This window comes from Cariama cristata, unplaced genomic scaffold (assembly GCF_000690535.1).
Source record: "Cariama cristata isolate BGI_N322 unplaced genomic scaffold, ASM69053v1 scaffold19243, whole genome shotgun sequence".
NCBI lineage: Eukaryota > Metazoa > Chordata > Aves > Cariamiformes > Cariamidae > Cariama > Cariama cristata.
This window is the reverse complement of record NW_009608010.1, coordinates 1-58,509: the sequence shown is the minus strand read 5'-3', so window position 1 is coordinate 58,509 and position 58,509 is coordinate 1. Positions and strand designations below refer to the sequence as shown.

At 37.3% G+C, this 58,509-nt stretch overlaps 1 protein-coding gene across 2 annotated transcripts; it reads left to right on the top strand.

Moving 5' to 3' along the window:
• Window positions 1–10,558: 10,558 nt before the first annotated feature.
• Window positions 10,559–49,967, top strand: FAM13B (family with sequence similarity 13, member B). Of its 2 annotated transcripts, none has more exons than XM_009696976.1 (23): window positions 10,559–10,726; window positions 11,708–11,898; window positions 12,706–12,918; window positions 16,922–17,099; window positions 17,738–17,882; window positions 24,190–24,293; window positions 27,386–27,427; window positions 28,465–28,620; window positions 30,644–30,779; window positions 31,012–31,035; window positions 34,553–34,620; window positions 35,368–35,422; window positions 35,839–35,986; window positions 39,716–39,926; window positions 41,754–41,883; window positions 42,362–42,443; window positions 42,721–42,950; window positions 43,313–43,396; window positions 44,588–44,683; window positions 46,954–47,037; window positions 47,134–47,306; window positions 47,747–47,848; window positions 49,065–49,967. In XM_009696976.1, exons 2-23 carry the CDS (start codon window positions 11,742–11,744, stop codon window positions 49,186–49,188), a joined length of 2,742 nt encoding a protein of 913 aa, XP_009695278.1. In that variant the 5' UTR covers window positions 10,559–10,726; window positions 11,708–11,741; the 3' UTR covers window positions 49,189–49,967. The 2 variants fall into 2 exon arrangements, with proteins under 2 accessions (XP_009695278.1, XP_009695277.1); XM_009696975.1 differs by lacking the exon at window positions 24,190–24,293 and adding an exon at window positions 20,517–20,674 and having other exon boundaries at window positions 10,560–10,726.
• The last annotated feature ends 8,542 nt before the right edge of the window (window positions 49,968–58,509 follow it).

The window sequence follows — 58,509 nt, the reverse complement described above, 5'->3', positions numbered from 1 at the left end:
AAGTTAGAGAAGGGTATTCACTAAATTTTCTGTGATTAGGAAGGCAACACTAGCATTAAGAGCACTAGTTTATGGACTTAACGTTCCAGCCTGTGGCCAAATGTATCTTCTGAGGAATCTTTCAGTGTGGGCTTCCATTGTTCTTGGAAGCTCCTTCGGGATTTAAACATTTGAGTGTAAATGATTCTCACTACCAATAAGTTGCTTTAACATGAGATGCTCCAGTGTTAAGGTACTTCTTCCAGGTTTGGGGGGGGGGGGGGGCGCAAACAAAACCAAACCCACAATAAAAAACCTTCAATCAAACACTGAAACTTGAACTTTTGATACCCAGCTCTCTTACTCTTGAGTTCCTTGGTCTGTCTGTATTTTTAATTTTTTACAAAATTTGTTACTGCTGTCAGGCTCAAGGGGTGGGAAAGGGTAACAAATGAGGAAAGTAAATACCACCTAATCACGGTTTAAAAAATAGAAACGGAATATATCAAAACCTACACAATTTATTTTTTTCAGGCATGTATTCCTGACTGTCCTCAGGGATGGAATAGTTAGTATGTGACTTTGGAATAAATTGTTGAACTGTGGATTAGCGTTTAGATTTGAAGTTTTTCTGTCTTCTGTGCAGTTTAATCCGCTAGCATAAAAAAATTATTAAAAGCTAGTTTGTTGGCTTATATTGTAACAAATTCAGCTGTCTTGTTAGTCCATTTGGTTTCTATCTTGTTTTTTTTTTTACTGCTCATTACTAGTAAGTTGCTTTACGTTTCTTTGTTGCATAGATTTGAAGGTATTTAGGATCTTTTTTTATCTGCTTTGTCTGTATTTTGTATATTGTCTAGCACCATAGGGATCCTTTCCTTGTCTTGACAACGTTACAGTAAGGAATCAAATATCTCAGTGTTTTGAAAGCATGAAACTGGAAATTTACAGTATTATTTCAGAAAAATCAATCAAGTAGAGTGTTTCATGGTTACATTTAAAGAAGTTGGCTAGGAGGAGCTCCTGATCATTTCTAATGCTTGCAAATTTTGACATGGACAACATGTCAAAACATCTAAGTTTGGCAAATGATAATTTTTATCTGCTCAGTCTTAGTCAGTTTGGGCTCTTGCTGTATGCGCTGGTTATAACGTTGGAGGACCTTCTAACAACTCGTTAAAAGACTTAATTTAATATTTGTCATGTGTGGCTCATTGTATGAGACCTGTGCAAGCAGTGAAGTTTTTCTTTGTAATGTACATAACAGCATGTTTGCAAAAGCAGGTGAGGCTGAAGAAATATTCCATGCATTTGGAACAGACATTAGTAAGTTTTGTGAAGGCCCCTGTTTTCTGTGCGTGAAGGCTTTTTGTGGTGGTTTTTTCCTTTTCAAATATTCAGCCTTTTGGTCTCTGGTCAAATGTTTATAGCTCAGTAGTGATGCCCATTTCTAGGGCTCATTTAGTAAGTGAGTAAAACCTGCCAAGTCTGAAGTGATTTTTTTTTTTTTTTTTTTTTGTTTGGATTTTTTTGGGGGGGTTGTTGCTTTGGTTCCGCCCTCCCCCTCCAAGAAGTTGCAGCTCTAGGGAAGAGGAAGTGAGTCGGTAAGAAGATGCCTTCAAGTTGTCCTTAAATTCTATGCTTAACATCACATTATTTTCTGCTGCCACGTTAACACACAAAACAAAAATCTAGTAGCCATTGGGATGAGAATGAATTGACTTCTTGCAGGGCAATTCAGTATTTGCATCTATAAGGATGAAAGATGGTAAGCCTTTTAAGTTTGGTTTTTAGTTTTGGGGTTTTTTGGGGTTTTTTTTGGTTGTGTTGTTTTTTTCTTGTATTGCAGGCCCAGTTTTATGTTTATTAATTATTTCAGATGTGAGGACTGTTACTTAAGAACCAAATCAGTAACACTTTATCCAGAACATCTGAGGAGGAGATACAGAATTGAAGGAATATTAAATCCTCTATGAAGGGCTATGAAAGAGGGAGATTTGCTGCTTGTCATGCAGTTTTTAAAGTGATGGATATATCAGTTATTCAGCCGAGAGGCTGTGTGTCTCATGTCAAAATTGTATTCAGGCAGAGAATAGAAGAATTTTGCATTGCTCCCTGGAAAGTTAGTAAAATTGGGCAATTCATTTTTGAGTTTTTTGCTGACTATTATCTGTAAGTTATAAGTTTTACCTGCAAAAACTTTATTTGAGAATAATGACTATCTGTCTCAAGGCTTTAGTAAAATCAGATTTGGCTTTGTCATTTTGTACTGGCTTCATAGCCAACTGGTAGGGTTTGTGAAAGTTCAGTCAATTCAGATGAATGTGGTGTGTAGGTCTTGCCACCTAAAAGATAATGTATACTGCATGCTCTACGGGGTGTGTTTTTTTTTTAGTGGAGCTGATTTGTTTTGAGGTCTTAAAAACATAGTTCAGAAGGTGATTACGGTGCTGAAAACCTGTTATGTTTGTAATATACGGGTGGAGTCAGTCAGTACAAGAAATGGGTAGCATTTTGCAGCTGGACCTATGGCCATATTCTGATTATAGTGAAATTAATAGCTCTATTTTGATAGTAACGAACAATTCTGCTTTTACCTTCTCTCACCTGTGAATGTGTGAAATTTTATCCTGTATATTTATCTTAAAAAAAAAAAAAAGACAAACTTGAGCTTAAAATAAAGATACTGCATTACGTTTGTGTTCAAACAGCCTGTAACGAAGACTGTGGTTGCAGAGGCTTTTTTTATATCGGGAGGTTTAAATGGTTTATTTTCTTCCCTATCTGGATATTTGTAAAGACATTTGGGTGGGGCAGCTGCTCGATCAGAGCAGAGAATCTGGTGGGAACCCTGAATCGATTGTCCAGGTTCCAGTCTTGCTAGCTGCTCTCTTCATATGTCTCGTTTGTTCAATGTTCCCTGCAGTGTGTTCAGGATTAAAATTTGTGCTCAGCTCTGTAGGATAATAATGCTTGGACAAAATTGAAAAGATGAGAGCTGGAATCTTATGAATGTGGTTCATTCTTCCTTTATACTCTTTTTTTAAAGCGTGTATATTTGAAAGGTTTTTTCCCCTTTTTGCTGAATGTCACATTTAATTAAATCTTTTGTTGTCTTGTCACTCTTTTAATGTAATCAGGTTACTTAATTTTAGTCTGCAATGTGATTTCTAACCTTGTGATTTCTGGTGGTATCTTCAAATTTGGTCATGATCAAGTTGTGACAAGAATTGGTTGTGGAGGAGACCTCATTAGCAGTTGTGTGTGTGTGTGTGTGTGTCCCCTTGCAATTCAAAGAGTCATTGCTACAGAATTGAACTCTTCATTGAAATGTCTGTCTGATTCAGTGGGGATGCTAAGACTGTCCTTTATTTTGGTGGCACATGATCATCGTTATGACAGAGGCAGTGTTTCTATAGCGAATGGGCTATGTGTTACATTTTGTAATGCCTTGAGTTCCAATGTGTATTGGATATATATCTGTATATATAATGTATATTCGATGTATATCTGCTTACCTGTTTGGGAGGGAAACAAGCTGATGATAAATGTATGTAATAGGATAACTTATGTATAATAAATTAAGTGCATTATATATTTATAGTTTGCTTTTTTGGTGTCTCTGAGGTAGCTTGACTTCTGTTGCAAAGTCTGTCTTAACAACAGTTACAATTGTTAAGCTGCTTTGGTTTTATAATGTGAACCTCTCAAGCTGCATAGTTTTACTGATAATTTCTTCTCATCTCTTACCTTACTGTACTTTTATAATGCCATTGCACTTAAGTTCTGTATTATCTGATGTAGTGGCAGTTATACGTGTGTGGTTGGTGGAGTACTGCTTTATTTTGGGGGGAGGCAAGTAGGATGAATATAACTAGCTGTTACACGAGATACAAAAGCCTTTTTATTTATTAACTACTGTTGTTAAGAATGTGATGGGATCTGTGCGAGCAGGAAGTTTCTTTATAATTCTGCACATGTGCATTGGCAGCAGCAGCTGAGGGCAAATCTGGCAGAGTTCAGTGGTGGGTGTGAAGCAGTGAGCAAACATCTACTTTTTTCTGGTATCGTTGGTGGTTTTAATTCCTCTCGCTACAATATAGTTGTAGAAGGATTATGAGTTGCTGTAATGCTGTTAAAAAGCCTTTGGATTTTATCTAGTAAGTGAATATAAAATGTTATCTTTACATATCAAAACACTTCAAAATCAGCTAACGTTTTGGTGATCTCTCAGCTTGCTCTTTTAAAACGTAAAATGTTTTGGAATGTTGCTTAAATCAGTCACTATATTTGAGGCTTTACTAATGTTACTGCAAAACAGTGGTGAAACTCTTAATTTACTTCTTAAAATTTGAAGTTTTGTAGGTGTTTTTTTTTTCCTAAATTTTGCATTTAGTCTAACTAAAGCCTGTCTACTTTTCTGCCTCTCGTGAAGAGGCAGATAGGCTGTGCCTGTCATGAAGATCTGTATGTGATGATGGGCTTTTTCAAAGTGTAATCGGGTTTTGTCAGCTGAAATTGTAGACTAAACTTTAATGACTGGAAAATGAATACCAATCAGTATGATGGTTTCTTGGCTTGTAAATTTTGAAAATAAAATCCAAATTCTGTCAATTTTAGTAATACCTTTTTCAGAGGAGGTTTCATGAGTTGTTTTGTTGCTCCTTTCCGTGGTAAGGACATAAAGGCTGAATTTGAATTGTTCTAATTTGTAACTTAGAAGGCTTGCTACTGCATTTCCAGGAAACAAAAATTGCATTACAATTGCATTCTACTAAATCTACTGGTTTATTTTTTGTGCTTTTATTTGCTTTGTCAGTATAACCAGTATTTTGTCAGTTGAGTGTTTCCTGAGGCTGTCTCAGAAGTGCTAATGGCAGATAATGGAGAATTTCAGCTAATTGAGTTGAGGTCTAGGGCATGTGTGTGTGTGTATGTGTGTACACATGTGAAGGCATATACATGCAAGTAGTGAGTTTATTAATTAAAGAGCTGGTGTTCATGCTCCTGCTGACTCCTTTTGTTGTTGTGTGCAAAACTGCAGCAAGCTGGCTTCCTTTTAATTCCTATTTAACCAGAAAGCAAACATGGCACTGAAGACTTACTAACTGTATTAAGAAATGAAGGGAGTAGAGAAGTTGCATCTGCTTTTGAAAAGACATTTATTCTAACATGGTTTCCTTCAACACTGCAAGTTAAATTCTGTAGTTATACTTATTTTAAAACATTATACCTTTATGGGGATGGGGAATGTATTTTTAAGAAGACCAGCTTGTTAAGTTTAAAATAATAACCGAGCCCAATTGTCTGGATTGGCAAATCAAGACTTTTGACTGAAATGCCTTTCAATAGCTGATTTCACTGACAAGTCCAAAAGAGGAAATCTTGCTTTAAGAATCTATTTTAAGCTGATCTTGCTGGTTTTAAAACTTCTTTCTCTAAATAAATTTTTTTTTGACCACTCAAATTTATTAATGAGAGTACTTAAGTGTAGCTTTAATATTGATTATTCTTTTTACGCGGAGGTTATTCTGTGTCTCTTCATATTCAAGCACTTGCACAGCTCTACATGCTTTTGACTATGCTCTTCAGTCAAGTAGTGTTTGTCCTTTTCTGTCTCCTGACTCTGTGCTAGTGTTCTGTTTGTTTCCTTAAAGCTTGGGATGTTTTGTTTTGGTTTTTTTTTTATTTTTTTTAATTTTCCTCCAAGCTATATCCCCCTCCCCCAACCTGGCCATCTTTTCAGTTTTAACTGGATTAATTCAGATGAGCAAAATACTGTTTTTACTTGTTAGTTGAACAAAAGCTGAAAATTGGATGAGCCAAAGGCTCTTCAACCCCAAAGCATTTCATCCATTGGGAAAGCTAACAGTAATTTGAGTATACAAATGGCATAAAAATCATCAGTTGGTGTCGGTTGTTATGATTATGACATTACATTAGAAAAAATTCCATTTTCTTTTATCTCGATAAAAGTTAAGAGCAAAGAGAAGAGTGCTGGTTGCCATTTTTTAAAAAACTAAATTAAATAGTGTGTAGTACAGCAATTGCCAAATGGGGCTATATGCTGCACGGCTAACTGGTACACAAAAGTTTCCCAGGGAAGCCTTCTTGCTTGTGTTCCACCTGGCAGCTGGCTCTGGATGATGTCATTACACAAGGAAAGTTTCTGTCATTCCAAGTTGGAATCTGTGTCATAACTATAGGCCATCATTTTGAAATTCTTAAGATTTGTTATAACTTTGAACATGCCAAATTTAGCTAAAACAATTCTTTATTTGGATTTAAAAGTACGTTTACTATATACATCTAGAGGGACATCACAGATTTTGTCCAGTTATAAGTAAGTCATAGAAGTATCATAAGACTTTTTTTTATTTATCAAATACAGTGTAAGAAATTAAAAACTTTGAGACACTGTAATGTTTTTGTGGAATTTTATTTGTAAACAAACCTCCTTGTATTGCAGAAAACGAGCATTGATCCTCTTTGTACTGGAGGATGTGTACGTGTTCTGTTCGCGCCCTGTGTGCAGACATGTGGGTGGCTCACAGGATAACAGCAGTGTGGATTGAAAAAGCCAAAGTCTAAACTGGAGATGTATTTCCTGAGAAGTAGGGACAAGTGATTTTGTTGCCTTGTAACACTTTTTTTTTTTTTCCTGTCTAAAAATCCTACATTTCGTTTTTACTTTTAATATGTTACAAAACAATCACTGATGATGTCTGCTAACCCCACAAAATAATATATTAAAAACAGAGCAGAACGGCAGTCACTGTTAGCTTTGTTTTTGACTTTATAGATGATACAAATTTCTTGCTAGATAAAACAACAAATAAAAGAATTGCTTAAATAGTTGAGACTTGTGACAGAAATTCTACACACAGAATGAATGTTTTCATTCCTATGGCATGGTTTCAGTCTGTAGCCTTTTTTTGTTTGTTTTATTTTTTCTTGTTTCATTCCTCTGTTTTAAGGAAAGGTGGTGGAGCCCTGAGGACTTTAATTTAAAATAACACCCATATATTTGTAGTTCAACCAGTAATGTAAAAGCTGAACTAAATTTAAGCCTAAACTTTCATGTGTATTCCTTGTACATTAACAGTTAGCCATGTATTCTGTGTTTTCATTAGTGGCATTTCATATGTGGGTGTGAATACTTCTTTAGTTGCCAAGATAAGTGAATGCTATTATGATGGCAAAACGAAACTCATGGTGCTCTTTTCCTAGCAGACTCAGTGAAGAACTTGCCTTATTTTAAAAGAAAAAAAAAAAGAGAACCCAAACCCCCACCCCAAACAGATTTTTTTGTTTGTTTTTCAGTAATAGATGAGAGCACTGCAATATACAATACAGAATGAAACTCGGTGTTTTACCCTCATTTAAGATGCTTGGGGTCAAGATGTTGCATAGGACATACTACCTTTTTTTCAGCCTCTTGTAAAATTATGGTATAATATGTGGTTACAATAAAGTGTATTTTTAGTTTTCTGTAGCTGAGTTTTGTAGAACATTGTTGTAACTTAGGGGATCTTTGTAAATGTTTGTAGTAACAAGGCAGGGAGGTTGACTGAGAAAGATGCAACCAGAATGTTTATAATAAAGCATAAGCTAGTTGGGTTTTGTTTTGTGAGTTTCTTTTTTTTGTTCGTTTGGTTTTGGTTTGGTTTGTTTTTTGTTTAATACTGTGTTTGTCTTGATAGGACTTGTGAAGCATGTAGGTTGTGAAATTGGGAGGGGGAAGCACGTGTTCAAAAGGGTCAGGGTAATATGGACAAAAGTAAGAACAGCTGACTGAATGGATTGGCTCTTGTTTTCCGAGATATTAGATCATAAAAAAAAAAAAAAAAAAAATTAAAAACCTCCACAGTATTGCATGGTATTTGTAAAATACGCTAGAAATAATTCTGAAGGTTATATATCTTGTCCTAGTTTTCATACATGTCTGCACTGAAGTGGTGTACATCCTGAGTCAGGGGAGGGCAAGTGGGAAAGCTGATGATCAATATAAAAAGTGGAGATACAATATTTAATTATTAACAGTTTCTAAGCCTAACCTTCAGTTTTACAATGTTGGAAATAACAGGAAATAAAACTCGATGGAAGTCAGATAACTTTTTTAAAAAGTTTCTAGCCTTTTCTAGACTTGGTAAATATCAGATGCCTTGTATCGCAGCCTGTGAAGATTACACCAAAGCCTGTACTCAAAAGGCAAGTCTTAAATGCTCTGAAAAGAAATTGGTGCATATAATGGTTTATTGAAGTGTGTGTATATAAGGATGTATGTATCTGAGAGGGTGAAAATTAGGCTTTCACTGATTGTTATAGGTGATGATAAGCCATATAAAACTTTGTTTAGTATAAGCTTGTGTTGTAAATCCGGTTTTGCTCTAACAATGGGACAACCAGACTGTTTCAACTTCATTGTTATGTTGCCAAACTATTAAAATAGAAGTGGGGTTTTTTTCTTTCTTTTTTGATGTCTCCTGAATGAAATTCATATTCAGGTAGCCTATTTGTCTGCAGCACCTGGTAAAAACAGCTATGCTTTTACATCAGCTAACTAAGCGCAAAGTTATTTTTGCTAAGAAAGCTGGATCTCAGGATTGTTCATTTGGTGCTGAATTATAAAGAAGTGGTTGCTTCTAATTTGCTCTTTTGATTAGGTGATGTTTGTTTTGAAGCTTTGTTTGTTTTAGCAAGGCAGCCTTGAAGCATTGTGGCCTATCCATCAAAGATTTTTTTTCCCAACTGCTGTTAACCCCACAGTTGGTTAACATGAGTCTTTCTGGTTCGTTGTGGATAGGTTGACTTGAGAAAACAGATTGTGTGCATCTTCATATTTAAAAAATGGCATGATATTTTGGGACTGATTGAAATCTACTTGCATATAAAGATTATGTTGACTTATTTAATATACCAAAATAACAAGAAAAATGGCTGAGCAGTGTCTTCATAAATTACAGGAGAGTCAAGAATTGTGACTGCTTCACTGTTGAAATCTGGCAGGATCTTTTAATAACCAAGAATACACAATGACAGATTTGAACATGATTATGGGGGGGGGGGGAGTAAACCCTGTTGACTGGAATATAACCCTTCATTTTCTATTGTCAGCTCACCAGGAGTCCTGATCTCAGACCAGGATCCACTTGGGTGAGGCACATAACGGAGTTACACCTGTGTGTAATACAAGACAATAGAGACAGATGACAAAGAACAGGAAAGAATATTGGTCAGTGTTGCTTACATCAATAGGCAAAGATTTAAACACTTTTAAACCTGAAATATTTTTTCCTCTAGTCCTCAATGCAAGAAAATTTTGAGGAGGATGAAGCAGTCTTGTATAGAGCTTATGGCCAGCTCCCTTAACACATGGGTGCAGTTTGGTGAGGATTGGGAGCAGGAAAACATTATTTATTCAAACTATTGGAAGTACTCTGGATTTCTGGTGTCATAGGCTAATGAATGGATTGGCATTTTGGTACTGAAATGAGAGTAGTAGGTTGTAAAGACTTTGAAAGTGAAGATGAAGTTGGTTTGTTCTGATGTGGAATAGAAGCAAGGGCCAATGTGAGGGAACAAAGAGGAGAAGGTACTTTTCTCAAGTCTGTCAGCTGAGTTCTCGTATCGATCTCAAATTATGAAACAGAAGGTTTCAGTATATATACTTTAAAGCCAGGGAAAACCTTTTTATTGTCTAGTTTTGCTGATGTGTGGTGTGTTTGTGTGTTTACGTTGCAAGCTAGTTTTGCCCAGTTACGGTTGCTTGAGTTTAATTAGAACAGGTAATGGGTGAGATCAAGGGGCTGAGGTTACTCTTTGACTGTATCTGGATGTTAAGTCAGCTCCACTGTGTTATGAAGCCGTGATTTAAAATTTTTAGTACCACAGAAAACTAAAAAGGATATTGCTGTGGTTCATAGCTATTTTGAAAACTGAGTACACAAAAAATGTCCAGATAATTGGGATTCTAAAAGGTCGCAAAAAGTGTGGGGAATCTGATTTTGGGGAAATTGCTTCCTGTATCCAGATCTGATGATCACTTGGACTTTGAACTGGCAGTTAGGGCACATAATTAACTTTATAGAAAAGATGATGAGTTCCACTGAAAAGTGATTGACTCTCTATGTTCCTTGGTAGGACTTGATTTTCAGTCATGCCATTTAAAGATGATGTGATGTGTTAAAGCAGTGCCTGAGATCCTTCTAAAATTTTTATAGCCATTAAATGTTTTAGTATGGCAGGGACTATAAAACACTTCTGTCTAACCTACTTAGCCCTTTGTGAGTCTTTGGAAGAAGAATGAAGCATCTGAAAATTATTTCATAATTGTTAAGGCTTAGGTGTCCCATGCTAACTTTCACTTGAAGTTTGGTTAACTTCTAAGTGAAAAAGAGGATTTGCTTTTTTGCGTGCTGTCCCGTGAGCCATGCTGATGTCGTCTGTGTGCTTTCTTGTTCAGGACAAGAAACTGATGATTTGACCAGGAGAATTCCTCAAATGTAATGCTTAGACTTGTGACTGAGTTTATAACTGTTGGAAACTTTATGGTCTAATAATATTTTCCTTACTTTCAGATTAACTGCTGAAGTACTGATCTAGTTCTGCTATTCTTCAATGAGGAACTACAGGCTCATCTTTTGCCATAATCTTAAACAACCATAAATGACAAAAGAATGCATGGTCAGTGAGGGCAGCTGGCGCAGAAAACGTTTTTCAAACTCGGCTGTTTAAGTACTCTGAGGTAGGTTTCTTTGACTACTTTATTCTGGCTGTAAGAGTAAAAAGGAAGTATGGATTTCAGTACGTCTAATCTATTAGAATTTATCAATGCATAAGTAAACAGAGAATTAAGTTTGGTTGCAGTGCTTTGACTAACATGTACTTCGTGTTCTATGTGCCAGACTCTATGAAAGTGATTGCTTGCATTTAAGCAAGTATGTTCCTTTTATTATTTATTTTGAAAAGACAATTTTTTCTCTGCTAGAAGAAATATTTTCGTTTTGACAGGATAACAGTTTAACTGAATGACCTACACTGCCTTTGGTAATACCTTTATTATCTATCTAGGTCCTTTATCAAGCGAAGACTTGAGAGTAAAGCTTGAGCTTCTGCATGATAGGGAGAATGGTATCACTGAGCATCTGGAAACTAGTTTTGGGGGTTTTATGTTCAGTAAAGTTTTTAATTTGATGCGGGTGTTGAAAGCTTTATTGTGTAGACCAGAAAATGCCAAATATATTAGAAGTTGATTGCAATGCAGTTGCGTATCACAAAATACTTAATCATTTTATGTAACTAAAACTTAGGGTTTTGGTATGATCCACTAGTTTCATTTCCTCTCGAGAGGCTTTTCTGTTGGATTTTCAAAGCCTTATTGATAAATCCCGTCAGGAAATGTATTGAAGAATCTAGCTGTCCCAAAGTACCTTAGAATGTAAGTAACAACATTATAACTAGAATTTTCTGATTTCCTTTGCCACTATGTATGTATGTTCTTCTCAATCCTCTGTTGAGGATTGAACACACCACCATGATAACAGCCATTTATCTAGTTAGCTATATTTGGAGTCATTACAGAACTTTTCATTAAAGCAGTGAACTGATTCAGAGAGACTGGAGAGTATTTGCATTAGGTAATTAAAACACATTGTGTTACAGATCAGTGCATTCAACAGTGTACGCTGAAGTATGATTTTTGGTTTTAATTCCTTTTATTTGACAGAAAAGACAGCTTTGATTTTTGGCTGCAAAAAGATATGAGGAAGAGCTCCTCCCCTTCCTTGAGTAACTGCAACTCTGTTCTTGCTAACAAAATATTTGGAATTCCACTTGATGAGCTGCAGCAAGAAGGGCAACCAGACAATGAGGTTCCATTCATAGTCCGCCATGTCGTGGACTATATTGAGGAACATGGTATGTATTATCTTGCTGTACTTTAAATAATATATTTAGCTGTTATTCTTACAGAATAGATTGTGTTTTTTGAAGAGTACTTGTTTTCTGAAGTTACTTATTTAATTAGATGTGATTTGATTGAGTTTGTTTTTTTGTGATGCACACTCCTTTCTTTACTTGTTCTGTTATGTTTGATTATCACTGTTACCTAGCTAACACTGATGCACTAATGCAGTCGGCTCAGCAGGGTACTTCCTTAAACACACCATTTCCTATGTACTGCTAACATGTGCCTTATTAGTGTATTGTTAGCTGGGCATAAGAATGTGTTTGCTGGGAAAAGGGCTGCTGGATGTCTTGCAAAACTGCTGTCCAAAAAGTGTTTCATTCAGTATGTGAATTGTGCATATCTGATTATCAGTATTTTCCAATATATTTGTCCATACTAGATCTAAAAGATTGGCGAGACATTATAGAAACCTTGCAGTACCTAAAAGGGCCCTACAAGAGAGCTGGGGAGGGACGTTTTACAAGGGCGTGTAGTGATAGGACAAGGGGCAATGGCTTTAAACTGGAAGAAGGAAGATTTAGATTAGATATGAGGAAGAAATTCTTCACTGTGACGGTGGTGAGGCACCAGGAGAAGCTGTGGATGCTTCATCCCTGGAAGTGTACCAGGCCAGGTTGGATGGGGCTTTCAGAAACCTGGTCTGGTGGAAGGTGTCCTTGCCCATGGCAAGTGGGGTTGGAACTAGGTGATCTTTAAGGTCCCTTCCAACCAAACCATTCTATGATTCTATGATTTCTGCAACTTTTCTTACTCAGGGGGTCTGGAACAAGAAGGACTTTTTCAAGTCAATGGGAATGCTGAGACAGTGGAGTGGCTTCGGCAACGGTATGATAACGGAGAAGATGTGGACCTGGTTAAAGAAGCAGATGTACCCTCAGCTATTAGCCTTCTTAGATTTTTTCTTCAAGAACTTCCAGAGCCAGTTATCCCAGGCAGTTTGCACATAGATTTAATGCAACTTTCTCAAGGTAATAATCTTTTTTGATTCAGTGTTTTCATCTTACTATTCTAAGACTAAAAACCAGTATTAAATTGAGATTTGTAGTGGCACTAGAGTGTCTCTGGTGTTCTGTGTAATAATGTGTGTATCAGGAGGCATTCAAATATAACTTTTCTTAGCACAAAACCCAAATAAATAGGTCTTTTTTAGGAAACGCAGTCTGGATTCAAAGACACGTTTTATCCATCATGCAGGAAAACGGTGAAGCTGCCACATATCATGCTGATTAGTTCTGAATATTCCATGCTCTTGTGTGTGAATACTGGGACACTGGTCAAAGCCACTGGAATCAAAATTGTTTGACAGTTTTCCCACCACTGATGCTTTAAAAGTGCTAGGGAATGCTTTTGTCTGTTTTTCTCTTATTTCCTCTGGATTTCACTTACTCTGCCTATGCTTTCATGGCACTTAAAGCATTTGTATACTAGAGAAGAGATCTCAAGCCCTATACTCATGTCATATTTGTTCTCCCGCTGTGGATTTTTTTCAGTTTAAAATTCTTTTGTAGGAGGAAAAAAAAACACCCTGTCATCAGCATATTGTTGTTGCTAAGTATGTTTTTTCGTATACTGCAAAACTTGCCCTTTCAAATTGACACCCGTATGCTGGCACAGTGTTTTCTTTACCAATTCCCATGTTGTATATCCGTATCCACTTTCCTGGGTCTTTTGGCCTCTGCTGTGTTGAGTGGTGTTGGAGATGACTCATAACTTGACTAGTAAAATCGCTTGTCTTGCAGCACTATGTTGGTAAAGTCCTCGAAAGGTACATTTGTGTTGGAGCTCCACACCCTGTGACGTAACTGAGGGTTTTGTTGGTTGGTGCTCTGCAGGAGTGTTGCTCATTTTCCGATGTCAGTTTGTTCTTCTCTTCAAGTGCTGGGCTTGTTTTGCTTTGTAAGATGCACATTTTGGTTTGATTTAATTTTCTGTTGTTGAACTTGCTCCTGATAAGAACTTGATAGCGCTTGTGATAGTCTTGTTTGTTCAGGGTGGGAATTGGTTTGTAGGATGAGTGAGTATAGCATAGTTTTCATGTGCTGTTATGCTATCTTTACCAAATACTAAACTGGGGGGTCAACTGCAGCAGTGAGAAGCTGCTTCATTTTCCTCCCTTGGTAGCCCATATATCCTGAAACTTTGAATGTGGAGTGGTTATCTGGATAGCTGGCGAGCAAAGGCAGAACACTGATGTGTACTGGAAACCATTTTTGGAAGCTCCTGACTGGGGTTAAGGCTGAAGTTCTGTTTGTTTGTCCTGTGCAGTAATGAGAAACTGAAGTGGATAGGGAATTTCATTAGTGATATATCTGCTATTTGGGTTGTATTGTGCTAACGTCATGGTTCATTGGACCTAAGTAGCTAGTAAACTGTTGTTTGATGGGTATTTTTTTGTTGTTGTTTTCCTCCTGCAAAAGATTCTAAATAATGAAAGGATTATTAAGACAGTAATGCAGAATGCTGCTGGTTGCTCAGCTAATACTGCCATGCACCGTGATTTGCAATGTTATCTGTCAGGACTGGAAATGAGATTGAGGTATGCTCGCTTGGTGTGACAATGTAATTCCCTTCTATGACTTGTAAAATATAGTGTGAAAATTGGTTTTTTTCCATCTTTGAATAGATGACTGTGGAAGGATTTACATATGGGTTGTTTTGGGAAAAGAGCTGTTCTTCAGCGTGTAAGTCCCCATTTAGTTGCCTTTTGTGAAATATACAGAGAAACTTCACTTAAGCTTGCAGCTTATTGTCTTTACTGCCTTTTTTTAAAGTGTAAAATAAAGTGATTTCAGGAAGATTTAAAGTTATCTGTACCAAGGAAATCAAAACACATAAACCTTTAAACGTTGTTTCCTGGTGCTAAAATTAGAGTTTTGGTTTCCTCTGCTCAGGTTTTGACTTTTGATACTTTGACTCTGATAGACTTAGTTTCCAGAATTACAATATTAGCTGCATTTTAGGCAGAAGAATTGCTTACTGAAATGCAGAAGGTGATAGTAATTTTGGGTCCATATGTTACTTCTGGTATTTTCTGTATCATTAGGTTAAGCTTAGTTCTCAAAACAACTTGGTTATACAAGGTGTGGCCTTATATACATCTTCTGAGGGTCAGCGCAGGCCTAATGGTGGTTGCTCAAAGGCAAGTGATTTTAGTAATTGAAGTGTGAATTTGACTCCAATGCCAGAGGCCATGTGTCCCAGAAGTGTGTATCCATGATTTACTGTGAGAGGACTTCAGTTATAGGCAAGAACGTTCTCACTTCAGGTCTTTGGTTGTTTTTAGAACCTAAATTTTAGGACAGATTGGTTAGACAAAATGCTTATATGTGTATCTGCAAGGTGGTTTGACAATGACCTCTCTCTCTTGCTCTCTTTCTTTTTGAAGGTCTACTTTGAAACTATTTTTTTTTCTCTTTTGCTGTTCTGTTTCCTAAATGCATTTCTAGAGTGAAAACTAACAATTCATTTTATTGTGTTGAGAGAACTATTTTTCTGTGCCTGTTTACTTGTATTCAAATACTGTAGATGTTGACTGTGTCTGAGCAAATGAAGTCCTCCACGGTTACTGTTTGTTATTACTGTACATGTACAACAGGGAATTTACTCACTTCTTTGATTTGATATTAAGGACTAGGGTGTCTCGGCTCTCTCATCTAGAGAGGCAGAGTGACTGCTCATTATCTTGAAATATCCTTTTCCCTTTCTAACTGATCTGAGAAGAGTTTTCAAATGTCTGAGAAGGAAGGGAAGACTTCTTAGTATCAATTTTTCTGCTGTTTTACTTTTCTGACATTTCTTTTCCTTTATATGGAATTACTCTGTTAGGTACAAACAATTGTAAACTCTTTGAACCTTGTTGCCTGTAACGCTGGTAATGTAACAAATGAGGTGTATGGGGGGATATTTTGATGAAGGATATAGTTAAATGTAGGATGAGAATGAGGAAGTTTTACGGTGACTCTTTCAGGTTCGAAATTGAATTGGCAAGCTTCAAGCTAAGTATGTGTTAGGATGATTGCATTGAGATTGCTTGTATTCATCAATTAAGCATTATAGAAGGAAGTAGAGTTTTGAGAATGGGATGCTTGTAGAGGAAAAGGTGTCGAAGTAGTTTGTCTGAAACGGGGAGAATTTAACTAGCTTTTAAGTTAGCTGGCTATCTCTGATCTCTTGCTATCTCTGGAGCTGCTCTGCAGAGGAATTGTTGTATAGCAGTGGTAAAATGAAAGGATACGGAGGAGCTAGCCCTATGTAATCAGAAACTTGAGTGAGCATTAATTGGGGAAAACATGCTGAAAAAACTACTGCTTGGACTTGTAGAGGAGAATATGGTGGAAATCATTGGTTTAGGTTATCAATTTCTACTTCATAGAAGAAATTAAATTTAGATTACTTTCCCTAATGATAAATTGAACTATGATAGTACTGTGTTATGGAAACAAGACTGGGGAGGGTGGTTGGTTTTTTTTGTTTCCCGATTTTTGGTGGCCTGGGTACCACCACTCCCCCCCTCCCCCCCCCCCCCCCCCTCCCCCCAGACTTCTGATGTCACTGAAGAAGAGTGACGGAGTAGAAAATGAGTTATCAGTTTCTCTTAGAAAGATCAGAGAAGAAGAGACTAATCCAGAGACTGAAATGACAGGATGAGATGCTGGGACAGATAGATGGTTGTGAAGTACTACCACTGTAAATACCTTTCAGATATGTGGGCTGGATGCTTCAGATTTTGGGTTTGGGGTGTGGGTGGTTTTTTTTTTTCTTTTTTTTTCTTTTTCCATGGAGAAACTTAGTATGAGACTCTCAGACCAAACAAATGCAAGTCAAATTCTGACATTTTAGGCTGTGGTCTGACCAAATTTGTTGTACTTCAGAAATAAGTAATTGTCAGAGTCAAAAAGTTAGATCAATATCAAATATGAAAAAGCCGATACTTTGTTTCTGTGATTAAAATACTTTTGTTACATTTTTCAGATTATAATAATGAAGATGAATTTGGAAGAAAGTTGAGGTTCCTCTTGCAGCAGCTTCCACCTGTTAATTACAGTTTGTTAAAGTTTCTGTGTAAATTTTTAGCTAATGTAGCATCGCATCATGAAGAAATTTGGTCGGCAAGTTCTCTAGCTGCAGTCTTTGGCCCGGATGTTTTTCAGTAAGTTAGTTATAAAAGTTCATGCAGTGTTTTTATGTGAATTTGACAGTGTACCTCTGTAGTCTAAAGTCTTTCCTAGTCCATGAGTAATAATAGCAAGTACACAATATGTTTTGGGCACTATCTTTCTCTCTGTTCCCACCCCTAGCCCCCTCGCTACCTCACTCCAGTTTTGTCTTACAATGTTTGCTCAGATTTAAACAACAGTTTGTCTATGAGCTATGACATTAGAAACCACTGATTTGATTGTTACAGTACTGTAATTATACTGATGTTCAAATTTTTAGAGATAGTGTGTAAGATTACTATTTGTAGCAGGAAAGCAGTTCTGGGAGAAAACTGTTAAAGTACAAATGTATGCTGGGGTTTCCTCTACAGGAAAATACTTGGAATTTTAAATATTCCTCACAAAAAGTTAATTGACTAAATAGTTGTTACTGCATCATTTAAAAATATAAACTAGTATAAAGCTTTACAGTGCAGTAGTGTGAAGGCATGCTTAAAGTTCTGTGTGTTCAGAATGGATTAGTGATAATGGTGTGAAGTGTAGCCCTTAGTCATAGAGGTCATTCACAGGAGTTCTTTGGGGCAACAGTTGGATTTAGGTTTTTAAACTAAAACAGTGTTGAAATCTTTAGCATTTACACAGATGTGGAGGATCTGAAAGAACAAGAAATAGTTAGCAGAATAATGGCGGGACTTCTGGAGAACTACTATGAGTTCTTTGAGAATGAAGAGGAAGATTTTTCATCTACTAACGATTTAAGCTCAATAACTGAGCAGGTAAGAATATTTTAAATGGCAATATATTATCACTTAAGTATCTGTTATAAACATTTATTTAAGTTATGTTGAAATATGATTTTCTTTAGTATGCCTTTTGGTAGTTTCTTGCAGACTGACAAAACCTAGGATTTCCTTAAATGCGTTTTCTTAACATAGGCATGTTTGTGAAATTGTTGCTTTGTGGTAAGTATAGCTATGCTCTGTGGAAAAATACACAGGAACTAAATCAACAATGATATCCTGCTCAACATAGACATTGTTACGCTACATAAACAGTATAGCTTTTAATTACCTTTTTAGGAATGGAGAACTGTTTTTTTTTTTTAAAGTGAATGCAGAACCATGCTGTTGTTGATCTTGGTCAATAATATTTCTAGGTGTGTCTTACAGAAACATGCAGGGTCTTGCCCTCCACTTGATGATGTTACCAGTGGTGTTTCCCTATGCCAAAATTTTTGAATGGTGGTTCTGATTCTAAGACTTCAAAATACCATCTTGACATTAGTGGGGAAAAGTGCTGAAATTAGAGAAACAAAGTTGAGCGGAATAGAAATACTCTGGGTCTTACTATTCAATTGCCAGGCTTGGGAGATTCACCTGTCCATGTGACTGATGGTATCCATTGTCACCCTACTGCCTTTCCTGTCAACAAATTTAACTTTGAGAAGTAAAATACTGTGTCATGCTGGGATAAATAGAGATGGAGAGTTGTTGGGGAAATGGAAATTTGGTATTATGATACAACCTGCTGCTGTTGGCAAATATTTTTAATTCTACCAAATTGTGGTATACAAGTGATAATGCACGGAAGAAGTACTTTTTGTATCATCAAAGCCAGGTTCATGGATTATTGATAAAATCTTGGCACAAACCCTTCCTCAGAAATATGGAAAGTTATAAACTGAATTTTCTCATGTTCAGTTGGCTTAAGAAATGACGTAATTTCTTTCAAGAGGAAAAAGAGTAAATAACCAGCAGTTGCTAAGGAAGGTAACAAGAAATACTGAATTTTTAAGGCCTAACTATTGCACGAACCCCTCCTTTAGCAAGACGGGTAAGGCAAGTACTGGGGCAGCTGGTTGTTTCCTCTTCACTGCAGCAGACATCTCACCCCTTGGTCTGGTCTGCCAGGCGTGGGCAGCAAGTTCTGGATTGAGCAGCTTCTGATCTGCTAGCTCTTCTAGCAGAGTGCTGCAGCTTTGCAATGTTTGCTGTCTCTGTAGCTCTCTGCAGGAATATGTCTAGCACTGAGGACTGACACAGCCCTGCTGCGTGCAGGAAACTGTTAAATAAAGCTGGACTGTAACTTCTGCAACCGGAGGCTGAGGACTATTGCCTGAGTTTGGGGTGGCTGCTCTTTATAGGATAGTAGTTGGTCTCTGCTCTCATGTTTTGAAATTACTGACTTGTCTGTGGGTCCTTATATGTTTTAGCAAGAGGGTGTCCCAAGCATAGCAGCCTGTTTGGCGTGTGGTTTTGGTTTCCTTTTTCCCAAAGTTTGAGGCCTGGTAGGGTGTCCCTTTAATTTCGTGGTGTCTCCACCAGATGTCAACAGAGCACTTCTGCTGGTCCTGCTCTCTTCCGGGCTGGTGCAGGGGGGTCCGGAAGGGCCACTGGCCCCCCTGGGCACAGCCCCAGTGGGAGCTGACTGAGTGGGCTTGCCCTTGGTTCACTGGCACGTCTTGTTGCAATTACAGAGGAGAGTCAGGGGTAAATATGTTTCTGGCCCTGAACGTAGCGCCATATAACACATTACACCCCTTTTAAAAATAAACAAACACCTCCTCTGTGCCTTCTGTGTAATCTTAAACTTCTAAAGTTTTGATTTTTCTTAATTCAGTGGCTTTGTTTTATACTCATGTGGCAGATATTATAAAGCATATTTTCTTGATGCTACTACTGCTACTTTAATTTTTGGGCTTGCAAGTTTGGGCAATCAGTAATCAGTCACAGAGGGGCTTTGAGAATCAAACAGAATCACTTTGTTATGCTTACCTTTTTATGTTTTAGACATAGTTGCTTTTTAAAAAATGAAGGTGGCTGTATCGAGTTGTCAGTTGGCTATATTGTTTTACTTTTTAAATTGACTATATTTTACTACTTCAGTAAAAACATCTTCTGTGTTTGGAAACAAAGAAACAAAAATGACAAGAGGCTTCACAGAAACTTCTGGAGACCCTTGCATTTGCTGTTCTCAGTATTCACTCAGTACTTTAAAGTTTGGATTCTTAGCTATATTGCGTTCCTTAGAAGGATTTTTAAATGCTTCTCATATATGAATAAGGCTATCTAGGGAATAGAGAATTATCTCTCTTTGTTTTGTACGTAGAGGAAGAAAGGTTCTGTGCCTCGTGACTTCAGTGTGGCCAGGATTTTGTTTCTTGGTTCTGCTTATGTTCATTTACTGCATCAGAGGTGCTTCTCTTTTCAATTTTTGTCCAGTGTTTCAAAAGGATTATGCAGTGAAATGTGTGGTTTTACATAAAAGCAAGTCTAGTGTGCCAGTTTTTCTAAAATTGAAAAATGTTGTTCTTTTACATGTGTTGTTTTAATACCTCTCATGCTTGTTTAATTCCCTGGATCTTTTAAAAGAACTTCTCAAGCCATTAACTGTGATTAAATCTTTTTTAGATCAATGATCTCTTGGAAGAGGAGGAAGATGTAAAGCTTGAGCAGTCTGAAGAACTTCCAGAAGATGACACAGAGAAACCTGTTGAAAGGCCAGCTGTGGTACATCTAGATATGACAGGGAGTCTCTCGGATTCCAGGAGCGTTACAGCATCAACAAGGTAATTTGTTTCTGCCTTGGAGTTTGGATTTAAAGTTAGGAGTATAGTCTGTTCTGTCAGAGAGAGAGAGAAGCTGTCAGGCTTTTGGGATAAGTTGTGGCGTCTACAAACTGAAGCTTTAGAAGTAGGTACAGTTCTTGTAGTAGTAAAATATGGAATAAAATAACTGTTCCCAAATTTAGCAGAGGAATGCCTGTAGAACTTGGATTAACTATGATGAAACTGTAAAGTGGTATTTAAACAGTAAATTTTGTAGCAGAAATATAAAAGGGATCTGAATATTGATATCTGCAAACCCGTTCTGTACCATTTTTCCACCACTCCCTTTCAGTGGGAAATCCTAGGACTCTTTCTTGTCTCATGCTAGTGAGGAGAGGTGTGTCCTTACATGACCCTAATTCTTCTCTAAACCTGTGATAATTTGTTTGTCCAGATTTTTTTTTTTTTTTTATGGCCAGTTTGGTCAGATGTTAAATGAGGAAAGTACGTTCTTATTTCACAAGAGTAGAGTGGAATGTTTGATAAACAATTGTAATGACTACTCTGTAGATGCGATTACTTCCTGAAAATATGCTAGAGAAACAAGCACCTAGGATGTTTTTCCTAGAAAACAGCAGGGACAAAGAGGAACTATATATGACCAAAAGGGTAGTGGAGAGCAAGTGGGATAATACTGACCATTGATGATTTTTAGGTTGGAATTTAGAGGTTCTAGAAAGGCCTTTAGTAGGAGCAACGTGGAGGAAATTTTGAGCATTTAAAAGATGGCATTTTGTAAGGTTATATATGAGGCTTCATTAAATGGATTGCTTGCAAAAAAACTTGATTTTTGAGGGTCCAGGAAGTCTCTTTAATTTGAGTTGAAATGAAGACTCTGGATACCCTGTTTTGTGAAAGTTGACTTGCTAATATATTTATAAACCATCTGAAGATCCTTCTTCAGTTAATTTAAACTCTGCCAACTAAATTTATCTCCGAGGGTGATGTTTCTTTGTTATATCAATGTAGGAGTGACATGACTGGCACCTATGCACAAGATGAGGTTTAATTTGCTTTTTAGAAAACAAGCTATTAGAAAAATGCATGGAAAGCCAAGGTCTGGCATTGTCCAAACGGGCACAAAGGCTGCTGAAGCTGGAGGGGTCTGTGTTACCTGCCTGAGAGCAAGACTCTATAGAGGGATCTGTTTCACTAGGCTCTGCTGGTAGAGAGCTGTGAGCAAGTTTGGAAATTGCAAAATGTAATACAGACAGGAGTATTGCAGTGGGAGTCAGCTTTTAATTAAGACCAATCCTCCTCATAAAGGAGATTCATAAACTTAAAATCGTACTTCCATTTGAGAGCTTATTTGCACTTGCTTGTAATGCACAGGTTTATATTTTATTTCCTTGTAGTACACAAGTTTTTATTTTTAAGGTGGTTTTACTTGTACTGAGAGTTTACATTTTACAGATAGTGAATTTTACCTTTTCCCCTCCACAGCATGTGTAAGTTTACTGCCTAGGACTGTGTAGTCCCAAGAATGTGGATTTCAGGTTGAAATCTGTGCAGCTGCTTGGCTGCACACTTCCTTCTACTTCATTGCAAGAATTTGTAAAATATAAAACAATGAGAGAAACATAATTCTGTTTTGTAATTTAAATTATATTTTAATAGTTAATTATCCTTGTCAGCGAGCTGTTTAATTTTAGAGTTAAATTGAAAAAAAAAAGGTTGCTGCAGTTGGAATTTCTGTGAAAGTACTCCTTCTTCCAATTAAAGTTTTAAAGCAATTTAACTATTCACAGGTATTTAGTTACTCGTGGAATGTGGAAGTACAGCAGTAGTGACAAACTTAACGTGTTTGAGAGTTTAAATTTCATAGCCTGAAGAGAAAAACATTTTTACTCAATGTTTAGGGTTAATTAAAAATTAATAGGCGTTAATTATGGTTGGCATTTTACATAATTTGTGGGGAAGGATAAGGAGGAATTCTGTAGAAGAAGAAAGAGACTTTTGACCATAAAGCCAGAACAACGGCAGGAAACATTTAAAAAAAAACATAAATTACAGAGAATGAGAAAGTATACTTTATTAAACTTTTAACCACTATAAATAACGTAAATATTTTTCCAAACTTAAAGGCTTTCATGGTATAAATTTAATGGCTTTTTTTTTGTTTTAGTTTCTTGATAGTAAAAAAAAAGTAATAATAAAAGGAAAAAAGCAAATGTTAATGCAGGTTTATTGGGATGTTTGTCTTGACGTGGGGCCTGCAGCAGCTTATAAAGGAAAGAGGAAGAGAAGCAAATCTTAAACATGATTCTTGCAGTTCCTTAACCTGGAGTTTTGTTGCCTCTTTGCTGTTGTCAGATTTTGGGAACCAAATATCTATATTTTGGTCTGTGGAGAGAAGGAAAAGAACACTGATGCTGTGTGTTCTGCATATTAAAGATTGGTGATCTTGATTCATATGATGGGTTGTATGGCCATCCTTCTAGTTATTTGGACTATAACTTGCTTATAATTTTGCTCACTAGCTTTTTTCTGTACTCATTCTATTTGTTCTTTCTGAAACATATGACCTTTGTGCACTGCATGGTGCTAATTTGACTTGTGAATTAGAGAGAGATCTGGTGAGAATGTGGATGATCATTAATGCAGTTTTATTGAGTGACTGCTTGAAAATGGTATTTAAAATAAATCTGTTGAGTGATCTTTAAGCCTGTTACCCAATCAGGGAACGTTTTGTTGCACACAAGTTGACGTTGTGTATGTAAAGGAAATGAATCCTTTTTTTATCAGAAGTCTTTTCACCATGGGTCTCTTGGTTTTGCTGTCCCGACTTTTGGAGAAAAGAATTACTCACTCAGCATTGCAGCTGACTTTTAAGACGTGCAGTTGAAATAATCACTTTAGAATGCTTCTCTGTCATTATTCCAAATTTTTCATTGCTGTGCTTTGCCAAGCAGTATTTGCTTTACTTTTTGTAGTTCATCTCAAATATTGTCAGTCAGAAGCCTAATGTAAAAACTCTTGATATATTCTTTGGGCTTTTCAAAATTGTATGTGTAAAAATACGAGCTATGACAAGTAGTAAGTTCTGTAAAGTTTGCTTTGCCTTTATTAAATGCAATGACAAGGGCAACATCCTCACTGCTTGTGTGATACTTTTATTAACCCTTTTTTGTTTTAATTAACTCTGATCAGTGAGAGAGAGGCAATAATACTAACAGAAACAACGTGAGACAAAATGCATGTGTAGTAAGGCTGACCAAATACAACAACTGTCTGAAGTGTTAGAAAATATATTATTGTTCTGTAACATCCAAATACTTGTGGCTACTTCCATCCTAGAAAATCGGTGAACAACAAGTTAGGAAAGCTTTCAAGTGTTGATTGGGCAGCTTATTGTCAGGAGTGACCTCATGTTGCAGTCTATTTCTATTTAGACTGCAGGGTTTAGTGCAGCACTCCAGAAGTGCTCTCTGACGAGCAGCCACTGAATCCCAGCAAGCAGTATGCACAACCAACAGCCAGCATCACGCTTTGCTGTTTTTCAAATGAAGCATTTTTACATGAAGTGCTCATATGGGATAGCAAAAATAATCCGAATGGCTTGTAAAGTTCTGCTGCACAGGTAAATATATGAAAGGAAAATCTTGCTTTGATATGGTTGCAAATAAGACTTTTTTTTTTTAAACTTTAAAATTATGTGAGATTAAATGTATTTTGGAGATACTGTGAAATGAAATAATGTCTCAAATGATTTTTTTTTTTTTAGCAAGAAGTAAGACTCTGTGTACAGTCAGTAAATTACCAAGAAAAAGTTTGAAATGTTTTATCTCTAATTAATGTATATTTTTCTATCTCAAGGTATGGTTTTACTGGGACTTTTTATGGGCAGGGAGATAGTGCAAAAGGGATTCTTGGGAGTGGGTTAGCATTATGAAACAAAGATGTTTACCTTTCTGTGTCTTGCTGTGTCATGCTGCGTTAAGGCTCTGTGTAGCAGTATAAATTACAGCTTTTAAAAAGTATCCTTGAACTGTGGTACATCGGTTTGGAAGTTGTAATATATTTGCACCTAAGAGTGATTGACGCATTTCTTTCAAAAAGTGTTTAATTGCTAAAGTGATTAGTTGAAGACCTAAAATATTCTTTATGTAGTAAGAGGATTCATCAGGCTTTGCAATACTGCTGATTTATGCACATCTCTTGCTGAGTACCTCTAATGCATCTGAAGGTGTTTAATAAACACACTGGTGGACGATCCTATGCAAGGGGCTGAAGGTTATGCAGTAAGATGGGAAAATTTTGTTGTGAACCATGTCTGAAATCTTCTGGATTCTTTGGAGATGAGTTTGATTCTCCCCATTTTTGACACAGTTCCTCATTGTCTCAAGTGGTAGAATAAAAGGATTCTAGGTCATAACAGTTTCCTATAAATAGTATTTGTACTTGTGCCCTTGACTGAATTTTTTTTTTTTACTCTCTTTTACAGTTAGACTGTGGCAGTATTCTGTACTCTGGTTGCCTTTTTTTTTTTTCTGTCTCCCAATTTGTCCTATGAGTGATTGTGTTTTAATAGTAAATGGATTTAATTGTGTACAATTATGTATTATTACTTTTAGAATGTAAGCATACCTTTTATAATCAGCTTTTGTAGAACTTCCTGAAAATACTGAGATCAGTTACTTAAAACTACATTTTTTTTTTGTGTGTTTTGAAATCTTACTGGTTTCTTTCACTGAGATTCTTGCTCATGCTTCTCCTCCCTTGTTCATGAAGCTGAACTTACAGCTTCATATCTTCATTTTTTTTAATTTCAAGTATTGTCAAAACAAAATGTGTTTATCAGAAAATTTACTTTGTACAAGTATTAGGGCTATGCAGAACTTCTGTGCACAGAAATATCAATGAAACGTAAATATACTAGGTTGTAAACTTTTTCTTACCATTTCTTTGTTTGAAAGAAAACAACGAAATGCCACTCTGTTCACCTGAAGTTGTTTGATCCAGCAGCTTTGAAATTAGTGGCTCTGAGATCTAGCTTCTACATCAGGTGTTCTCATTTTCCAAAGCTATGTGGCAATGTCTATTTTGAAATAATAGTTTAGAGCTGCCTGTTCTGTCAAAGCATTTGGAATAGATAGACTTTGGTTTTTTTTTTAACCTAGGCGAACAAACACACAAATCGTAAAATTAGCTTGATTCAAAATCAAGTTTCTGTTAAAAAAAAGAAAGAAATTAAAAACTTCTGTAAGGACCTCTTGTTCAGTTGTTACACAGTGGTGTTTAAATACAGTGTACTTTGCTATTGGTCCAGTACAAGTTGTCTAAGGCTAAAGGGCATAATTATTTTTAAATAAATACTTTAACCACTTTCCTTATCAGCTAGTGTTTAATTGGCAGTCCTTTATTGCTTGTGTTTCATCTACTTAGAGGAAGCAAAAATAGAAAGTCTGCTTGAGGTGCTCCAATTACCTTTCCTCTCTCATGGTGGAACTACTGATAAACTTCATAAGGTGTAACCAAGATATTCCTTGCTGTATTAAAACTATTCTTGGGTAAGCAGAGAGGCTGTCTACATTTTCTAGTGCAGGCAAAGCTAATATCAGTCAGAACTATCTCTCAGAGGTAGTACCTGTTCAGTTCTCCAGTGGAGTGGCAAGCTCCCTCATATTTCAGAGTTTATTATGCGTTCATGAAAATAATATTTAAAATCAGCTTTGGCTGCCAACAGTGTTGTTGCATGGTAAAAAGTAGACTAAAATTTTGATTTTCAACTTTTTGAGCTTAGTTACATTTAATAGGAAGAAAAAGCATTTGTTTACCTCCCTCCCTCCAAGTTGAAATGAAGTTAGTATTTTTTTGAGTAGGATATGTAAGTTGCAACTCAGCACTGTTTACAGTAGAGTTTTCTTCTTTTATTTCATTCCTAGCATATTTACTGTCACTTTGTCTAAAAATTGAGCATTCTGTTGATAGTGAGAGCATTTTGATCACATTAATGGAAAATTGTAGAGGGACCATGTACACATGAGTTAACTTACTTGAACTTACTTGTGTTAGTTATGCTGATTTCCACCCTTCCACCCTCTCTAGGAGTTTAATATTCTAGACCGAAGTGGCTTGTGCTAGGAGACTTCCAAATGCTTTACAAATGGCTAGATCATGTCTCAAAACTTCTGGAAGGTAGCTGCTTTGCACTTGAGATGTAGCTGTCCTTGGGAAGTGCTGCAGATCTGTTGAATGTTGCAGAATAAAATTATGCAACAGTCTGACAGGCAGGGAAGGACCTCTGTGAATTGCAGCTGTGGAGGGAAGCAGAGTAATTTGGAATTTGCTTTAGGCAGCAAGGTTAAAATCTGCATTCTTAAGCGAGGTGTCAGGAAATCTTTGGAGACTAAGTGATTAGTATTTCCCATGGGAAAGACCGTACATCTGAGAGCTTATAGCTTCATAATATACATTGGCTCTTGAGAGACAGAAATCTGCATTGCTGCTTCTATGACTTTCTGTCTTATGATGGCATTCTTTAAGATTTCTTCATCTAAATGATAATGGGACTGCGAATCAGTGTTTTCTTTATATATTTATTCTACTTCTATTAGCTGCATTACATGCAGTCTCTAAGTATTTTCTAAGTTACTTTCTGTTGACTTCAAGACTTTTGATTTAGCTTGGTGAGTTTTTGTGTTTCGTTAACTTATTTCTTCTTTATTGCAGTGCTCATATCTCTCCCATAAGTATCTTGCCAGCCTCTGCAGAGTAAGTATAATGAAAATATAAAATGTTTGAATTGTGCTGTTACTAGAACATGTGTAGAAGATAAGTCTGCTTTCAAGAAAAAGAAATGCAGTAGGCCTGATGATTACAGTTATGAATGAACATACTCTAGTGTCAAGTATTTCACTTATGGCATTTAACACTAATGCAGGAAAAACCTGACATCTGTCGGTGTTGTTGACTGCAGAAACGTGAGACCACAGTATGGTAGAATATAGATTCCAAAACACTTTGGTTTTATACTTAGACATACCATAGGTCTTTGACTTTAAAATTATGATAGTATTCACATTGTATTTTTAGTAGCACTTCTAGTTGTTAGTGTTGAGTACTGTTCGGTAGAATTGTGTGTACAAATGTGGAGGAAAAACAAATGCACAATTCCAGAATTAAAAATGAGGTAAAATAGTCCAAGAGTCTTACAGGAGGATATTTTTTGTAGGCCTAACTGCATATTTTGGATGAGCTGACTAAGAAGCACTCAGCAGAGTAGTCTGTTTTTAAAGAATGCTATTGTTTTTTTGATGTATCTTTGGGTATATCCTGTGTCCTTCATCAGGTACTTGCTTATTGTCTCTGCTATTTCTTGACTCTTGCCTTTTAAGATTACAGCCCTGTACAGGATGGGTTGCAGCCAGCTGTGATGAAGTGGTACCTGCCAGAAGGTTGACTCTGACCTGTTACAGACACAGGATTTTACTGTCACATTAATATATTAGGCTTTTATAAGTTTTTGTGTATAGTTATTAAAAAATAAGTTATTCATTGTAATGTGTTGTTTACTCTTAAAATACTGTTAATAGACATCATAATACTTTATGTAAATCTTATGAAATAGAAGATAGTAAGTGCAGTAACTTCCACTGCCTTTTTGGAGAAGTTAGTCTCTTTTTGTCTTGAAGTACTTGTCATCAAAGATTCCTGTCGTGTGTAAAGTTTGTTATCTGTGCCTTTCTGCATAGTTGATCAATGCAAAAGGAGAGTTCTTAATGTGAATTTTCTGACTTTTTTCTTTTTAGCATTTTAGAAAGAACAATTAGAGCAGCTGTGGAACAGCACCTTTTCGACCTGCAGAGCAGCTTAGATAATGATCTTAAACATACACAGCAACACAGACTGGGCTGTAACAATGAAGCAAAAAATCCCAGCAGGGATGAGGAAGGATCTAACAACCAGTAAGACTTTGTATCTGTAATGAATTCTATAGGATTGTATATCTTAACTCTTCCAAAACAAAGTACCCCAATCCCCCACCTCCACCCAATGCAAAAGTTATGAATACTGCTATTAACTTCAGTTTATCTCATATTTTAAACCACATCAACTTTCATCAGTTGCCGGTAACCAACAGCTCTTGAAGCAAGTATTTTAAATTGATCTTATAGCTAAAAATGTTGTTTAGTCTAACTGCTTCACTGCTGAATTCAGTGCAAGTAGCACAAGAACTTAAATGTACCCAAATGCTTTCGTTCTTATCTCACTGATGCTACATATGACACAATTTTACCACGTGAAAGCTGTTGTAGATGCTGTTTCAGTTTCTTTACCCCATCTTTCCACGTCAATATAGCTATTTTACTGGTCTGGCTGCCAGTGTCAACGAAACAGCTAAAAATGGATAGAATGAGCACTGTGGGTCTATTTTCATAAGAGTTTCAGCCTCATTTGATCAGCTTTTATTTTTATTGTAAATTTTGCTGTGTTATGTGTGTAGCAGTTGCCACAGCAGCATTGAGAAGATGGTACATTTTGGTGCTTTATTAAAAATAAATAGTTGTGTTTAATACCCAGACTCCAAGAATGTGTAGTTAAGTAGTAGGACCTCAGCACCTAAATTCCTTTGTTGCTCAGAGCCTGAAATACGTGAAGCATTCAGAGACTTGACTGCTCTTTTCTAAATTATTCAGTCTTTACTGTTTTTAGAAGTCTTATCTGTGACAAGAGGTCAGACTAAAGTTAGCAGTTCATAAAGGTAGTAATCATTGCTGGTAATGATCAATTAAAACTGAGTTTTAGTGTTAGAGATTTAATGTCTTTGAAGTAATTTATAAGTAAGTGGGTAATGGCCTGAAAGACCTGTTGCGGCCAAATTCCTTCAGTTACAACGCAAGTGCTTTAAAGGCTGGCTGACTTCACGGAGTGGAGGCTAAAAGTACCATCACTGCAGGTTTGAAACCAGTATACTCTTCTGGCACAGTGACTATTTCAGATGCTTCTTATTATCGTTCCACTGTGGATTAACTGTAATAGAGGATACTTGATAGTGTTCTTGAAAGAGGTCATCTGGGTCCTTTAAAGCAGTGCTGCCAGCAGACTGTGCACAAGGCAAATACACAGTTAAATGAAGAACTAAAAAATGCAGTGATCCAATACAGATTGTAAGAAATCTAACTAACTTAAATAACTTAAAATAATTCCTGGAATTAAGAGTTAAAATGTTAATTTCTGAACCATCCTGTTTAGTATCTATGTATCTGATACAGGAGGAACATTTTTTAAGGGAGTTCAGAATTCTTTGTGAGCAAGGAAAAGGAAGGCAAGGAAGTCAAAGGCTTGTGATGAATTACAGAATCATGTGGTAACAGGGATGGCGCCACGTAAGGAATATACGGACACAAATGCAGTGTAAATTAGTTTTAATCTGGTTGTACTGTTACAAGCCTTAAGTTGAATTCTAGGAAGGTTAAATTTTAGAAATAATGGGATTTCTCACTGGAGGGGAACAGAGTGATGCCAGCTGTAAGCTAGCTGGCTTCAGTATTGAGAGGAGTGTAGCCACAGCGACTTCATCGAGTCACTGTAGTTTCAATACATCATTGTGTCTGGCTGTTGGCGCTTTTATTCCTTAGGCCAGCATAGCAAGTGGGGGATGTATGCCTGAACCTTTATAAAAGCATCAAATAAATACATTTTAATATGTCTATCACGTACTGTTGTAGAAAACCTCAAAAGTGTATATAAACTACATAAATAATTAAATTTGCCTACAGGTGTTTGAAACTGTAGATGCTACCAGTATCTTTGATTACAATAATTTTGTTGAGGAGGAAAAAAAAAAAAAGCCAACCCTGATGTTTGAATGTTTGATACTGTTGAAGGGAAGAAAAAAAAGTGCTATATTTTGGGGGGGTTATTTATTTGTTTATTTTAAAGGTGGAACAACAGGTTGCTAAAGTTCTGTTCTGTTTTTACCTTTAGGAATGATGTTATTGAAGATAATGACGCTGGTAGCAGTGAGAACACAGGAGACTGCTCTGAAGTATTGGTTTGCACTGATGTAGACAGTGAAGCTATGAAACATGATACTGTAACTGAGGAAGAAGAAAGCGTTCAGGTGAGAGGAAGAGCCTCCTGTATATAAAAATCATAAATTGTTGTGACTTTAGCAAAGTGCTTCAGAGATCCAAGTTTTCCTAATAGTATAGCTTTACATGGTGCTGTTGCTCTGTGCAGTTAATTGTCTTCTCTGCTGTGCGCATTTCGTAGACACGCAGAGAGAAATTTTTGTGTGCTTTGGTGCAACCTGTTTGGACTCTGAGTGATGCTTTTCTGTTGGTCTTTCACAGGTACCAGCCCTTCCTTCTGCTCAGGTAAGTCAGTCTATCAGCAAGCATAATGCTGGTTAGAATAGCATCTGTGTTAGTAAAAGCTTCCTGAGGAGCAGAAGTTCTAGAGCTGTGATTGTAGCATAGCCCACAGTTGGCTATATCTGTATCAAGAAAGGATAGAAGTAGCAGCCTCTTGACTATGCTTGTGCTTGGAAGGTGTGGTTTTGTAATTAGCTAATTACAGCCTTTTTTCACTGCTTCCAGTTTCTTTTGTGGTAGGCACAGACGTCCTGTTCTTTTCAACACATCTTCGTCTTCTTTCTAGTTGAAAGAGGTTCCGTTACTGCTCCTTGGACCTCTTTACTTAGGTATTTGACTTCTGCTGTGCTGGTAGCTCATGTGCCTCTATAATTATGTTTATGCTTAGAATTCGTACACTTGAGGTGTTCAGCAAAAGAAGAATGAAAGAAAATTAGACTTGTCACCTGTGGAAGAGGTTCAGCACTTAGTATTGTCATCCTGAAAGGTATCAGGATTGACCACTTGTATTCCAACACGGAAAAATCTGTCTAGAGTGCTGCATAACCATATATGAGGATGTGATGCTAACATGCTTGTAAAAATAAAATACTTAGTTATATCTTTTTAAAAACTGTTTTGATTGGAAAATACAATGTTAATGATACTTGAAGTTGTTGTTAAAGTTCAGAAAGGAACTGAGAATGTAAACAGCAAACCACAGGATCATCAGGTGTCATAGATTTAATTTTGGCTTTGCTTTCATATATTATGCTTGAATTGAACAGCTTCATGTCACTGAAAGAAGCCAAGAGTATTATATACAGTTTGAATGGAGCCCCAGTATTGTAGCAACTGTAAATGTTGAAATAATTTTGCCTTGTACAACAAACATGCCTCAGGTTTAGTTTGAGCTGGAAATTATTAGATCTTAACATACAATCAAATGTGAAGGTTTGTGGTATGTATGGCCTGAATTTGTAATGATGGCCTGAACTGTACCAGCATTTTTTATTAGCAAGCAGACATCAGTCTGTCATTCAGGGTATCTTTATGCGATCAAGCAATGCTGTAAAATATGTGCTGACAAAAATGAAATCAAGTATAACAGTAATATGTAAGAGAATATAGTTTCTACCACTCTGTATGAAGTAGCACATATGTAGCTGTCAAATAAGCACTTCTAATGAAAAATTCAAATCTATAGTTCCTTACTTGTTTTGTAAAACTTTCGTGTTATAAATCTAAATGATGAATTCTGTGGGTAGAAAGATTTCCTATACATGTGTTGAGAGCTTTCTACAATGGTTTTTAGCTTCTTGCCTGTGGGTCCATAAATCTTTCTGAGGGTTTCCTGAAAGATAACTAGATAAGCAAGCCTATTGTCAGTAGACCTAAATTAACTAGAAGAATTTAATGGGTCTGTGAACTTGAAAAGATAGAAATGGATCCCTTAGCATAGTGAAACTGTGAGTCTTGTCTGGAATCTGTGTTTTAATTAAAACAGAATGTTGCTGTAGTGCTTTTCACTATTGTAATGTATTCTTCTAGCCTTCTCTTTACTTTTATGGATCCCAAATGAATTTTGAATCACCTAACAAGCCAAATTTTTCAGTTGTTCCCGCTGAACTAGCATATTGTTTTAGAATCCCTTTCTGTAAATTAAAATTTCACAGAATGTATTGATTGTCCAGGTTCTTTCCTGATGCTAGTACCAAATCTTGTTCTAAAAAAATTACTCGATTGTTATCCTATAGAGTAAAATGCACAAAACATGGTGTTGCAATTAGGTGATATTTTATCTAGTTCAGGCGAACATTATGTTTGCAAGAACTCTGTTGAAAGTACAGGGTAGAGTTCCATATTTCTGCCCTAAGTCTTTTTCTGACTGGCTATTGTATGTCTTCTTTTATTTGTAGTGTTTGTTTTAGGTTTTCAGTCTTTTGACAATGAAAGCCTTCAAATACAGTAGAGAGCAAGTTTCTTATATTAACTCCTAACACTTTACTTTCTCCTGACTTCCTAGTTAAAATATGTGCTGAGCTTTAGAACTCAAAACTCAGAAAGTACAAATGTAGATGGAGAAGCAAAAATTGCAAATTGGTGACTTTTCAGTGTATTTTATGCTGTTCCAACGGTTTCAAAGGACAGCTGAGAAATGTGGATTACACTTCTTAAGAAGTATGTGCACTTCAGAGTTCCAAGTATGTTACTGTGCTAAGAATATAAAGGGGAACATGATGCTTGGGAGTGCACGGTCACGTATAGATGCACCTCTGTTGTCATACCTGATGTCATTGGCCTTTTTTGCTTTTGGATACGTTTCTGCCCATTGATTTCTGTGGTAAGGTGGCATTCTGGAGTGAAGCTTTGTCTTTTTTTCAATGTTAGTTTTTACCGTCTTGCTAATACACCATTTCAAATGTTATTGGAGAGTTGTATCTTTGGGGAAGAGGTTAAAGGGAAATACACTGATTCTTCTGTATGAAAGGAGTTTGAGAAAGGCATGTAGGGTTGTAGGAAATGAAAGACTCCTTTGGGTCTGAAATGGAAACAGAAGCAGCTGTTTCCACAACTACAATAAGTGTGACTACGCAAAACTTGCACAAGTCATTTCCAGGGTGGAAGTTATCTCCTGGAGTAGGACAAATGCATTGTAATTAAAAATTGTTTTTTGACTTGAAGGCTGGAATAATGTAAACAGAATAATGGAGTTTTGTCTGATAAGGGTGAATATTAGTGTCAGCAGTGTAAAACTGGCAACTGTTATGTATATTTGAACTCTCTAGGTAACTTTATTTTATATTCAGACATTTTAAAGATCATTTGTGAGAACTTCTTAAAGTCTGAAATGAAACGTAATCTGTTATTTTAAAATGACATCTTTTATATTTCAAATTTCTTATATTCCCCCAAATAAGACACTTTTTGAAGAAATAAAGTACTGGTGTAAATACTTAAAAGTAGTCAGTCTTCCTGTGCCAACTTTTAGTGAACAAAATGGTGACATGTACTCATCTGAACTTGTTTTGTGAGATGGTGTCATAGAAATGCCAACATTTCTTCATCCCCTTCCAGCTCTGTTGCTGCTTTATTTAGTAACAGGGATTAGTAGCTCCTTTTAGAAAGTCTGTCAGACTTGTTTCATTTCGTATATGCTGAGCACAAGTCTACATCCAACTCTGTTATTTTTGAGACTAAGATATACTTAGTGCAATGATTTTAGTCACCCCAAACTTCATGCTATGATTGACGATTTGCAGCAGAACTGTTGGTGTTAATATTTCAATGAAATAGTAAAAATTGGTTTGTCTGAAGATGAAAAGTCATTGTCTGTCTGCTAGTGATTGAAATACCTGGTTACTCGCCTTACTTCAGATGTAAAAATGTTTCATGGTTAAAAAGTATGATTTTCACCCCAACACAACAAGCTGTGCTTTTATTTCATGAGGGTTTTTTTTGTGGTCAGAGATGATTACAGAAATGTTTTCAGCTAAAAATGCCATTCCCAAATATTTCTAAACATACTTTTTGCCAACAGACTGCAGATATATTATTGAAACCATGTGATGAAGATACAGATGTTGATGGAGAAAATAATAGTGAAAGGTATGTATTTTTCTTTAGTCAGTGACGTGGCAGAATGTGTAACTTCAGTTTTGAAACGTGAATGTACCAAACTGATTTGTGACAACACAGTACAACATGAGGGAGGTGAAACTAAACATACAATTTTTTGCATGTGAAAACGGAGAGAGTAAGATGGACTTACCTTTTTATGATGATCATATAAAAGGCATGGAATTTCATGCACCTAAAAGAGAAAATAAGTACAAGCTGATATGATGTATGTCACGGCTTTTTTGTGAACAACCCTATGTTCTGGGCAAGAGAAACAGAAGACAAAAAAGTTATTTTCTCTAAAATACCTTGGCACATTTTATTACTCTTAATGATTGAAGAATTAATGCTGGTAATGGTGACTATCCAGAAAACTTTAAGTTCATTTGCAGTTTGAGTTCAGCACTGATTGAAATTTCAGTCTGAGTTGGATTCAGTTTTAAAATATTTACTCCCAGTTTGAGAATAAAGGTCTGAGCTGTTTTTATTTCCAACTTGGTTCAAGTCCAGTTGTTGTTTATGTGCTTCAGCCTGAAATTCCGTGTGAAGAACAAAGTGGAAGCAATGTAACTTTTGCTCCCCAGAATTTTAGTATCACTTTAAGGAAATACATTGCATATCTGCTAACACTGGACTAGGCTATGTAAGAATAAAATGTAAAGGGGGTATATAGTATTTACTGTCCATTAAGAACTTGTATTTAAAATGATAACTAGGTCTGTGTCTTCTTTTTAGGCAAAATAATATATTGCTTGATGGCAATGATAGAATATCTTCAGAGATGTTTCTGGTAAGATTATAATTTCATATATCTACAGATACACAGCATCTTACAAACTTACATGAAATACAGATATGAAGAAAACCAATAAATTTAGCTTTTAACATCTTATGTTGGTTGGTCTGCTGCAAGGTTTGCAAAACCTCTGTTAGAGATCTCATCATCTCACTTCACAGAAACTTTTGGCAGCAGAGCAGGCTTATACTTATGCATCCCATGCAAGGAATGTTTTGTAGTGCAAATAATTGACTACTCTTGGCGGGGGCAGGGGATGATGATTGTTTATAACTCTGTGAGTGAGGAAAGAAGAATTTTTTTTTTCCCCCAGAAAATTTCCAGAAGTGCTGGAACTGGCACTGATTAGGTACTTGATTTCCAGTTGCTAAATAATAATAAAATTGTTCTGTTATGTTATTTAAATACAGGATGCAAGTAGCAAGACTTGTGATCTTAATGCAAATACTGATTCAGAGGTGTCAGGAGATGGCAACGTTAATGTTTCTGAGGAAACTCTGGGTGTTCAAGTACCACGTCTAGATCTGAAGAATGTATCTGATGGTGACAAATGGGAAGGTAACTTTCACCCTTTAGCTCACAATATAGTTAGCTAGTAATGATAAACAAAACATTTTACAAAGTAGAAGCAGCAGACAACTTACACTTTTTTTTGTTCAGTTCGATCTGAATAATATGTTCCCATACACATGATAAGATCAACCAAGTCATGACACAGGTCCTATCTTGTTTCAGAACTATATGCAACTTGATGAAGGACCTTAAAAAACTATAATGAAAAGAGTCAAAGGAGCAACTGAAGCAAGCAAAAAAGCCTAAATTTCATACTAGAGATTTTTTTTAAGTGACTTATGGTTCCCAGGACCCTGAGTCTCTTATCCAAGTCCTTAAAAACACTTTCTCTAATTATGTCATGTAGTTCTTTCACACTCTGTCTTCTTTGGTTTTCTTTTTCTTAAAATATAAACTCCTGAAGTTCTAATACTAGCTGAATTTGACTTAAAATCACTCAACTGCTAAACACAGCAATTTTTATTTAATTTATTCTGAAAAATGTGTTGAGTGTTTAAAACAAAAACATGAGGAATGTCAGACGTTGGTTTCTAAAGCTAAAGTTTCTAAAACTTTCTAAAGATGTTGGTTTCTAAAGCTAAAGTTGCAGATGGATATTATTTCTGTGCCCCTTCTCCCTCCATTGTTTGGATTTTAGGAAAAACAAAATGTTTGCAATACAGTTTTCTCTCAGACAGGATTCCTTGTGTTCGTGACCTTATTCTCCATGGCCTTCCAGGTTTAGGAAGCCCCTAAGCTCGTGACTTTACTGAACTTTGTTGCTCAAATGTCTTGTAATAATTGTTTAGACTGTTGTTTTACTTGTGTAAAAACATAACCCCTTTGTAACCAGAGCAAAACACTCTTGTCAAGATCTTCTTTTCCGAAGTACTTATCTTTTTATGTGTTCCTTATATCCTGTTTCCTGTGCCTGCTGTTGATATTCTGAATTGTCACACCTTGAAAAATGCAGGTGATATAGTTTGCTAAAATACTGTGAACTGTCACTGACAGTACATGGGCACAGTCCACTTGTTTCCAATTTTAAAACCTTGCAAATACAACTTGGTGGATACAATACAAATTTATTACACAGGGACGAGGTTCTAACTTCCAACAGGCTGTTCCAGTAATAGCTATTCTTTGAGATGCCTGTAAGTGTCACAGTGAAATGTTAGTAAGACACTCATACAAAAAATGACTGCACTTAACTTCTGGTTGCTGTGTTACACGTATTAAAATTAGTGAAGTATACCTGGAACGTGTGTAGTTTAACAGTGCAGCATATAGTTGTAGCATGTCAGCACACAAAGCTTTGTCCTGAAGCTCAAATGCTGATAACTTATTGTAATTTTGTCGCCAGTGTTGACTGTTTTCCAAATTAATTGCTTGCATGAGTCCATACTTCCCTTCTAACCCTTTTACAAATTATAGAGTTTGCAACTTGTGACTGGCTGATTTACATTTGTAAAATATTTGCTGGTTGGCCTTCCTGAGCCCTAGCAAACTGTACATTCAGAGTATGTCATGTCATATAGAAGTCGATTTGCAGACATCCAAAGACACTGAGTCCAGATGTTCATACTTGTTGCCCAAGTTAATAACGCTGTCTAAAGTTTAAAAAAAAAAAAAAATCCTGCTTATGTTCTCAGTGTTTTATTTACATTAATTGCTTACTTGCACATTACATTTTGCTGCATCCTCTATTCGTGTTAATCTGGTTTAAGATGTATTCTCAGAAGGTTTGTGGCTTCCTTTTTCATTATTTTCTTAAATCTGCTCATAAAAGTTGCTTTAGTTTTACTTACCGAAATAGCTTTTTGACCCTTACTTTGAAAAGAAAGTAGCGTATCTGTATATAAATTTATATTACAAGCTTCTTGGTAGTAAAATCATGATGTTTTGCAAGAGGTGTTACTTCATTGCAAAGTATTTTAACTTTGGCTATTCTTTAGGCCTCTTTAGAATAGATATTAGGATTTCAGCCTTCCAAGGCACTGCAAGCCCTTGTGGCATCCCATTGAAGTAGATTGGCTTTGTAAAGAAATCTGTGCTAGTCCAAATCTTATTACAAGATTTGGGTTATTAAAGCCTATATAATAGAAAATTTAAAGACCTGTAACCAACAGAGTTCTTGAAAACGACTATGAAATGTTTGCTGGCTTAAGGCAAAAATGCAGATCAGTTAATCTGTATTTCTGAGTATTTTTTTTTCTGCATTTGTTGTGCTTTTTGGAAATCATGACCATCTCTATTATTTACGAACTATGAGCAAAAACATATTTAGAACTTGTCTTTTGTTAATTGAGGATGTGTGAGACTCTTACTAAACTGCAATAAGTCTTTACTATTCCTGTGTCAGTTCTTTGTAAGCCTTTTCAGTAAAAAGTTCAAATTCGCTAAGGACTGAGCATCCTTACCTGCCATTGAAATTGCTTGGAAGCTGAGAGTGCTCAGGGCCTGGCCCAAAAGATGGGATGTTTTTCCCTGATACTGTATCTTCCTGCTTTACGTGTTATGTATAGTTTGTTCTGACTGTGCTGTGTGTTCACTTTAGTATTTTTGCCATTCTTTTTCATTTTATTAGCGCCATGCCCTATCACTTTTCCCCTCATTGATTTCAAAACAATGCATCTGCAGAGAGAAGGGGAGGGTAAGTATGGTTCGCCATACATTCAGTTATCTGCCTTTTGATAGTTTATGGTTTGCTTTCTAACTAACCCTTCACCTGCTGTCCCTTATATCTTGGGAATATTCTGATCTGCAGTTTTTTTGTTTACTTTTTTTCTAAAAGGTCCCCTTCTTGTATCTTGTACTGTGTAAACAGGCAAGATTATAGCTTAAAAACAAAACCAAAAAAATCCCAATAATACTTAGTAAATGTACAATGGAAAGCAGGTACAAGGGTTATTTTTTTAAAGATTACTTTGTGGGTTTTATTGTTGTTCTGCACACTTTGAACCCAGTTTTCAAATTTCTGATTTGAACTGGAAAATACAAGCAACTCTTTGAAAGGAAAAGGGGGGTGGGTTTTTAAATTAAAGTGCTTGGAAGGCCATGTCAGCTTTTTGTTAGACAGCAAGAAAACCATGTCTAAGAATTGTAAGGGATGTTAGCAACTAACTTTTTATAGTGATTTAAAAGAATTGATTGTTTTGGAATCCCCTACCTAAAACAAATCACCTTCTACAAATTAAGAAATCTCTTTTTCTCAGTGGTGTCAAAATGGATTTAAACTTAAAAACCCAACAACACTCTTTTAAAAAGACTTAAGCAAATGGGCATTATACCTAAAGAGGTATTGTCAGGCTTACCTTCTTCAAAACCAAGAGGACAGTCTTTCAAAGTACATGCGTAAGGTATGAAAATTAATTTCCACAGCAAAATATTGCAATGGACAGTAAATATATTCTTCTAACTGTGGATTTCTGATACATAAATAAGGCTCCTTTATACTGTTGAACTGTTCAGAAATGCATACTCCCAAGATACACTTTGAAAAAGGGATCCTAGTGTGCATACTTCATTTCAGTACCATTTTCTTTCAATTGTTACATGACAGAATCTGTAGCTTTCTGATGTATTTCGACGTTTTTATTCACTTTGTGTATGACACCACATCCTTTATAGCATACAAGACTAAGCATTGGGTACGCATTTTTGTTTCCTTTTGGCTCTTGTTTATAATTCTGTTAACAGAAAAGTACCATTTTGTGTCCCTTTTTTATCTTCTAGATCCGTTTCCTGCTTTCAAATCTTGGCAGGAGGACAGTGAATCTGGAGAAGCTCAGCTTTCCCCACAGGCTGGAAGGATGACTAATCATCCATTGGAAGAGGACTGTCACCCGATATTGTCACATCGTAGTTTGGATTTTGGGCAAAGCCAACGTTTCTTACATGATCCAGAAACTTTAGATTCTTCATCCAAAGCACTTTCTTTTGTTAGGTATGTATTTTAATGCAATTTGGTGGGTGTTGGGGCAGGAGATGTTACTGCCAGTATGAAAATAGAGCTGTTTAAGAGCCTGATGGGTTTTCAAGATACAATATAATTGAAGACCAAGGTCAAGTGTAGCATTATATGGCCATTTGGCTGTTCTGCCTGCCCAGGAACTGCCATAGTGAGTCAGGCCAGAGGTTCATCTGGGGTGGTATCGTGTCTCTCAAAGTGGCCACTGGCAGATGCTGAGTGAAAGATTATAAAAATAGGACGAGCTTGCACAGATTTCCCTGGCATTTGGTCAGGGCTTCTGACAACCTGCTGTAACAGCACTTCCTAGACGGAAGATAGTATTTATATCCTTTGTTTACCAGTCTTCACTGAACTGCTGGTCTATGATCTGATGTAAGTTTTGGCTTTTTTTTTTTTTTGTCAATAGCATGAATATCTGTTTTCATATTGCATAATTTTGGGTTTGTTTGGCAGAGTGTGTTGTCCATTCCCAGTAAAAAGAGCCAGGTTATACAGACCATTGCTACTAAAGTGTGCAGTAATGGTCTGGGCAGATTCTTCGTTTGGGCAGTGGAAAGTCTTTGTTCAGAAGGGTTATAGGAAAGTGTCAGCTGTTAGAGGGAGAGGCATGGGATAGCAGTACAGTGAAGAGATAGGGTTCTTAATGCAGGTCCTCTGCTGCAGATTTGGAGAATCAAGCCTGTTTAACCCAGTGTATGAAAGTACAGTTGTAACTAAACAGGCTCCAAGCTATTTGTGTGATGCTGGGGAGTGTGACCCTCCAAAACTGTAAATAACCTGTGACCTGTACTGTCCACTACTGTTACTATGAAAGCGAATTTAAGGAGATTTTCCATGCTTGTTAGGGAAGAAATAATCTCATAAAAATGAGAAAAATCTGGAACGGGAAAGACCAAGTTTAGAGTCTGCAGTTCTCTGTCTGACATAGATTTATTGATGCAAAAAGATCCTTGCCCAAGTTTTCTCCAGTTAGCTACAGAAGGTAGTTGACAAGTACTGCTAAAATGATACAGAAGACTGACCTGCAGAAAAGTGCTGATTGTATTAGCTGTCCTCCTCATTCTGAAAGTAAGAAGAATCTACAGTAGTAGATTATTAGATCAGTATTTCTAATATCTTGAACTACGGATGTGTCGCTAGCTGTGTTGAGGGATCTTTCAGGCACCCTGTGTAATAAGTGTACCAGAAAGTTCTCATGGTCAGTCTTAAAATAAAAAGGCTTTTCACAAGCAGCAAACGTCAGGGAGCTGAGCAAGCGCAAAAGATGATTTAAAACCAGAATCACATAATTTAGAAATGTGTTAGTAAGGCCAGCAGATGATGTAGATGTTTTTTAGATAACTATCTAATAACTTGCCTGAGACAGTTAAGCAGAACTGTCTAATTACCAGGGATTGTTCAGTGGTAGCTTCTAGCCTAGGCTTTATTCTGTGCCCAATACTTCAAGAAGTACTGAGTATCTAGTAACTTAGGTAAGTAGCCTAGCCACCAAAAAGATCTGAATTGTTTTAGTAACAATGTAATTAATGTACATTAGTTTATTAAACTTGAATTTCAAATGCTGTGTTTATGTTAGGGGTATTACTGAAATTAGAGAGGAAAAAATAACACGTCACATTTTGAAGGCGGCAGATCAAAGCATTTTGATTTGGTAATTAAATATCTCTGACTGAAAATCTGAAAAGAATGGGTTATGAACTGGAGAAAAAAATTGAAATTAGTCATCTGTTACTCAAATATAGAAGTTGTTTGCCCTTGTTTACTTATTTCAATGACGTTTTAAAAATGTTTTTGGTACAGAACGCGAAGAGCATCCTTTAGCTCAAAAGATGACAAAAGGGAAGACAAGACACCATATCAGCTTGTCAAGAAATTACAGAAAAAAATAAAACAATTTGAGGAACAATTTGAAAAAGAGAAAAACAGTAAGGTAAGTTACTCCTTCTGCTTTTATTCAGGATAAAGGACTGCATGGTGGAGTTAGGTTACTTCTTGTAGTTCATCACTGAATAACCATGGGTTCACAAAGAGAATAATTTTATCATACACTGCTGTTGGCAAAAGTGAACTGAGCAACAGCAGTACTAGAAAATGTGCCATAATGCCCAAAGAAGGGCAGACGGTGACAGTTATGCAGTGAGGCTGAGGGGATGTCAGATGAGATATGTGGAGAGACAGAAGCATCTTGCCAGTCTCTGGTTCAACTTCTGATGTCTTGTTTCAAGTTTATTTTCACAAGTGTTGTCCGTTATGTTGGCACTGAGATCTGATCTGGTACTAAGAGTGGCATCCATGTTACTAGTCACATTCACTGTCATAAATATTACCAAATCTTGAAAGAAGTATTTATAAACAAGATATAGTGTGTGCATTTTCATAAAATGTTATTTGCTTGTATTACTTTTCAGCCCTCCTATAGTGATATTGCAGCTAATCCAAAAGTTTTAAAATGGATGACTGAACTTACCAAATTGAGAAAGCAAATAAAAGGTAAGGGACGCTACAGTTTCTGATTTTCTACAAACACAGATTATCTACATAACTAAAATGGCTAAGTCATTCAGTAAAATTCCACAAGACAGTAAAAATGTTTCATTTCTAGATTCTGAACTATTCAAAAATCAAATTATTCTTGTGGCTTTGTTTTTAGTTAATTAGAAGAGAAACTTTGCCTCTGCAAACTGTTACGTTCCTTTATTTGCAGTTACACGAACTGATAGAGCTATTTCTTTTAAACTTTTGGATTCAGCAATTTTTCTCATTTCAGATGCGAAGCAGAGGAGCTCAGATGGAGAATTCATACCTCAAACACGTCCACGAAGTAACACTCTTCCAAAAAGCTTTGGTTCCTCTCTTGACCAAGAGGATGAAGAAAATGGAGATGAGATGCGGGTTGTGCAGAAAGAGAAGAAGCCCACCAAGGAAGCTACACTTGAACTAATTTTGAAAAGATTAAAGGAAAAACGAGTTGAGAGATGTTTGCCAGAAGATATAAAAGTAAGCATAAGGTTATGGATAGGCTGTTTCTAAGAGAATAACAGAGGGAAATAGAGCACTGTCAGACACTTCAGATATCACTTTATTGACAAAATGATGCCTCTCTCTCGCAGCCCTTTACCAAACCCTCGTATTTCAGAGTCTGTGGGGAAATGATCAAGATGAACCACATTTATTTTGCTTACTCTTTATTAGAATATTTACAAGTATGTGCTGACAGTATTGGACAGCTTTAAATGGATGAAGGTGGGATGTGTGGTATTAACTAAGCTAAGTTTGACCAAGGCATCTGTATAGCTGATAATGTAGAAAAACTGTTAGTGACTTGTGTTTGATTTAAATGTGAATTATTCTTCTGACAGAAAATGACAAAGGACCATTTGGTAGAAGAGAAAACATCTCTCCAGAAAAGCCTCCTCTACTATGAAAGTCAACATGGCCGGCCGGTAATACTTGGTTTACTTCCTCAAACTGTATTGATGTATGCATAGACAACAGTAACTCTTATGCAGTAGTAATACCAGAATTTAATGCTGGTGTATGGGTTGTGTTTTGTTTTTTTTCTTCTCCAAAAGATGAAGTTATCTGTTGGTTTCCATGTTGCCATCAGAGGGAGTTATTGCATTGACTTAAAGTTTGTATTAATAGGCCCTTTTTCCACAAATCAGTAGGTTATTGAAGTTTGCAAAGTGATTGATGTCGTTTAGCATCTTATATGTCTGTGAGGCAAAGAGAAATCTTAAAAATAAATGACACTATTGAATTTCCTGGGAAAAGGCCTGAAACGTTATTCTGGATTTCAGAAAAACAGAAATTAAAAGACACTTCCCCCCCAGCCCCCAAATCTATGGCATGTATCTTCCTTCTATAATTGGAGGTATGGAAGTTAGAGTAAGTGACTAGCAATTAGTGCCTAAAGTTCTGGGATTTTATCTTGGACAGTGATCAGCATCACTAGTCCAGTCACAAGATCTTTGCAGTTTCTGTTCTGTCAGCCTCCTGGACTTGGCACACTAGCTTTATAGTCAGCACTGCCGTATAAATCTGACAAAAGCCTTTCAGTCTAAAAGCCAAGGAAGAATAATGGTCTTGGAGATAACTGGCACTGGTTCTACAATCCCCTTAGGGAGAAAATGCCAGTAACTCTTCAGGGTAGCCTTTAAGATTCATTAAGTTAAAGTATACAGTGGCCAAGAATTGAGAGTAAATCAGATATCAGATAAAATTTCTCTACAGTTTCATCTTTTCCTTTTTTCCCTTGTCATTGCTGTAGAATCATTATCATTGCTAGGCACACAGTCTTTTCCCCTAGTTCTTGGTCCCTTTTTTGCCTCTTTTCTGTGAGTCTTTAAAGATACAAGGTCTGCTTCTACTGAAGCTCCCCTAACTTTTAGGAAGTCTTTAAAATTTCTTCCAGAAAAATATAGGGAGTTAAAGTGAGAAAAGACAGGAGGAAAAAGCGCACCCACTTATTCTTCTTTATCTGCATAAACCCCATTTCATATGCACAATTTAAACTAGTTTTGTATTCCTAATTGGAACGTAAGTGGCCTGGCATGAGAAGCATACCGCTTTGTGTTTGCTTGTATATTATTGAGTGACTGGTATAATTAATTCTGTGGTTTCTCTGCCTTTAGGTTACTAGAGAAGAAAGACATATTGTGAAGCCACTTTATGACAGATACAGACTTGTAAAACAAATGTTAACTAGAGCAAGCATTACTCCTATTCTTGTGAGTAAAACAAATGCTATTTCTTTTTTTTCTCCACTTTTTAACTGCTAGGCTGCCTTTAGAAAAGCTAGTAATACTGTTCCATAAAGTATATCTTTCTTGTGGAAGATATAAGATGTTGTTATCATTATATTTGAGGCATTTGATACACTGCTGAGAGCAGTGCAGCTCAAAGCTGTCTGTGACCTTGATGACTCTTAGAAAGTAAATGTTTCTCGGTGGAAGTAAATAAGCTGTTCTAACTTGTTGTGGCTGAGACGTTCCCAAGTCGCTGTACATACTGTACTTTTAGTCCTCCCCAGGAATAGTAACACCAGTTGCAGTGAAGCTTGCCTCTCTGCTCTACTGCAGGTTACTGTCACCAGAGGCATGAGTGATAGGATGGCCCTAAGAACCATTTCATTCCTTCATGCTTCCCCAGTGTGAGCCATGTTATCAACGTCTGCGGCATCTGTACATCTGTGCTTGTTCATTGTGTTTTCACTTCATTTCCTTCTAACTTGCAGTGCTTTCTGTTCTTTCTTCCCTCTCTGTGGTCTTGCAAGAGATGAGGAAGAAAAGTTTTCATACTGTGCGAGGATACTGATGTAACCTTGTTTATAGTACCTGTAAAACAGTTGGGGAATGACAACCAGCTGGCTGACTTTGTTCTTCATGAGCTATGATCAAAATCTTGCATGCTGACCCAGACTTGCAACAAAACAGTTTTGACAGAAGCTATTTGACTCTTTTAGAAGGAAGGGACTGCATAGCTGACATGAGATAAATCTCTTTACATACAGACAGTTCTCTACCAGATTTACATAGCTGGGTGCAGGAACTTAATCGGCTGTTTACATTGACTCTGACTGTTCTTAGCTATCCCCTTTAAGCTGAAGTATGCTGAGATAAAGGGATCAGTTCAAGATCATTGCTTTCTTGCACATACATTTTTGGGTAGCTGCTTTTATAGAAAAATGTGATTGACATTTTTATATCGGTATCCCTTTTTGAACTTCATAAACACAGGTGGTTCTTAAAAACCTAAGCATTTCTCCATGACTGGCGAGTCATAGGTTATTGGTGGTGCCCTTGACTAGTTGAGTTTTATCCAATCTCTCACCTCAAAAATCTGACTTCTCAGCTGAGATACATTTTATATCAGTAGCCTTATCACTATATCGTAGTTGTTCAGGGTGTGTATTTTTTGTTTTGTTTTTCTTTCTGTGAAATAAAGGGATGGGTGATAGCCAGCCAAAAGGATTTTAAATTCGGAAGAGATCTTGGTAACATAATTCCTAATCTGTGCTGTAGGCAACATCTGTAAAATATTTTTGTCAGGCTTCTGCTTTTGAAACCTATAAGAGATACATGGAGCTCTCTAATTACCAAGGATTATTCAGTGGTAGCTTCTAGGTAGGCTATATTCAGTGCCAGGTATTTCAAGAATTGCTTTTTGGTTTATATGGCACTTGCTTCCATGAGATATCTCCTATGGTATCACAGTATACTAATCACATACACTGAAGCCTGTATGGAGATGTCCAAAGAAGCAGGAAGCTATTTACCTTTCATAAACGAAAGTTTTTTTGACAGGTCATTGTCTGTGTGGCTTTCATGTTCCACCTTCCTCCTGTTCTAAGAGTCCATCTGTTGAAATTGCTTATGGCTGTCCAGGGATAATGATGAGCAGGGCGTAATTGCATACGTGCAACAGGCAACTAACAGCAATACCTGTACAGCACAGGTATTTTAGACTGTTTTAGGCTGAAGTTCAAAGAATTTTGACTCTGAGGTGGCAACAGATAACTCTTAAATAGCACTTCCAATTGCGGGGCTTCAGAGTGTTCCAGAAAAAGAAACTGGCAGTATTATTCCCACTGTATGCCTCGCACAAGATAAAAAGCAGCTCTGGCCTTGTGTACCTTTATAGTCTCCCTGTGGTTTGGTTTGGGAGGAACAAGAGTAAAGATGAAATTCAGAGATGATATTGCGCTTTATGAATTTTCTACACAACATGGAGAGAGTGCTTTTTATTTTAAGTCTGAAGAAGAGTATTTTTACGTAAATTATAAGCTACAACATTTACCTCTATGTCAAGGATACTTTGGGCATCTGAGCTTTTTTGGTTATATGGTTATTTTGTTGGTGCTCTGTAAGTATGTTTGCAGTCTTTTATTCTTCTGAAAGAAGAAATACATTTAGGTATGAAATGGCTTGAACAAAATTCTGATGGCACGCAGCATTTAATGTGTAATTGCACATAATGAAACAAACTTAAATTTTTGCAGGGGTCACCATCAACCAAGAGGCGGGGGCAGATGTTACAGCCGATTATAGAAGGTGAAACTGCCCATTTTTTTGAAGAAATTAAGGTGTGTGCAGTGCATTTTTAAAAAATACTTCCCAGCACTTGCAGTAGGGAACTGAAATATTTCATATTTGTTTTGAATTTCTGCTTTGGCTTTCAGGAAGAAGAGGAGGAAAGTGATGGCTTGTCTACAGACCTGAATGATATCTTAAAAACTGCTGTCCAAACACAGTCTGTTTTAAGCCCAGTTGAAAACTCTGAGTCTGATGTTGAAGATGGCCAAGAGAAACTGACCCGGGACCTTAGACTGTCAAGCACCCGCGCTGCTTCTATGTATGTAAAAATAAAAAGTGGCTAATTCTATTATAGAAATTGCAATTATTGCACTTGCAGTCATGATACCAAGTATATGATGTTGGGTGGAGGGGAGTGACATGTTCAGCACTTGTCAGGAAGTGTTTGGCTTGAATGAGTGTTCTTTCCTCTGACATGTCTGACTAAGATCTTTTTGTATTCAGTGAATTGTTTAGTATCTTCTAAACTTCTTAGTATCTTCAGCCTTCCTTGAGCTGTGTAGACAGCAGAAAATGTATACCCTTTTGTTAACTACTAGTTTGTTCTCAACATTTCACCATCAGACAGATAGCATATTACTTATGAGCAAGACAAATTTATTCTTAAGGCAGCTAGCTCAGTTGTTTTTGAGTATGCTTTGAAGAATTTAAATTTTATTGTATGGCAAATAGTATTTTTCTTTCACTTGAAATTTTTAGGCCTGAATTATTGGAGCAACTGTGGAAGGCCAGAGCTGAAAAAAAGAAGCTACGTAAGACACTACGAGAATTTGAAGAGGAGTTTTATCAGCAGAATGGAAGGTTTGTTTAGCACAAAACCAGATGCTGGACAGCAGCCTCATTTTGTAGCCAAGTATTTTTTTCAACTTTCTAGATGAATGTTGCCAAATAGAATCTGATCTGGTTTAATCTCCACTATAAATAACCTCCTGAAGGAGGTAACAGTGTTGTGTATTTTTAATAGTGGAAGAAGCCTGCTCCTGACTCTTCTTTCCTCTGTTACAGTCTGTGAAGCATAACAATGAAAATGGAAGAAGTGGGGTTTTTTTCTATTTAAAAAAATTAATATTTAAAATATTTATTAAAAAGTATTTTATTTAAAAAAACCTGTCAGATTATCCCTCTGTTTTTAACATGGGGCAGGGAAGTTTGCCTATTTGTCCTTTGTTCCAGTAGGTCAGTCCTGACAGTGGATATTTGCTTTACCAATAATGGAGTATATAATTTTTATTATTCTCTGTATTGTTTAGTTCTTTTAGACTTCTTATTTGAATATATGTTGTTATGAATTTGATTGAACTGTTGCCCATTGTATGCAATAGGAGTTTCTTTCGAGGTGTGTCACTTCATGAACAAAACCAAGAATGCTCTTAAGAAGTCAGTCACTTTCTTGACTGGCAGACATTCTCACTTAACTATACTTTCTACTATATCTCACCTTAACTATAAACTCCTGGACCATTGGTCACACAAATTCCACTAACATGGCTTCGTCATGCCCTTGCTGAATTTGGAACATAACTCCTTTTGACTTTAATGGCAAATAATGAGGTTAATAAGGAAGGATTGATTTAAAAACAAGATTAATTGATTAACTTACTATAGTCCAGTCTTAAATAAGAATAATTCTCTCATCGATTTGTGGGTCAGTCTACATACAGTGAAAACGTAGATTGGCTTAAATTTATTTGTATTTTTGTGTAATGTATACACAGGATCTGAAATGAAAGTCTTCATATCCTGTTAGTAAAATCTCCAGAAGAACATAAGAGAATGATTTGTAAGCAATGCTGCAACAGATGTGCTGAATAAATGCTGCTGCATTTTCTATTCATTTTTTTAGGTGATGGCAATTTTAACTACATTGAACTAAAACATAATGATGTATTTATTATTGGTGAACAAGCTCCAGAAATGTTTTTATCTGCTCCAAGATAACTGCACGTAGCTGCTTTTGTGTTTGGCTTGCTGCAGTATGGAGCATTTTCTTGACACTTAGATGTGCTTCTTTTTGCAGGAACGTACAGAAAGAAGATCGGGTTCCAATGCTTGATGAGTACAGGGAGTACAAGAAAATTAAAGCCAAACTTAGGCTGTTAGAAGTCCTTATCAGCAAACAAGATTCTTCAAAATCAATTTAAATTATATTCCTCCAACCCACTGAATAACATGATGTTCCCGTATACTACCACTGTACTTATTGGGTGCTTGTGTTCATTTGTCATGCACTGTTGAAAGAATCCAGTTTGTGCACTTTATTGTGGTGCCACTATAACATGTTTGAAGGGTAAGTAGGTCCTGTCTGGAGAGCAAGTAAGATTTCTAAGTTTGAGACTGCTCTATCCAACTTTAGCAAACACAGTTTCCATCAAAGTCTTACATTACAGATGCATCCATCTTGTTCCAAAACAACCATAGGGGTTTTTTTTAGCATTCAAGACCTTTGAGACTTTTGTTATTACCAACTTTTTGCATTATTGAAGAAATTATTAATACCTTAATGCTACACTGAACTACTTCTCTTGCCTATTTTTTATTATGAGGGGAAAAAAGTCAGCAAATTAAACGTACAGCTCTCTTTCCTGGAACATTTTAAAAACAGACTGAAATTCCTTTCAAAGGACTGCTGTGGAACAACTTTTTAATTTTTGGTATTCTAAATTGCACCTATAACAGAATAATAATTAACATCTATGGATTTTGCTCATTAGTGGTCACGTTTCCTCCTTGGTAAAGATGACAGTGGACAAACCAGAAAGTGACCTTGCGTAGTGTCTTTTAAAACTTGGAAAACTGAAAAGTTATATCACATGCTGCCTACAGGACTTACGTTACTGTTGTTCATTTTATCATTTTACCGGTTATTGTTTATCAACTAGTGGTGACATAGTGTTTTGTCTGAATTGGATACTGCATCTCCACTTTTGGAAGATTTGAGGAACATAATGAACGTTGCAGTGTATGGGAAATCTCATGGCGCTCAGACTTGTGTAGCTCCAGCAGAAAAGAGCTGGCTTAGGACAGTTAAAATTCCACTGTACATGAAATAAGTGTGGTATCAAGGGCTAAAATCAGTGTAGTTAATGCACACCACAGGGTGAACTGTCGTTTTTGAGTGAAAAAATTACTGCTGTTTATCATGATTTTGTTTTACAGTTGGAGAATAAAAATAAGTTACCTAACCTTTATGATGTAAGCAAAACAGTTTATGGGCCTTGCATGATTTAGCTTCAGAGTTGAAACTAAATAATGTTTTGAGTATCACATCTTCTGTGCTGAATGATGATTTAGCTACTAGCTTTATGCTCTGCAACAGCCATCAGCAGCTGGTTTTGATCTGGCAAAATCTAAGTGTTAATTTTAACTGGTGCTTTCTCAATTTTTTTTTTTTCTTCAGTGTATCAGTTTGATTGTGGCCATGTTTTGCATGCACCTACTCCCACTGCATGTTTTTATGACTGGCTAATGTCAACATAGCTATTATTCACTCTGCTTTATGAAAGACCAAAAATGAACTTTCTCACAACGTAAGAAATGGCTAGCATGTAACCTCATAGAGTTGCTGTTCTGTCATGAAGCATATGAAATAGGTTGAAAGTAGGATTTTTAGTGCTCAGATTTCATCTGTGTACTGTAGAATACTTCTTGTTTTGTTTTACTCTGCTTGTAGGCATGTAATTTTGGAATTCAGAAAAAAAAAGCACTAAAACTATTGAGCACTGGTGGTATGCCTTTTTTTTTTTAACTGCAAAATCATCTGGGACCTTAGAGAATTATGAGGTTAAACTAGTCTTGAGACCATTTATCAATTTTGTTCAGTTCCATTGTGCAATGTACACTTCAGTTACTTTTCTATCAGTCTGCAGACACGGGTGTATCCAAACATTGAAACTAATGTGTACTGTATAGTGTTGTACATGAATGTTTGTGTTTTATATACCACATGCAAAATGTCAATATGCACTATTTAAATGTTTTAAATAATATATTCCTCCTTTATAATGCTTAAATCTATATGATTCCAATATTTTTATAAGTGAGTGAGTGATCAGACTGGTTCCAATTCAGAATTAACAGCTGCTTTGTGTTTGTTATGCAGTGTTTGGCTGTTTATTCAGTATAGTAGATAAGCATGGCAACAGTTATGCTGAGTGTGTTTTGTGCCATCCTTGTTGAGCAATAAATAAATGGTAGAACTAGGCATTTTGTGATATAACAGTTTTACTTTGGTAAAAGCAAAACCTATATATCTATATGGATATATAGATATGGAATATATATATAACTAAACCAGATATAATTGCATTGCTATGTCTGGTTCTCATTGTATAGGCTTTTATAATAAAAGTACCTTAACCTTTATTGTCATATATCTTTGTTTCTCATCATGCTTCCTTCTCCACTGCCATCTCTTAAAAACAAGTGCCGACTCCTTCACTATTCCTGTACGTATCTGTAGTTCCAGGGTGGTGTTGCTGAGGCTGAGGCAGGTCCGAATTCCGCAGCCTGCCAGCAGAGCCGTGCGCAGGCAGTGGTGGTGGCTCAGGTGCTGAGACAGCCCTGGATGAAGCTACAGCAGCTTAAGCCTTATTTTACCTGTTTAGACTGTGCCTCTCAGCAGAGACAGGAGGAAAGTGACCAAATCAGCCCCTGAACTGACAACTTGGCCTATGGTGCAAGGTGGGCTTTGGTTCCTGCTAGGGTGCTGGCCTGCTGTGTGATGGCGCAGGAGCAAACTGTGAGTCTTGCTCGTTCCTGCTCCAGCAGTAGCAACTTTGGGAGTAGATGGGGCAGAGAGCTGATTCAGCCATTACTGCGCTAATTAATTCACTGCCAATGAATACAGCCTCAGCTGATAAGCAGTGTTTGATCGTGTGTCTATATCCGTAAGGATCTCTTAGCCTTAAAATCAGTATCGCAGCAGTTACTGCTTGTGTTTGTGGCCGGGAAACGCTGTTACTGCACGGAGTTCTATAAACACAAGAGGATGCTTTTCCTCTGGACCAAATAGATTTATTTTTTTTCATAGTATATCGATGTAAGTTCATATGAAAAGCGACTGAGGTCTTTCAAATTGACTCTTCTGTTGTATTTTGTGTAAATCCACCTTTCTTCCGCCTAAGGCCTGACAGGGGACAGAAGAACTCCTGAAGGTGAAGACTCTGCTTGTGGATGTGTGGCAGTGCAGGTAAACGGGAACAAGAAAAACAACTAGGAAGTTGAGGGAGGAAGTGAGGGAGAGGAGAGAGAAGGCAGCCTTCAGAGCCGCCTTTTGGGTGGGACAGAATAACCTTCCCTCTGATCACACGGCTTTCCTCTGAAGACGGGGGGGGCAGGGGAAAGCACAAATTCTTAGGACATCAGCTTGAAGAATGAACAAGGTTGCTACAGATCTGTTCTACAATCCTCCATCTTCCCTTAGCATTAGTTACTCGGTGAAGCTTGCTCTGATCAGGATGCTAATGAGAAGACAAAAATCCTTCAAATAGTGGTTTAGTGGGAACTGCTTCAAATCCACATACAATGAACTAAGAAGATGTTAATGAAGGAAAATAACCCTGTGTTGAACACCGTTAGCTAAAATTAAGAAGAAACATATTTTTGAGGTTGCAAAAAGCTCAGTGATATTGTGACAGACTCTCCTTGCTGAAGAACCAGTTCTGAGGCAAGGCAAATCTGTAGTATTCCAAGCTTTACCTCCTCAAACAGGTTTGCTTGAGCTGTTAACTTACTGCAGGGCAAGGAGCTTGCTGGGAGAAGTGAGGCAGGCTATGAAGAGGGTTTCCTGTGCCCCGGAGGAGTAGAGCAAGGTTGAGGAGTGCTTAAGAGCTCTTCCAGCAAGTTCTGGGTAAGTAACCGTGTCTAAAGGTTTCGAGACTTCTGTGTACCAGAGGGGTTGCCAGGAGGAGGACAGGTTGGAGATGCCAACGGTGCAATGCATCTGCTTTCCTGCCTGTCAGGCTATTGAGTAATCGAGATGAAGAGATCATCAGTGACCTGTGTTTTCTGGGACAAGCGTCCTGGGGTACTGCATAGCCACAAGAGTGGAGGGGAGAGGTGCTTTGTTTTAAACTGGTCCCTTTTAGAAGAGAGAAGATGTCTCGGCTTGGCCAGGAGACTGATGTACAAAATCGGTTAACCCTGACAGGCAAACCAGTGCATGGCCACATTGTGCTACTGGGATGAAGTGATCCCTTCAAATGCCTGCCTGTGCCCTGCTCCATGACACAGCTCCTCTACACCGCGGTTAGAGACCAGAGATCATGTGGCAGTCTGTAGGAGCTTCATGTAGACCGTGTAGCTTGAATAGTGCTCTGCAGGACATAAGGCTTTATAATATTATAAATCCTTGCAGGATTTAGATAAGATTGAGGATACCTTGGAGGCTGGGGGTTGCATGTGACGCATGAGCTGAGATGTAGAGCAGCAGAACTTCCCTAGGGCAGGGGCTGCGTGGTGCAGGTGGGCTGTTTCAGCCTGGTGCTGGTCCCGTCTTTCCTCATGGCACGTTCAGATGGCATCTGGACATGTGTTTTCTTTTCATAATTTCTTCTTGGGGCTGAGTCCCAGCAATGAACTACATAGGAGTAGATAGCTTCTAGCCTGCACACACCACCTTGTCTGTAAGGCAACGGGTATAAATGGGTTTAGGAATAAAAAGGATGTTCTGAACGGTCAGGCTGGTGTAAGGGTGAAGCAAAGCGCCCTCCAGTGGTCCCAGCTGTAAAGACCTGATCAAAAGAATTTTTTTTTTTTTTTTTTTTTTTCTCCTCTCTGAAGGCAACAGTAACCTATTTTGGAAGCAACAGGTGCCTGGAACAAGAATTGTTGAGAAATAAGCATTAACCTTGGCAGCAGATGTGCTAGCAAAAGAAAGCGGTCTGGGGAAGTGAGGGCTAATGACCCATGTGCTTGGCAACTGCGGGTTGCAGTGGGCTACTCAGGGCTAGAGATCCAGAGAAGGGCACAGAGCAGGCCCCAGATGCTCCCACTGCTGATGGTCTGCTCCCTTGGTTACCCATCTGTGTCTCACAGCAGCCTCAGCACAAGGCAGAGGAATAAATGTCGTTCAGGCGTTTGCAGAGATGCTGACCCAGAACTCTAGCAAGGTTGGCCAGTTTTTCTCAGCACCTGAAACTCTCAGAGAAGAAACTCGGAAGCAACAATGGTATATACCTTTATTAACATTCCAGCTTCTCTTATCCAGAAATAGAAAAAAATAAGGGGGGTGTGGGGACTTTAGATTTATTTAAACTGTGTGAAGTCAGGACATCTCTGTTACCAGAGGAATTCTTGCATTTTACTGTGCCATCTTGCCTGAAGTATCCTTCAGTTCCTGCATGTTTTTCATAATTCTCCTGAGTCTTGCATTAGTGTTACTTAATTCCTCTGCCAACTCAGCAGTATACATGAAGAGCCTAGAACGCACAAATACAGACACGTGTCCTTGAGATGGTGCTGCCCTTAAACTTGCATTTGCAACCTTCCTCTTTGCTCACTTGTGTCACCTGCCAAGACTCCAAGTCCTGAAATACCAGGTCGTGAGCACGAGGTCTTACAGTCTCTGTCTCCCTCCCTGGGCAGCCATGAGATGTTCTGAAAGAGGGACATTTTAAATTCTTGTTCCACCTCATTCTTGACTAATGTCCTTACAAGCTGCTCTAATAAATTCTTCTGTTTCCTTCTTCCCTCCCTGAGGGCAGCTGTTGTCAGCCAGTATAAGAGCACTTCAGATATCTTAAAATCACTGACTTTGTGTTGATCTTCTGTCTCTCAGGTTGTCACTTGGTGAGGGTTTCAGTTAGGGCTGCAGCTGCCTGGGGATGGGAATAAGACTACAAGAACAGACTCACACACACTTACTGATGAAATTCTGCAGTGGAGACATAGCTCTGAGCTGTGACCGAGTCTATGTCCTCAGTAGATGGACACTTCTGACCAAGTTTTTCTTTCCCTTCCTGTGGCTTTGGTAACTTCAGATGGCTCTATTCAACACCAGAGGGATTTAAAAAAAAAAAAAGTAAGTCACAGACAAAGCCAGCATGGTTCACTGGGACACCTGGAACACAATCACTCATGCAGGGAGGGGGCATGCATGCAGGAAAAGATATATGCGGCTTTGGGGAGAAAAATGTCCTCCACCTGAAAGTAGATTTTCCTTCTGGCCCTTCCAAAAAGACAGGATATAGGAATACACATTTCAGAGTTGAGAGAGATTGCAAGCAGTGTGTGTAGTAGTGTTTACAGCTAGCCAAGGGGCTTTTCCTTCTCTTGTTGCAGAAGTGATTTTAAAAAAAAAACAGTTTTAGAAGTACTTTCACAGGCTTACCCCAGGTATGGCACTACCAAAGACTGCTGGAAACCACCTTTTTGTAAAGTAAAAGGAAGCTACGGTAATCTTTCTTGTTGCTGCAGAGGCAGCCTGTGACCCAACGGATTGCTGTAAAACTTGTTTGTTTTCCATACATCTGTTTCTGTTTAACATTTGGGCAAATGCCCAGCTCACAACTTTATACCACTGCTAAGACACACTGATCCCACCCTGCCAGCTCTGCTATTGTAGCGTATGACCTTGCCTAAACAAGCTTTCATTTGAAGTTTTGGGTATAATTAGTGATTTTTCTTTATTGATAGGTCTAGATTTTGCTGTTCCTATGATGTTAAAAATAGTATCCTGTAGAGAAATAGCTTTTGTAAGTAACAGTGGGGACAACTGTGACTCCTTTTGTATTATTCAACTTCTGAAATATAATCAGCAGTTTCTAAGAATATAGGAAAGAATAAAGCCTACCTTTTCGTTAGCACTGTCTCCATTGGAAAGCTTAGAAACATCCTGTCTTTCAGTGGCTGAAAATTCCTTGCTTGTCATTCACACAAATGAGGAGACAGAAGTCCTGTGAGAACAGGTCTGTGCTCGGTGCAGGGGGTAACAGCAAATGCTGAGATCCTACCTTTCCAAGTTCTCATCTGCTGGATTTGTATCCATCTCAGGTTTCTTCAACTTGAGCTTGACAAGGGCCTTATTGCAATTCTGAACATAGACAGGGGAAGTCAGGCATCTTAAATGGCTGGTGTTTAACTAGAGACACTTGTGCACAAGGACTTGAATGCAAGGAACAAACCTTCAGCATAATGCCTTGGCAATTAAACAGAAATCCTACCAGTCTATCACCTTCTTTGTTCACTTAGCTCAGCTCAGAGAGCTTACCCTGCTGTATCTCAAATTTGTCATGAAATCCCTGAAGCTAATAGCCATCCAAATCCAGTAAGAGTTTCTGTTTTCAGGCATATTCAGTTTAATCTTCCTGTAGTCCTAGATAAGTAGGAGAATGACCTTGGGTGGAGGAATCTAGGCTGTGCTGTTGCTGGCCAGACTAGCTGTATCCTGGCCAGGAACTCCCTTTTCCATAATGAAAGCTAGGCTTTGCAGAAACAATGCAACTTTTGTCTATGCCACTCATAAAATCCTACAAGAAAATTTCAGGTAGATAGGGCTCCTCTACAGAGCAGTCAGTGTAGGCCAACTTGGAGAAATACAGCCTGAATGCACAGGTGTCTCATCCCACCCCCCTCTCAATCTTATTTATCTCACTGGTGATGCTGTATTCCCCAGTTAAAGTCAGGTTTCTAGGCAGAGATACTTGTCCCAGCAACAGAACTGCACGCAATCTCTTTGGCTTCAGTGTATGTATTTGGCAGGAAAGGAGAAGGTCATCATTTGAAGTGAAAAGTTAGGGAAAGATTTGTTACCCTTTTTTACTCATTTCTGGCACATAAAAATGGTCTGAACTTTGTGGAGTTTTAAAGGTACGTGTTTCTACTTGTCTTCCTATGCAGAGAAGATCTTTAGTTTCTCAGTTTGGAAGAGCAGCAACAGTAAGCTCTGAAGAAAGCTGATGACGGGACATAGCACAAACCAGGCTGGTCTTAAATACTGCTTTGAAAAGGGTGAAGTAAAGGTAGGCTCCTTACACCCTAACTCATACGCTACTCTTACCATTAGGAGCTCCTATGGATGTCATGGAAGGATGTCTCTCTATCTGTCAAATATTTGAAGTGAAAAATCAAATAGTGGATGTTCTTAAATGGTTATGGCCCAGCTGTTTAAGGCTCTTTGCTAGTGATGTACCTTAGAATTCCTCCTCTTATCTCGAATTAAATGAGGTAGTTACAGAAGTGTTTACTTACCTGTCTAAAGAGGTCTCTGATGTGAATTTCTTGACTGGGTATCGCTTCAAAGTCTGCTTTGACTTCTGAATAGGTGTCATTTATAATAGCCAAAACCATGTTCTGCACAGGAAGGATGCAGTTAGATATCTGTTTCTGGAAATTGCATTTGTATTATGCGGGGCTGTTGTTTTGGAGGCTGTTCCGTGCTAGGGCATGTAACTAATGGAATTGAAGAGCTTTTCTGGGTGCAGACATGCTCCTAATGCAGTTAAATTATCTGATGGTTTTGGGGAATATTTTTGGGAGACAAATTGCTTATTTCCCATCTGCAGTATCACCTAAAAGGCCCAGTTCCTTCGAGGTAACCATTTCCTGTCATATACTTGTAGCTTTTTCAGATGGTGTTTCAATCTGAAGTAATTAACGAAAACATCAATCTAACTGTTCAAGCAAACCTACACCTACACAGTCCCATCAAAGTCCCTCTTTAACCTTTCTACCTGTCAAGGCTGACATTATGCAGTTTTTAAGAACACCCAATTAAGTTTTCAGAAATTAAAATCTGGAGAAATGGGTGGTGCAATAGAGTGAAAGGTGCAACGTGCTCGTTTTGTGGTGCAAAAACCCCTTTTGTGGCTGTTTGGAGGAAGGGAGAGCTGCAAAATGTCTTGCCTGCTTGGGAACCCCTGCAAAAGAGTTCGGACTGCCTCTCTGCCTACTGAGGGGCAGCCAGGACAAGCCCAGTGTCATCTCGGGGTGAAAAACGCTGTCTCAGAGCACTATACAACAGTTCTTCTCTACTGCTTATGCAAAAGGATAAGCATTTTTAAGATCATACCTACCAGCAATATGAAGAACACAAAGAATACAAACGTGATGAAGTAAACAGGTCCAAGAACTCTGTTTGCTGCTTCTACGGTTTCAAAATCAAAATCTCCCAGCACAATACGAAACTGTGTAAATCTGGGAATAAAAAAATACCAGAATGAGGTTGACTGGCTTCTCCTAAAGAGAAGAGGTGTAAGCATTATTTAAAAAAAAAAAAAGGTAATAGATACAATTGATACAATTGATACAATTGAGACTGATTCACCATTACCTTAGTCACTGAAATCAAAAGGCGAGCTGGCATAATACAGGAACGGTAAATTGGGCATTTAGCATATATTTGAGAATTTGAAAGTACAAAGGAATTTTTAAATGGCTTGTATGAGAAAATATTTTCATTTTGGATAAGTCACTTGGTTTTGTTTTTTTAAATTATTTTTAATTTTTAATTATTTTTAAAATTA

Bases quoted from the DNA above. Each gene is read 5' to 3' on its own strand.
- FAM13B (XM_009696975.1), top strand. From the start codon at position 11,742: ATGAGGAAGAGCTCCTCCCCTTCCTTGAGTAACTGCAACTCTGTTCTT. The intron at 35,987-39,715 runs GTAACTTTCACC...TTTATCTTCTAG, and splicing joins TGATGGTGACAAATGGGAAG to ATCCGTTTCCTGCTTTCAAA. The intron at 43,397-44,587 runs GTAATACTTGGT...CTCTGCCTTTAG, and splicing joins AAAGTCAACATGGCCGGCCG to GTTACTAGAGAAGAAAGACA.